This window comes from Nuphar pumila, chromosome 6 (genome assembly GCF_984573655.1).
Source record: "Nuphar pumila chromosome 6, dmNupPumi1.hap1.1, whole genome shotgun sequence".
Lineage (NCBI taxonomy): Eukaryota > Viridiplantae > Streptophyta > Magnoliopsida > Nymphaeales > Nymphaeaceae > Nuphar > Nuphar pumila.
In genome coordinates, this window is record NC_143254.1 from 120,082,971 (window position 1) to 120,154,990 (window position 72,020).

The following is a 72,020-nucleotide window of genomic DNA, read 5'->3' on the forward strand; positions in this document are numbered from 1 at the left end:
ATGTGCATGCTCATCTTCTTAAGTGAGAATGAGCATGTAAAATGGTATTAGAGGGAGGTCTGAGCATCAAACGATTGGAGGAAGTCAACATGGCTGACCTAGCCGAGCTGGCGTGAAGAGTCTACCATCACTCATTCGGCCCATGATCCAGGTTGGTGAGGGTGAAGTACATCTCAAAGGAATCTGTTTGGGTTTTGTCCATGGATGTTAGTATTTGTGGATGGAAGGGGGTACAGAGTGGAGCCCAAGTGTTGCTGAAGGGAGTGCAGTGGCATGTATGAGATGGTAAGTCCATGGAGTTCTAGTATGTGCCACGGTTGAGTTCAGGCCCTACTATAAGTCGGATACTGCAAAGCACGATACAAGTGTTATATTTAACTCTTCGGCACATAACAGTTGATAAGGTGATAAAATAATAGGTAAGCCTGAAGATGTAGATAGTTGATGATAGAGTCTGCCTACCCCCCACGAATGCATTGTGAAGTTGAAAACCAAGTGTGGAGACCCAACATTAGTGATGAACTATGTTGAACATGCCCAAAAAAGCTTCTCTCAACGTGTTGTTTGGGAGACAATACAAGCCGAGGGACAGATGAACAACATATACATATCAGTGTGGGTGGATTTTGCGCCTCCTTGTGTAAACAATCATGCTCAAACTAGCAATGGATAGGGCGCTTCTAACTCTCAACTATTTAAAAATGCCTGGTCAACATCTTGTGAGTCGATGTGTGTTGTGCCAAATGCAAGAGGAAAGTGAACGTCATTTTCTGATTCAATGTGAGTGGGTTGCACATGCATGGAGGTTAGTGTCGAGCATGTTTGACAAAGGGTGGTCTCCGGATCCCACAATGAAGGAAAGCCTAAGCCGATGGGTTGGATGTAAGTTAAGAGATAAGTTTATCATGAAGAGTTGGGTAGTAGCGTTTCATGTTACACTTTAAGCTATCTGGCGGGTGAGGGATGCCATGGAGTTTGAAAGTACACAACTTAATTAGGAACAACTAAGTTGTAACACCCCAAAATTTTATCAAAAAGTTAGAGTTTTTTTTTTTTTAATTTCAACTTGTCTTTTTGCAGGCATAACAAAATAGTTTATCTGAACCCGATTCAAACTTTGAGCGAGTTACAATAAACTCAAACACATACAACTAGATTTAAAAAACTTAATTTAAGAGATTAGTTCAAACCAGTACTCAAATAAATTCAAAGTTTAGAAGTCTCAATAAAAATCTAACTTAATATAAAAATATTTAAAATAAAGTTGGATCCCTCTAGAAAGAGAATGATGATGATCTGTCTAACATTGCTGAGCAACCTGCCATCACTTTAGCTTATGCATTATTTATAAAATTTTAAAATAAGGGGCATTAAACCACAAGCACAGTAGGATACACCAAACGACATAAACACGAATAAAGTCTAAACACAAGAGGTATACACATGTCCATGTTCAGATAAAGTTTAAATCATGCAACATAATACATAGGCACACATTTCACAAACTCATAACCAAGTCATGATTACATGAAACATTCAAGCTCAGTATCCTATTATGCATAATTTCAAAAGCAAACAAACAATTCATAATAAGCCCTGCATTCATGTACAAATTGAACTAATGCCAGTGAGTCTGTATTTTAGTGTTTTGCTTTTCTTTTCTCGCCCTGATGGATACACATGTAGAAATTCTAACTTCAAATCAACCAAGTCAATGGGACGTTTGTTACGTCATGTAATTTATTATCTTCATTGATTAGAAGAACCTGCAAACTTTCCTTAAAGTTTAATGGTCCGTAACCAAGAGAACTCTTAGTGGTCCATATAAAATCGATTTTTACTCTGCAAAGATTCATGACATACCACTTATAGGCCACACAGTAGTCCAACCCCCTACAACGAACAATTAGAGATCAATGGAGACACCTAGCTCTCCAAAGCAACAAATGATTGAATAACTGAGTGTACCTCCACCCTATTCAAGTTGGTTTTGGGTTTGAATGGCTCACTGGGTGATTTAAATTTAGACTCATAAATTAATTTCAAGTGCACTTAGCACACAGGCTCCCTACCTTAAGCTCCACTCTGGGTTGCTCTCATAACACAAGGTCGTTCATTAACCCATTCAAACATCTCGCAGTGCATAATACTCCCACATATGGGTAACTTTGAGCTCAACTTCTTTGAGGTTTATGTGATTATATGCATGTTTACTAGATTTTTTTTATCTTAGTGCCCAACAAGCACTCATGAGTTTCGTTGAACCCAAGTCTACTCATGAGCCATGCACATGCAACATACCACATACTTGATGCATAATGTCATAAAATTATAACTTGAGACAACAATGCATAGTTGTGCATTTCATATGTCAATTTTACTTCATTAGGATCATTGTTCGTGCTACACTTTTGAAGTCATGCAAGCCACATTATATTATCACGAAGCATGCATCGATTTACAAGATCACATATTGGCATCATACACTATGTCATTCACTATATGCTTAATCATCATAGTCACATATGCATCCATCCTATCTTAATCTCATGCCTAATGATATATAATGCACATTCTCATATAACATGATACATGGTTTCTTAGCATACATGGTTCATCATGATAAACATTTATTAAACATGCATAAAGCATCATAAAATAGGTCTTACCCATCACTGATCATGATTAGCAACATGACAAATTGATTAAGAATTACCATAAGCATTTAGAGAAATTCAGATCTTTATTTACCTAATTTTAAAAAAATCACATAAAGTAGTTTTGGCCCTCAAAATTTAACTCGAGTTGCCTTAACGTGTCAGGAACAAAATTTTAAAATCTCAACTTCAAATTCATTTTCATAATTTTATGAAAATTCTGTAACAGACCCCTATCTAGAAAAATTATAGGACAAATTCTGTAACTGCAATAATTTGTCCAATTTGAGGAATTTCTTGAGATTTAGTGTAAACTCTTTTGATAAAATACTTTTTTATAAAATCTTTTATTTATGTATTGACTTCCACTTAGATTTTTTATAATTTGTTTTGAATAGGTTTCTAGATTTTTCAAAATAACTCATCAAAATAGTTTTGCAAACAAAATAGGAAAACTGTGGTCTTTTACAATAGTCATTTTGCCCTCAAAACTAACTCCAACGGGACCAAATAAGATTCTAAAATCAAGCCACGGATGTGTAGAACATCTTAATAATTTTTTTTATATTTATTGAATTTGTATTCTTTGAGACATAGATTTGTTTCCAAAACTAGTTGGGTAAAAAGTGGAAACAACATAACAATAAGTTGCAATATTCATGATTCATCTAATAACTAAAATAAAAAAAGATAAATACATGATTAACCTTACATTCAGATGTTTAAACACATTTACAATGTAACACAATAATTATTAAAGCTTTGTTATGGAATCAATGATCGAAATAACTACATTAATCATTCTTAATTCATGTTTCTTTTATATTTTTATTCTGAAACATAAACTTATCCAACAAACAACTTAGAAATCAATCAAAGCATGATCATCATAATTTTACAGAGATATTATGCTAATTGACATAACTATCATGAACTTAACTTATAACTATCTTGAACTTAACTTACTAACATTTTAATTTCATTCTAATCCAACTATAAGACATAAAACTTGATATCGATTTTGCCTAAATCCCTCGATAAAACAATTTTGCTTGATTTAAACATAAATCTAAGCCCAAATCAATTTCAAAACTTATAATTCATGCTTGCAACATATAAACCCATCATTCATACATTAAATATGCTAGAAATAATTGAGATCTAACACTCAATCATTGATCTAATCCTCTTCAAAACCAAATTTTCTTTTAAGGTTTTAAATATTATTTTTTGTCAGACCAATTTTAAAAAATTAAATATGGTGACATAGATTCACTAAAACCCATTTAAAAAGCCAAAACCAAATCCATTTTTTATTGTTCTAAGGTCTGATCTGCCATTGGTTTATATCTTGGAATAACTCCCACGCATATCCCATGCGTTTAAATTGACTCACGTATACGTGTTTGGTGCACCTACCTTGTAAACCGTCATGTTAAAATGTTGATCTCCGTTCTTCAACTTCATACTTGTAAGTAACACCACCAACCTTGTCTGCAACTCTAATAGTTTTTCTCATAACCAAGGAATAAAGAGAAGAGGAGAAAGATAAAGAGAAGAGAGAGGTGGAGATAAAAATAAGAGAGAGAGGGAGAGAGGGAGAGACAAGAGAGTGGGACACCCCCCTCTTCTTTCATCTTTTCTTTTGTTTTCAATAACCCAATTTTTCTAATTCAACTTTCTAAAAAAATTGTTTTTGTTTTCTTCTTTTATTACTTCCTTTCTTTGTTTGTTTCATTTTTTTCCCAATACATGCCAAAGAGAGAGAGAGAGAGAGAGAGAGAGAGAGAGAGAGAGAGAGAGAGAGAGAGAGAGAGAGAGAGAGACCTCACCTTTTAAAATAGGTGTGTCCCACTAGGGCCATGCCACACTAGCCTCTTTACAATAAATTTACTGCTAAATTAAATTTTAGTATTAATTTTAATTTCTTATTTAGGTTTTCCCCTATTGAAGCACGGATCCAATTTGGATCTCACTGCTATTTGGATCAACCAAAATCCATAACCACTTCTAGAATGGATTTCAGATATCCCAAATCCAATAGCCAATTTTATTTTAGATCTCTCAGAGATCCAAATTCATTTATTTGGGTCAAAAAGCCATTTTTATTAATAAGACATTCAAATACATATTAACCGAAATTCAAGCTAAATGAATCTTAGTTAACTAACTCATTTTAGAACTCACTTAATCAAAACTAAAATTCTAAAAATTGAGCAAAACTTCATTTTTATTTATTTGAATAATTGTCGAAAAATTACCAATATTACAACAATTAGTTGAGGAAATTCTCACAGCGGTTAGATGGCGATTCCTCAGAGGTTGGGAACCCCCACCACCAGATTGGTCTAAACTAAGCATCTGCAGCCTTTTTTGTAATGTCTGGTGCATTAGATAATCAGTAAGAACCTTGCGGCAACTGGCTGCCTAAGGAAGGAGGGACAGGTGAAGGATGTGGAGTAGTGTTTGGATGAAGTTATTCAGCAGTAGGACGTTAAGGGTAGGTTCATGATGGAAACCGTCCGACCCGATATAACTAAGGGTTTTCTACAGATTTTGGAGGGTAGTGAAAACGGAACGCATGACCCAACCCGATTCAAGGCTTAGTTTGTCGGGGGCTCGGATTTAGATCCGATTTGAGAGATTTTTTAGGTTACTACCTACGTTCGGTTTCAGATCAACGTTTTCAGTTTTTTTTTTAACGGATCCAGTATTACCCAGTTACTTTTCGGATCTGGATTCAATCCTACGTCATCAAATCTCAGCCCGTCAGCCGTGGTTATTCATTCACGATTCGAGTTCGGGTTCGGATCCATTGCATACAAAGATTCGAATCAATCGTGTCCTGGGTCGTATTCGAGATCCGTTCCTACACCAGAATCCGGGGTGACTTGCTGCCTAAGTTTGTATCACGTTTCTCAGCATTCGGTCTCTCCTCCACTCTGCATCATCGCTTTCGTTTCTCCTGTCCTGCCAACAAAAAAGAAAGGGGGGAGAGAGAATGGCTCGATACGACCGCGCGATCACCGTGTTCTCTCCGGACGGTCACCTCTTCCAGGTGGAGTACGCCCTCGAGGCCGTCCGGAAGGGTAACGCCGCCGTGGGCGTCCGCGGCACCGACACCATTGTCCTCGGCGTCGAAAAAAAGTCCGCCGCCAAGCTCCAGGACTCTCGGTACCCCTCTTCTTTCACAGAACCTCTAGATGCACTCTCTCTGTTTTTGATGATTCTTACTCGTCATCTCCCTTAGGGTTTATGGTTAGAGTCTCAACTGCCAATCGAATTTTATGACTTTATCTCTTATATATTTTTTGCCCCTTTTTTTGTGATTTACGGATGATTTATAACATTAAGTTGTTAGATTGACGATGGAGTGCTCGGATGGTGTGATGGTGGAACTAGGATTTGGAATTGAAGGGTGTGAGAGTGTGTCCGTTTTAGATTCGGTGTTTCATTTGGGCATGTTTTCTGCAAACCTCATGCTGTTTTTTTTTTGCCTTTTTATTTTCTCGTGAGTTGAATGCTCCCTTGGGAGGATTTGGGAGTTTTCCGTGAAATTGTTCCGTTATAATCTGCTTTGCCAATGACATTGTAGAGAATGTGATGCGAAGAATGATTGCAATATTGTAATCTTGGGAACACTTGAGAATTTGGGGTTGCCTAGGGTAAGAGTTTTTTTTTTGGTTGCTTTTCATATTTTTTTCTCCACCTCTTTCTCCAGTTTCACACATTTGAAAAAAAAAAACTTTCGGTGCCATTTACCTTACTTAACGTACCTCTTGATGTACTTCCTTCTGAAAACCTGATACAAAAGTTGATATCCAGCATTATCTTCTCCAGAAAATGAATCTTTCAGTTTTTCAAATTTATTTTATTTTTAGCCAATAATCATGTGTGATGTTGCCCCCAGAAGTGGCTTACAGTTGCAGGTGCTTGTTAGCTTAAGGCGGTATGGATCATCATAAGAATCAAGTTAATGTCCTGAACCTGTGATGTGTGGTCATCAACTAAATCTAGGCACTGAAGCAGTTTCCTTTTGGGAGCTACAATTTTATGCATGTGCTATTGTTTTGATTGCTCACACATAACATTTATATGACATATTTGAGGCTTTTAGAAGCAACGTTTTGTTTCTGACTAAAGTACAACTAGGAAACTTTTTTATGATGGACATAATTAGAACTATTTTACATGGTGTTAGCTGTTTTCTTTTTAGGGTAAACATAAATAGTACTTATATTGTTATAAACATGTTTCCAGATCTAGCCAATAAATGGATTCACTAAACAATGCAAACTATCCCTTGTACTTCAAGGCAAGTTTGCAAGCAACATAAGGTTTCCTTCTCATCTACTGGAGTTGAATATAGAGCCATGACAAATTACATAATACATATTACATAAAATAAAAGTAGAAAATAATGTGTGTACCAGTTTGATACGCACACACACACATATGTATATCACGTGTACTTATACATAAATATAAAATAGGTACACATATATATAGAGGCACATGTACATCTTAACCTCCCCCTCAGAATTTTGGTTGTAAAACCCAAAGTTTGTCAATCCAGAAGTGAAACCCAGGTTCCGATAAGACTTTAATGAAGAAATCAACAATTTGATCCGATGATACACAGGGCGATGAAATAGTGTTCTTCAACAGAAATACTTCTCAAAAGGTGGAAAAGAGGGAGCGAGGGGGTGGGGGTGTTTTTTTTTTTGCAGTGTTTGATACGCGTGCAGGGCCCATCTGGAAATGGAGGCAAAAAGGACCTGGGTTAAGATTTTACTGCCTTATGAAACTCACCCTCAAGGAGATGATTTTTCTTCTTTCTTGATTGTCTTTTGCCATTGAAAAAATGAATGCCAGACTCTGAAGTTCGTTTGAAAAAATGCATTGTGCTGCCACCTATAAGTTTGTAGTTTAATTTTTGCAAAGGTCAGCTTATCCCTTTGTAAATCCCCCCCTCGACATTTCTTGCATGGAAGAACTCATACATTTGCTTTGACTTTTGCATAAGTTTCAGTTTAGTGTGTCACCTTCAAATTATATTGATATTCTTTATTCAGCATCTTTTCCAGGCTATAGCTTCCACCATTCCAGACATAAGTTTAGGACTATTGAAGTTAAAGGAGAAAAAAGTAGTGCCATTGTGATTGATGAGGGGCTGTTAGAAAAGAAAGCAACTTGAGTATCTTGTAGAGTTTAACACATGGAGAATTTACAAGGCATTTGGTCTCATGCTTGATTGATGCATTTAAGCATAGTCGTAGATATGAACAATATTTTGAAAATATTGCCATATTAAATCTTTAAAATAAAAAGTTAAAATATCATGATATATTAAACATATTGGATATTTATATTCATTGCAATATTAGTCTGATAATATCATGATAATATCACATGGTTACAGATATATGCGATATTTTGAAAGTATAGCAATAATATAACTGTAAATTCATAAAACAATATTAAAGATAAAATATCACTATATTTGAAAATATCAGAAACTTGTACATATTGCGATATTATCGTGATAATATCACAATATGAGTCATCTTTTAGTTTTTTTTTACTTCTTTTCTATATCTTAGCTATGTTTTTCTTCTTTATTTTATATTTTTCACTTATTTCTTTTATTATATGTGCATTTTATTATCTAAACATCTTATTTTCTTACTTATTTCTACTTATTTTTATTTTTTGTAAGCACCGAGTTTTTTTCAGAGATTTATCAACTTAACCTATATTTTCGCGAAAAATTGCCTTGCCGAGATATAGCCGAGACTGATATTTGTAACTATGTAATGTCATGACTGCTATTATTTAGGTAATATTTGTGATTTGGTTGATCTAGAATATCTAGTCCAATGCAACATCTAAGATCGTTGTATATTTAGGTTGTCTATCATGTTTGTTCTATCATATTAGGGCTTGTTTGCTTCACACATATTTGTTCTTTTTTCCAAAATTTTCATTTCATTTTTTAAATTTCTGTGATTTTCCTGATATATATCAAAAAGCTATAACATTCCGAGATTTGCCTCACTGATATATAGCTGAAACTGATATTTGTGATCATGATTTGAAGTCACTGAATATGGAATTAGAATTAGAAAAATTAGTTTTAGATCAAAGTAGAGAACATGGGATTTGACCCCAATTTCTTCTAATGTTTGAGGAAACATAGGCCCCTATATTGCCAAAAGTGCTGGTCATTGTCTAGGTGGAGCATAAAAAAAGTTAAGAAAAATAGAAAATTTACAATAACTTACTCAAAGTATGAATGAAACTCGGTAGTTAAAATTTAAATTGCTAAAATTAACGTTTGAGTTAATCTAATTAATGCCATAGAAAATTTTTAAAAATATTATGAGAACAATAAAAAAGTCAATATGATCCACATACACCAAAGTATATATATATATATATATATATATATATATATATATATATATATATATATATATGATACTAATGAAGGTACATAACTATTGAGTAGTGATCAGCTTCTTTTCATATATATATATATTTGTATATCAGACCTTATGGATGAGATCTACAGTGTTTGTTTAGTAGGAAATTGGTTTTGAATCATATGATTGTGACATGTAAGCAGACTTTTCAAGTTCTTCAAAAATCAACAGACCATGTACCAAAGTTTCTCTTAAATAAAAAAAACATGATTAAGGTCCAACCATTTGTAAACAAACAGTGTTGAACACATCTATGTGGTCAGGTTGAGTTGATACAACTTGCACCTATGATTTCTAGCTTAATAGTAGTGTACCTTCATTAGAACCAAATATAAACCCTATATATATATAGTGATTGGTTCCTCCTATCCAGGTAGGAGGGAACAAACAGTTTTGATTTAACATTTTTTTTTTGTCTTTTGGTTCTTTTTTCTAATCTGACCTTATGGATGCAATATACATGGTTTGTTTAGTAGGAATCAACATTTGGATCACCTGAGCATGACATGCAAGCAGGTTTTTATAAGGTTTCAAAAATCAGTGACCCAAAAATTTCATAAATTTCAATCTCATAAAATTATATTTTTTTTATCAGAAAACACGATCCTACAGTTATTTTCTAGCAAATAAAACATGCTGAACACATCTGTAAGGCTGAATTTGTGAAATATAAATTGAAAATCAGCACCTGTCCATACCGTATGGGCGGTAGGAGGAACCAATTTTCCTATACACACACATATTCAATTGTGTGTATCAGTTTCGTGCAGATGGAGATTTTTGTTGTGTGTGTGTATGTTAATCTGACTGTGCAGATGTGATCTACATGCTTGGTTTTATAGAAGCCGGCTCTTGGATCTTCTGATCTAGGTTTTTTATGGCTTGAAAATCAAAGAGCCTGAAATTTTTATAAATATTCAAACAACAAAAGTCATTTTTTTCGTTGAGAAAACACGATCCAAGAGTTGATTCCTAGCAAATGAACCTTGCCGACCACATCTGCGTGGTCGAATTTGCAAAAAAACTGTTGTAAATACCTATGTAGTCAAAACTCAAAAGTGCCGACTAGTCCACCTAGTCAGCCTAGGCCTAAGAAAAACGCTTAGGCTATGCGATTCCTATGTGGGGACCTTAAAAGGTTCCAATTTTGTAGAATAGGCACTGACTAAGGTGCCTAGGCAGCGACTAAGCTGTTCTCGCCTAGGCATGAAGGCAGTTTAATCATTTATTATTATTATTACATGTATTCGGTTATTTTTTGTTTATATAATTATGTATATGTGCGTGTGTTTTTGTGATTTATTCTGTGAAATGATGAAAACATGCTTACTTAATTATATATTGATTATGTTTTATATGTATGTGTTTGTGTTGTTTTGCTTTTGGGTTTTTTTCTGTGAAACATTGAAACCTTGCATGATTAATTTTAATTTATTTATTTTATATGTGTGTGAGAGTTTGTTTCTGATGATTTTCTTTTTGTTAAAGGCTGCAAAAGTGAGATCTATAGCTGAAAGCATGCTGAGTATTACTGATTATGTAATATGTATTTATATATGTACGTGTTACTGTGCTTTTGTGATTTTCTATGTGAAAGACTAAAAGTATGATTTTTTGGGTAAATAAATAAATAAATATATGTTCTGATTATGATATGAATATAATATATATGTGTTAAAATCAATTTTTCTGTGAAAGGGTGAAAACATATTTTGTTGATTATACTGAATATGTTATGAACAATTGAATATATATATATATATATATATATAATAATTGTACACACACACACACACACACACACACACACACACACACATATATATATATATATATGTGTGTGTGTGTGTGTGTGTACAATTATTATATATGTATATTCTGCTTATGTATATTTTGTGAAAGCATGTGTAATTTTGTACTTGCGAGATAAAAACATCTTATCACTAAAAGATTTTTTTTTTCTTTTAATTGGGGTACTAACTAGTCTTGTTAGGGGTCTACCGACTAGGCAAGCACTTTTGACTACATAGGCAAATACCCTGTTCACAAGAAATTGGTTAACAGGAAACAGTTTCCCTATATATATATATAATTATATATATACACACGCGCACACACATAAATGGAAGTATACATTATACATGTATGATGTATCACAGCTAGCATTCATTTGCATATACAATTATAAACACTATACAGCCTAGCAGTTAGCACGATGCATTACAAGAGCAAAAACACAACAAATTACAAGAACGAAACCACAACAAATTATAGGTTAATAAAAGAATTACAGATTATAAGGATAAAATCACAACAAATTACATATTAATAAAAGAATTACAGATTATAAGATTAAAACCACAATAAATTACAAGAATAAAACCACATCAAATTATAAATTAATAAAATAATTACATATTACAAGAACAAAACAACATCAAATTATTACAGTAATAAAAGAATTGCAGATTACAAGAATAGAACCACAACAAAGCACAATAAATTATAAGAATATAACCACAAGTTATAGATTAATAAAACCATAGGAAACCACACACACGTATACGTAAAATTGTAGCAACAGTTCCCTCCTCCTCTTCCCCCCCCTCCCACTATGACTTGGATCAAATCGATTATTTTTTTAATATCTATACGTGGAATTCCCTCAAAACCTGAGGATATTCTCATATTCTTTTGTACATAATTCTTGATACAATCCCGTATTTTTTCATCTTCCTGGAGACCTTTAGAATAATTTTTTGGTTGTGCAAACCAAAAGGAACGATGACTTTGGGTCTATGTCACAGGGATTCGGCTAGCAGGGTGCCGCACCCGCGTCGACGCGACTCGACGCGGGTGCGGGTGCGGTCAACCCGACCCCGCGCCGGGGAGAGCCCCCGGACCCCCCTTCCTGCAGGGGCAAAAACAATGAATCAGGCTCCACAACTCATCACTTTCATCTTTGGGAACAACCATATAAGATAAAAAAATGGTAAAAAGTAAGTTGGGCATAAATGTCATGGACCTTAACAACTACCATACACACACACACACACACACACACACACACACACACATATATATATATATATATATATATATATATATATATATATTTACATTTTTGCCCCTGCCACACCCGGGTTTTTTGGAAGTGCCGAATCCCCGCACCCGCACCCATGTGACATAGCTTTGGGTTGTACCAAGTCTGAAACCAAGTGGATTTATTTTGTCCCATATCTACCCCCCCCATAGACTTGCCCTTTCTACATTATTTTGTTTATTGGACTTTACGCTTGAGATTTGAAATCTCTCCATATCACTCTCAGTAGACAGATTTGTCGTCCCTATAATTTTCTTTGTCAATCTTGAGTGTTCCTTTCTTTGAATCTCCCATTGTTACCATTCTGTTATCTTTCTGAAGCTTTTTGCTTTAGAGCTTCTTGCATAGGTTCTTACTCAGCCTTACCCTTTTGAACTAATGAACCAACTTCAAACAAGATCTTGCGGAAGCCATAAACAGCCCACAACATGATGTTTTGCCCTCTCATTTACTTTATATTACTAATACAAGCTCATACACCAAGTGACTAAGGTTTTACTTTGCTCTTTCTTGCAATAAACCCTTTACTTTATGCTTCTCTCCATAAGTAATATAGATAAAAGAACCTCAAAGCACACACAGCATAATCAATATTTACGATGGGTTCAACGCAGTCACTACAGAGAAATATCCCAATTGCAAGGTAACATATAGCATGTTCATATAAAGGCTACCTTCCGCCACCTCCAATGCACACAAAAGACTCACCCAACTTCATATTTTGGAGATTCTTTACATCCGTCACATTTCTTACCCTATTTAATAACTGACCAAATAAACTGATTTGTAGCAGCCAATATTGAATCACAGCAAGATTGAACCAGAAAATCGTCCTTACAGATGGCTGCAGAAAAAAGGAAAGCAACCTTTGACCTCCAATGTGGCGCCCTTACATACAACCATAGCTGTATCCAGAAATCTTCAAAAAACCTTTTTAAATCCTCCAAAAACGTGTGCTGTCACCCTGATAAAACCCAAGCTGAAATCTCCATTCTCGGTGCCAATCGTTCTTTTAGGCTGTCGTGATATTGAGAGAGGGTTTCTATCACTTCAACTGAGTCCCAGGTATCATGCTGTTCTGATACCATGTTGAGCCCATTAGGGCCCCATTTTGTGATGATTTGCTACACAAACGTCGAAAAATTAGCGACAGTGGAAGGAGGAAGAATGAAAGAAGAAGGAAGAAGGGAGAAGGAAGAAGAAGTAGGGCTTGAGATAGAGAGATAGAGAAGAAGAAAGCACCATTTTTCTTTCTCATTCCATCTGTAGCTATTTACACCTTTACTAAATAGGGCGGTGACAAAAAAGCCCTTTGATTGAATCATTACGTCCTTTTAACCTTTCACAAGAAAAATGTCAAAAATACCCTTAATAACAAAAAGAAGACTATAACATCCTCTAACAAAGAAATATCCTCAAAACATACTATAATCTTAGGCCATACATAACATGAGTAAAATGCCCAAAATGGCCCCACACAAATAAGGGAAAACTGCACCATTTGTTATGCAATCTCTAACAGAGGAGAGAAAAAGGAAGTGGATTAGCCAGGAGGAGAAGGGGCGGACAATAAGAAGAAGAAAAGTGAAAGGGGAGGGAGTTACCTTAGGGTTTGGGATCAATTACTTCTTCTTCTAGGAGGGCACCCACTTCCCCTCATTTTATATTAACTTAAAAAGAAAACCTAATCTGTCCCTCTGCCCATGCGGGATAGGATAGTCTAGCTGACCGACTAGTCATCCTAGGCATCGACTAGTTGGAAGGCCCTATTGCCTAGGCCTAGGCCTAGGCCTAAGTAGTAGGGCTATGACTAGGTTGGCACCTAGTTGTGCTTACTTTGTATATAAAGTTTTGCCTTACAAGTATTCAATCTTAATCTTCAGGAACCTAATATTGAAAATAGAACTAGAAATTGAATAGAAGTGAGGGGCCAAAGCACATTGAAGATGTTACTCAAACCATCTATATTGACAAGAAAGAAGGATATTGCAGAGGGGAAACACTTCTTGTTGTTGATTTCTAGGTTCACTAATAATTTTCAAAGCCAAAAATGACAAGACTGGGAAAGATTGTCTAATTAAGTTGGTTTACATATTCAATGTTAAAATTTTATTTAAACTACAAATAAAATCTTATAGTGATTAGTCCATATATTTTTTTCCTACAGTATCTAGTTGCATGCTTGTTAGTCTAATAGTTTCAGAATATACCACATGATTATATTATTCAAGTCAACTTTGCATGTGTTGCTTACTGTTGCTTCATATGCTCTTTTTCTGCCAGATCTGTCAGAAAAATTGTGAATTTGGATGATCATATTGCATTGGCATGTGCTGGGCTGAAAGCAGATGCACGGGTTCTTATAAACAAAGCACGCATTGAATGCCAGAGTCACAGGCTTACAGTTGAGGACCCTGTAACCGTTGAGTATATAACACGTTATATTGCAGGACTTCAACAAAAATACACTCAAAGTGGTGGTGTCAGACCATTTGGTCTTTCAACTTTGATTGTTGGCTTTGACCCCTATACTGGTGTCCCATCGCTCTATCAGACAGATCCTTCAGGAACCTTTTCTGCCTGGAAAGCCAATGCCACAGGGAGAAATTCCAATTCCATGCGGGAATTCTTAGAAAAGAATTATAAAGAGACATCAGGGCAAGACACTGTAAAGCTAGCTATTCGTGCTCTGCTTGAAGTAAGTTGCTAATCATTCTTTAATTAAGAAAACTTTTGGTGGACATTTTTCTCATCTATCTATGCTTAGCCTATCATTACATTCATCCTGGATATTGGAAAAGCTTCATCACAGAATCATGAGGGTATATATATAAGTAGGGGTGTGGAAATCTAGGGCATGTTTTCTTTGGTCACAGCTTGGAAAGCTGTGAAATTTTTTTCCCTGAGAATGTATATCACATGATGAACATTCTCGGGCACAAGTTTCTCTTGTTTCCTTTTGGGTTGTGAGTTTTGGTTGTGTGAGAATATGTCATGTCATGTCATTGCTTTTGCAGATTATCAGCTGAGCGTCTAACTTGTTAAAGTTCGTCACAGGGTCTGACCTGTGACTAGCTTTCATAAGTTAGAAGGCCGTAAGATTCACAAGGAGAATCACTTTTTCAGGGCAAAACTTTCTCATGTTTGCAACACCCTATGATTCTTCTATGATTATGGTTCAAAATCACAAGAAGCTATGAAAATACTAGAGTCACAAGGCATTGCAAACATGTCCCTAGATTGTCTCTGCATAGTGTCGAGGAGCATGCATAACCATATGTGGTGTCATGGATGTGGATCAGTAATTTTAGGGCCTCAAAGCTTAATTTCATTGTAATGTTATCCTTGCATTTGCAGTCCAAGTGACATGTTTGAAGGACTTCTAACTTTTATTCTCAAAAGTCCTCTAATCTGTGCTTGTTATGCCTGATATCCAATAGTAGTCCCAATTTTTTCAATAATTTAGAAATATCATGATATTATCACAAAACTTTCACAAAATAATATCACGTTTATCATATGGTTTGAAAATACTGTCATTTTTCAATCTATGACATAAAACTGTCACAAATATTTCAAATTGTTGACTTCATGAATTTAGGCAAGACATTCTGTTCCATTCCTCCCCCCCTGCCCGCCTGGTCCTTAACCATTTGATGTTTTGCTACTTCTTGTATTACTTTGAAAACATCAATGACTTGCTTTATTTATTTCTCCTCTTTTTTTTTTCAATTTTAACAAGTTTTTTCTGGGACTCTTTCCAGAAAAGCAATTAATTTGAAATTCTTCTGAGAAATGCATTGCTGAGAAAATGCTGATACTGATATTGGTGGCAATGATCTAGACTCTAGACTGACTATGATCCATTGGAAGTTATAGTGCGGTTGCCATTTGTGCTATAAAGCATAATCAACAGTCTGGATATTGGAAACAAAGAGGCTAAAATCACAGAAACTTGATGTTCTTATCAGGCTGATCAAAAGCAAAGAAGAGGCTAAAATCACCGAAACTTTTGATCAATGGTGAGTGGTATTCTAACGTTTGAGAATATGGATGATCCTACATTGAGAAATTTGTTGACCAAAATGGAGGCTGACTGATGGTGTAGCTGTTGCTTGAGTCTTGAATTTAGTAGGATAATTGAATGCCTTAAATGCAGCTTTAGCAGGGTTAAGAATAACTCCAACTTGGCTGTCTGTTGCCCCTATAGGTCTGACCCCAGACAAAGTCTCAATAATGACCCCAAGAACAACCTGCTCATTAGGGATGAAGGCGTATCACATAGCATCAATTCTACACAAAGACCCTTCTTATCTTCACATCACTGGCAACCTTTGGTCTTCTTTGAAGGGTTTCATAGAGACATCACTAGCTTAGTGGAGACACAATGTATTTGTGCAAAATCTTGACTCATCTTCATAACTTAATGTATTATAGGATCCTTGTGAACCTTGGTGGACCCCACAAACTTCTCTCCACCCCCTTTTGTGATCATGTAGTTAGCCTTGAGGGATTCTTCTTGCAGTAGTGGGCCCGAGGGTTCAGCCTTTCTTGCCATGGTATCTGGTCATTGAAGGATGCCATGAAGAACAAGAGGCAACAAGGTGATGGTCATATGTAAAGTGGCTGTTGGGTATAACTATTATAGCCCAGCTATAGGCTTCCAAACACAGTGACAAATGTTGGTGATATTTTATTACAAAAAATGCAATATTTTGGTAATCATTTTAAATAGTTAAATTGCAATATTATTTTGTTATCAAGAAAATCGTGATATTTGTTTGTGCCAGCTATATATTAGACAAAGGGTTTTTTAGATTTTTATGTGCTTTTTTGTTCTTAAAATTTTGATTAGTTTATTTTTGCTGGTACTTTTCCAATAAAAGTGCAAGAGAAGGCTGCAGTTATTTTCCTGTTTTAAACTTTCGTCATTATGCTTTCAAGTATGACCCTTTATGCCCAAGTTAGAGATTGCCCTAGGTTGTTGCCAAAAAGAAACTGCAGTCAATAGGTCATTAGAATCTTTTTGTTCATATCATGTATTAGTCATGGTTAGGGAGAAAGTTGGAACTTAAATTGCCTACTTTCCCCCTATTCTCCCTTTTATCTAGATGATTGCTGGCCTGTCTCTGACCATGATTTTGACTATCCTTCTCTCATAATAGCCCTTTTAGCCCTTGAATTCTCTCCTCTACTAGACCATTTTACACCAAAATTATTTTGACTTCTGCGGACCCCTTCTCTTAAATAACTCAAGAACTTCTTGGAGGAAGCACCGAGCAGATCATTGGACAAGTCTTCTAGCTTACTGTGTTTCAGGTAAGATTGGTGTAACTTGTTAGTTTTAAGTATAAATAAAAAAGAACGGTAAGCTGAAAAAAGGAAACCTCTCTCAATGTAGCTACATCTCTTAAAACAAGAATTTGACTCCCTAAGGGTACCAAGAGGTAGGCGGGGCACTAGGATTGAATCTTCCATTTCCTTCATGAAGAACAGTGCATGGAACAGCTTAGGTGTCACTAAAGTGGATAAAAAGCTCTTTCTCGTGAACTTGATTCATGTGCATTTTAGAGACAGAGATCCATAAATGGATCTTGATACAATTGATATGATTTGGAAGGGACTGCGCCATTGCACCTCTAAGTCAAATGGATGGTTAGCAGGGATTTGAGGACATAGCAAAGGAAGATGTGTGGCTGTTCGAGAGTTATCCTTGTCAATCAATAGTCTTGGAGGAGGGGTATGGCGGTGCTATCCTTTTGGTCATGATAGTTTATGGTCTATGTCATAGGGACTCGGCAAGCCGGGTGCCGCACCCGCGTTGACGCGACGCGACGTGGGTGCGGCACCCGGTGCGGTCAACCCGACCCTAGGTGCGGTCAACCCGACCCTAGGTGCGGTCAACACACCCAGGGTTATTTGTGTCTAATTTTTAGATTAAAAAAAAAATTCTGCCCGATCAAATATGCTGCGACCTCCTGAAGCCGACGCTAATCGACCTCTTCTCCGGACCCCGACGCCGTCGCCGGACCTCTCCTCCTGAGGTACTCTCTCTCCTCTCCGACTCCCTCTGCTCTCCTCCTCTCCTCTTCGACCCCTCCCCTGCACAAAGAGGGCACAGGAAGGGGGCTTGGCCCCTCCCCTGCCAACAGAGAGTGCAGGGAGGGGGCTCGGCCCCTTCCCTGCACAAAGAGGGAGGATAGGGAGGGGGCTTGGTCCATCATTAGTGTTAATGTTGTTAACTGTTAAAACTTTATATATATATATATATATATATATATATATATATATATATATATATATATATTTGCCGCACCCCCGCACCCATGTGGCATAGTTTATGGTCTGGTCACCAACTGAGAAAGAGGTTTTCTGGTTGGAGCTTGAACTTATTCTTCAGAATTTATGTATTCCTTCATTTATTTGGGAACATTTTGACTGTAGCCCAAGCATCAAAGACTTAAACTAAGTTTTGTGTTATAACAAGGGATTGAGACTTTTCAACTTGTTCATGGATAACTTTGATCTGGTTGGCAGATCTCCTTATCATGTGTAGTTAGGATCTGGTTCAACAATTAGTGAGACCCATGTTTAAAGAAGTTAGACTACTTCCTTGTTTTGATGTTGTTTTTTATACTTTTTTTGAGAGAAATTTTGATGGAGATTGTTGAGGTTAGTCACTCTATTTTGTTGGGGGGAGGGGGATTTCTTTCAATAATAATTTTGGGTCACAATTTGTTTTTTTTCATTTAGTGGGGTCACAGAAGGCAGTGACAAGCACTTTTATGCTGATAAGTGGTAGATGAGGGTGGGCGGCCTACATGACAAAATTTCATAATTAGTGAATGAGCACACAACGGGTACATGGACATCCTACCTCACTATGTGTAAAAGCTAGAGAGCTTACTTATTTGACTAGGAGAATGGCAACAAATAGGTAAAGGCCTTACTGCCCAACTGAAATCTTGGGCTATTGCAATCAGAGCCATAGGTCAACACTCGCGCATTTCCTGAATTCTATAGATGAGTGGCATATTTCAAAAGGAAACTAAATGGAAAGAAAGCAAACACTTGATTCTTCCACGATATGACCTTAGAGAAACGGCGATTCAGCATGATTAGCATTCTGACCATCGGTCAGACCTACAAGACTGAGGAGGACGCCAGTAGTAGAGCCACTAAACATTTCTAAAATCACTTTGTTCATGATAACACTTCTTTGTGTTATTTGAATAGTGAACCCTTTCCCAATCTTGATTCTGAGAATGTGTAAGGTTAGAGAGGCCATTCAAAGAAATTAACATAAAGAAAGCTCTTTTTCTATTGGAGCATCCTGCACAATTTCCTTTTTTAAAAAGTATTAGGACCTTTACCAGTTGGATTTGATCAATGTTTTTTAAGGAGTGATTCCAAAAGCATTGGAATAAATGAAACCTTTTCCTTATTTTGAAAGTGACTGGAGCCATGGATTCAAACCTGTCTTCCTTGATAGTATCTATAAGATCATTTCCAAGACGCTGGCCAAGAGGTAAAACTGCATCCTCCACTGATATCTTGAAACCAAGTGTTTTGAAAAGGATAAACATTATGGAGACTAACATGTTTGTCCACGAGTCTGCTCACTCCATTCATTCGCACACAATCAAAGCTTTTATGTTAAATATAGACATGGAAATAACATGGAGTGAAGTTCTCTTTTATGGATGGAAAAAGATGGTCTTTAGCAATTGCTAGTTGGACTTGCCTTGAATCAACTTTCATTGCAATTCTTATTGATCATAAGGAAGGTGCTTCCCTCTAAAATAAGGTCTTCAACAAGGGGATCCCCTTTCCTCCTCCATTTTAACTTGGTTGGAGAGATACTATGCATTGTCTTCAAGAATGGTGTCCAATCTAACTTCATTAAGGGCATTGAGATCCCTGGTATCCCCCCTTTGCTCATTTGTAACATGCAGATGATATGCTTATCTTTGGTAATTGAAGTCCCTAACAAGTGTGAAGGTTGTAGTCATTGAAAACGACTTTTGAAGTCTATAGGATGTAGGATCGATAACGCGAAGTGCTTGCTTGTTCCCTTTAATATAGAGACCTTGGTTACCATTTGACTTGCTCACATTTATAAAACCCAAGTGACTTCTGTTGAGAAATGTAATACATGTATCATAGTTAGTGTGCTACCCTTCTTTCTTGTAGATTTTATTATTTGTAAGGGTATTTTTGTACTTTTAACTCTCTATATTTTAAAGTCAATGATATTTGTCTGTTTGTGATACACTTTTTAGATTCAGGCATGATACACTTTTAGTTATTGGGAGGACCCAAGTACTCTCTTTCGGATCCATGAAAAAACTCTCAGAGATCTTTTTCCCTTTTGGAAGATACATGAGCGAAACAATCAACCTATTGATATTGGGAGACCAAAAAGATTCTTCCAGGTCCAATGGAATTCATAGGTATAGGGAGAAGCCCCATCAAATAGAGATTTTTTCTTTCGATCATTTTTCGATTGTTAATACAATATATAAGGACCGCTACTACAAGCAGTAGGGGAGTCTTTCCCTTTTGTGGTTGTGTTTTCCTTCTTGGTTCTAATGAAACTACTCTTAGTCTTTGTGACTCTTCTTCTTAGTGTTTCTTCTTCATTGTGTAATATAGTATTCGAGCCATGTGCACACTAAGAAGAGGTCTTTCGAGGATTGTGGAAGGGTGTTGGAGAGGCTTCATTTGTGACTCACTGAAGCTTTGGTTCTGGGCTTGAGTTTCGAGGTGCTGACATCAGCATGCCTAAGTGAAGTTTGGAATCTGTATTGTTTGATGTGGGATTTTGATAGGCAGTGATTTTACGAGTCTTTTGAATACAAAATCACATTAATTTTAGCTGTATTGCATTTTCTATGATTTTTTAGTATTTTCTGGATTTGGCATCATTCTTGGTCCAGATTTGCTTAATCTGCTTAGCCTGGGTTTATCGGTGGTTTTTTGGGCATGTAGATTTGTTGGATTCAGGTCATTTTTGTGTAAGAAACATGTTAGAAGCAGTTTGGGTGCTTAAATATGGTTTTAGTAGAGATTTGAAGTGATTTTGGGTACCTAGTGGTGGGCGGTAAGTGGTTTTTTGGCTATTTTTTGGGTATCGACTGCTGTAGTTGGGAGAATAGTGCACTTTAATGTGTGTTTGCATATCTGGTACTGATATTGTGCAGAGTTTTGCTTGCTTCTAGTATTTGTAGCCTATTTTGAGCTTCAATGCATATTCTCGTTGCTTGTTTTGGTCTAGCAAGTAGTGTGATACTATTCTGTGTGTTGTGTCTGCTGTAATAGTGATATATACAACACACATTGCATCTGGTTTGGCTATGTCTACTGCATTTGTGCATGTTTTGGAATTGTAGTTTGGGAGTTTGGTGAGTATGGAGAAAGCGACCATTGAGATCATACCCATCAAGTTTGATGAAACAAATTTTGCATACTAGGTTGCATTCATGAGAACGATGGTTAAAGGTTTTGGTTATATTAGATATCTTGATGGTACCAAATCCAAACCTAAGGGAGATGCTAACTATGATGCCGATATTGTAGAGTGAAATAAGGATAATTCAAAGGTGAAATCATGACTATTGGGTTCAGTAGAACAAATTATTGCAGTTAATATCATAAGTATGAAGCGGCCAAGGATGCTTGGGGGTATTTGAGACAAGTTTATGGGCAATCAAATTGGGCTAGAAGGTATTAGTTAGGGCAAGAACTAAAAGCATTAAGGGAAGAAAATTACTCTTTTTCAAGTGTTTTATGATCGATTTCAACAGTTGTCAGATGCCTTAGCATTAATGATGCCCATCACCAAGTGTGTAAAGTATGATGAGTGCATTAAATGCTAAGATCGAGATAGTGAGGCCAGGGACCAACAACAAGTCATTGATTTCTTGATGACACTTCATTCTCTTTCTTGGTTGTATTTTCCTTCTTGGTTGTTCCAACAAAGCTACTCTTAGTTTGCTTGCCTCCATTTTCTTCTTCCTAGTGTTTCTTCTTCATTGTGTAATAGCTTCATCTTTTATTTAGTAGGTTCTATGTAGTCAAAAGCACTAGTTGGTAGACCCATAAATGGACTAGTAAGAGACTAAGCTGGACTAGTAAGACTAGTAGGTACAGAAAATAAAAGGTAAAAGAAAAATTACAATGACTTGCTAACAAATCAAATGTAAATATCAATATATATATATATGTATTGTATCTATTGATTGTATTCTATGTAGTCAAAAGCGCTAGGCGGTGCCTATTCAGTAGACCCCTTAAAAGACTAGTTGACGTCTAGGCGGGACTAGTTGGTACCCTAATTAAAATATAAAAAGGTACACAAAATATACATAAAAATATGTTTAATTCTTTTACTAATAAGATGTTTTCATTACACAAGTACAAAATTATACATGCTTTCACAAAATATATTAATATACATGACATAACCAGAATATACATATATAATTACACACACACACACACACATATATATATATATATATTCAATTATTTATAACATATTCAGTATAATCAACAAAATATGCTTTCAACCTTTCACAGAAGCACAATAACACATAAATTTCATATTACATAATTCATAATACTAAACATTCTTTCAGGCTTTTATAGAAAAATTCATCAGCAACAAAGTAACGCACACATATATAAAAAGCATAATCAATTAAAATGAACTGGGTATGCTTTGAATGTTTCACATAAATGCTTTGAATGTTTCACATAAAAATTCCCAAAAGCTAAGTAACACACACACACACACACACACACACACACACACACACACACATATATATATATATATATATATAATAACTAAGCGTGTTTTCATGATATCACAGAACAAATAACACACACACACACGCACACACATATATATATATATATAATTATATATACAAAAAATAGCAAAATATATATAAGAATAATAAATGACTAAACTGCCTCGTGCCTAGGCGGAGGCAGCTTAGTCGCCGACTAGGCACTTTAGTCGGTACCTAGTCGGCAAAATTGATACCTTTTAAGGTACCCACCTAGGAATTGCAAAGCCTAGGCATTTTACTTACGCCTAGATCGACTAGACGGACTAGTCGGGGCTTTTGACTACATAGATTGTATTGTATCTATTTTATATTCATACATGTTATTGGTTATGTATGTGCAAATATACTACACAATGTACACATTGTATATATATATATATGTATGTATGTATACACTCTCACGACACCTGTGAGAAAGGTTTACATGGTGCAAGTAGAAGAAGCTAGGAAAAGAGAAAGACCGCTGAAGACTTGGAAGGAGACAGTTAAAGGTGACATGAAAGATTGTAAACTGACCGAAATTTTAGCTCTAGATAGACAAGAATGGAGAAATAGGACTCGTAAAGCCGACTCCATGTAGTTGGGATAAGGGTTGATGATGATATTAATGATGACAATCAATAGATACAATACAAAAAATACAATAAATCGATCTAATCAACTTGTATACATACAATAAATAGATCAAATTAAACACACATTCCTGATTTCCTATGCATGAGTCACATGATTACATGAATCACTATATAAAAATGAATGAATCACATAAATGACTACATGAAACATGAATTATCATATAATCATATTATCATTTTTTCACAAAAAATTATATGAAAAAATCAGTTTATTACAGAAAATACATATATATATATATTATCAGTTTATCACATAACTATATATCATAAAAATACATTATATATATATATATATACATCATATACATCAGTCTCTCAGTCTCAACCAAAGAAGAGGAAGAAGGGGAAGCAAGGGCAAAAGAAGAGAGAGAGAGAGACTGCTTTTTATGCTTCTTCTTTCATAAAACGTAATGAAGAAAAAAAGCCTATTCTCTGACTAGGTGCCTAGTCATCCCTTTTCAATCCAAGCACCTAAGTGCCTTGGACTAGGCGCTGACCTGACACATAGGGAGACTAGGCACATAATCACCGATTTTGACTACATAGAGTGGGTTAGAAAAAGAAATTTGGGACAAATGCTTGTCTTGTGCAGCTAGAATTACTCCTTTAAAATTAAAGCTCTGTGGCTTCCCTATGTACTTTATCTTGCCAATTGGAGCCTGGTCATCCTCCCATCTTCAATCAGACAAAGGTTATGAAATATGGTTGTTCATTGTCCAGGGAGTTGATAACTGGTGGCCCAAGGTTAAGCATAAATTGCTTTTTGAGTTTTAATGGTCTTGAAGAGAATCTCTCAAGGTTCATCTTAGTTCAAACCAGAGTTACCAGTCTTGGAAGCGGGAGCGGGAAGCGAGGCACTTTCAAAACTTTAGGAAGCGGGGAAGCGTGAGACCACTTAGAAGAAAATTATGAACCCTCTCGGAAGCGAGGGGGAAGCGAAAAAAATGGAAAAAATGAAATAAAAGGGAAACACGCTTCCCATAAAAGGGAAGCGTGCTTCCCAAAAAAGGGGGACGCTTCCCCATGCGTTTCGGAAGCGGGACGTTTCGTGCTTCCGAAGCGCGTATCGGGGAAGCGCGCTTCCCCATATGCCTAGGTGCTTCCAGGAACTCTGGTTCAAACTCATGTGGAGAGGGTAGGTGGGTGGCCTTGACTCTTCACAGAAAGGGTTAAACTCATGGTAAGCAATGACTCCAAAGTCAAATTTTGGAAGGACCTTCCTTAAAAAAAAAGAGAATCCATAACACCATTGAGGAACTCTTCACTCAAATGATCTTTTGTCCTTTGAATAGCGATTCTAATGTGTGTGGCAATTACTCCATGGGAGGGGGGGGGGTGATGGGCCACCATTCAGAGGGGCCTTAGGGTGTGTTTGATGCCCTGGACAACTGGTTGAGGACAAATGATTGTGGACGACCTTGTCCCGCCATTTCAGCACCAAATTGGACATTGCATCCCATTTTTACTAGGGCATTCACATCTTGCATTTGATGTAGGATGTGGGCGCATGATAGCTGCCATTCAAAAGCCACTTTAAGGAGGAGATTCACAAATGGGAAGAACTTATGTGGTATTTGGGACACTTTACACTCACAACAATAAGGTCTGCACTAAATGATGTTGCATTATAGATGGCAATTTTGTCATCAAATCTTGCTACCTTTCCCTTGTGGTCCCTATAGTCTCTCGCTTCCATAAAAAGCCGTTTGACATAGAGGGGCCACCCCAAGAACTATCCTTTCTAAATGGTTCATGTCATACCATAAACATCACATCTTAAAACATTTAGGCAGGAGGTTCAGTTTAACTAACCAATGGCCCTATGTCCAGCACAAAGATGCTTTGGACTTCTTTGCACAATGCCTTCTCTTTCAGAGATAGTTTGCATTGGCATAGTCAAAATAGAGGATATGCTCTCTAAAGTTCATTCTTGTGAGAACTCATTTGGGAAGATTATCTAGGGAAAAATGTTAGAAGTGGTACTCTATTTGGAGGTGGTGGCTTTCACCATGGCTTGGGAGATTTAGAAGGAGAGAAACCAGCAAATCTTCAAGGGGAGAGCTAGGCACTTACATCATCAACAACGACAACAAGCCCTATCCTAACTAGATGGGGTCGGCTTTGCGAGTTCTATTTCTCTATTCCTGTCTATGGTGGGCTACAACTTTGGTCACATTGCAATTTTCTTGTCACCTCTGTCTTCTTTCAGATCTTCAGTGGTCTTCCTCTTTTGGTAGTTTCTTCTACTTGCACCATGTCAACCTTTCTCACAGGCGCCATGAGAGGTCTTTGTGTAATATGTCCAAACCATCTTAAACTTCATCCACTTATTTTGTCCTTTATTGGTCTGACTCCAAACACATTCTAATATATTTATTTCTAATTTTATCCTTTCTTGTAACCCCTGACATCCATATTAGCATATGCATATTTACTGTCTTCTTGTCACTTTTTAGTCACCCAACATTCAACTCCATAGAATAGTATATGTCTTATATCTGTCTTGTAGAAATGTCCTTTCAATTGTAGAGGTACCCTTTTATCACATGACACGCCACTAGCCTGTCTCCACTTAACCCGATGGGCATTGATCCTATTAGTGATATCTTCTTTAAATCTCCCATTCTATTGTAATATAGACTCTAAATGCCAAAACTTATGGCATTGTCGAACAAGCATATCTTGTATTTTTATGACATTGCTCTCACTAATTTCTGTACTAAACTTGTACTCTACATATTTAATTTTTGTTTTACTAATTCTTAAACCATTTTCCTCCAATATGCTACTCCAAAGTTCTAGTTGCTTTTGTATATTGTCTCTATCTTGATTAACCAATACTATATCATACGCAAGGATACATCAAGAGACTTTTACTCTGATAGAATGCGTTATTTCATCCATAACTAAATAAAAAAAGTATGGGCTTAAGGCAAACCCTTGATGTAACCCAACCTTAATTGTTAGCAACCTTGTCTCACCGCATGTAGTTTTAACAACCGTAATTGCCCCTACATACATATCGGGAATTACTTTAATATAACTACAAGGGATCTGTTTCTTCCTTAATACTGACCAAATTAAGTTCCTTGAGCATAAACTTTCTCCAAATCTATGAAAACCATCTGCAAATTTCTATTTGTCTCTCTAAATCTTTCTATAAACTGTTTTAACAAAAAAATAGCTTCTATCGTTGACCTTCCTAGCATAAACCAAGTTGATTTTCTGATACATTTGATTCTCTTATCAAAATTTGTTCTATTATCCTCTCCTGTAGTTTCTGGTGTGACTCATAAGTTTAATACCCCTAATTAGAACAATTTTGAATATCAAATTTATTCTTATATATAAGAATCAACATACTCTATCACCACTGCTCTGATATTTTTCCTGCAGCTAAAACATTATTAAACAATTTAGTTAACCATGTTATCTCAATATTATCATTTGACGTCCAAAATTCAATAGGTATTAAAATCTTTCTCTACTTCATTATTCCATTCTTCATTTAATATATGACCAAAGTATTTGTCCCATCTTTCTTTAATTTGAGGTAGGAACTTACAATACATTTTTAATACAGTGTAGGGAGAAACATTAGTTTGGGTAAAAGATAAATAACTTGGAATGGATAAGAGCTAGGTGGGATCTTGGTGACTGGGAGCTGGTTTCTCCCCCTTGTTTATTTTCTCAGTATTGTTTTTTCTTATGATGGTGATATTTCATCACTTCTTTTTCTTTTTGTTGTACATGTTTTTTTTTACTTTCAAATAAATAATTAGATAAATATATAATGCACACGGACGTGGAGAGAGAGAGAGAGAGAGAGAGAGAGAGAGAGAGAGAGAGAGAGAGAGAGAGAGAGAGAGAGAGAGAGAGAGAGAGAGAGAGAGAGGGCTTAATGTTTGATCTCACCTCTGAATGTCAACGTGTTATCAACAAATTTATACCTCTATCAAGTTTGAAAATCATGCATTAAGTGTCACCATGGGACTTCTGTAATATTATGAGTAAATGACACATTTATTATGGGGAAATATTGGCTACCCTCGTGGTATCCAAACCCCTTAGTTGAAACTCATTGGGGTGGTGGGGTGGGGGTCATTTTGACCAAATCTGACCCTATAGATGTGTTCAACTGGTCAAAATGAATCTTCGCTTGAATTGTATTATTTCGATGTAACAATATAATTTTCTAAGGGTTGAAAATTCGGTATATTGTAGGCCATTTATTTTTCAACCCTCTGAAAATCTGACATACACATCAGAAAAACACGATCCAAAGGCCGGTTTCTACTAAACCAATCACGTATGGAGGGTCAGATGTGCAAGAAAAAAAAGAAATAAAAAGTTCAGAGTTTTTCACTGGGGGAAAACATTTCCCCTTTATTAGGTGTACATTGCGTTTAATTATTTTTTTATAAAATTACAACATGCGATCATTGGTGACAATTAATTTGTAAACCCTGTCATTTTAAATTTATTAGGGGTGTAAAATTGTGGTGAATGTATTAGTGTCCATGGGTTACTGTGGTTTTGACATATAAGATTGTGTGTCAAAAAGGGGTTGGTTCAGGGATACCTAAACCCAGGCCCGACTCAAAAATCAAATGGCCTGATAGTTTGATTGTGAACCTTACCCCATACCAACATTGGTCTGGTTACTTTTTTTCACCATTGATATCCAAAACTTATTGCCTTATTTTAAGTAGTCATAAGGTGGAAAATTTTGAAATTTTCTGTAGTAGCAATAGTCACCAATCTGTGCTTTGCCTAAATGCTAGATTGGCAGCTGTACATTGTGATTAATCTAAATGCTCACTTGAGGAGCATGATCTGGTTATCATCCAGGACATTGGTTGTTGTACCAGTCAGCACTGCAGAAGGCCAACAGTCGAGGACATTTGGCAGTCTGGTGGTAATTAAAACCTTAACGGGATCCCTGTTTCCTCTGTATTCATGCCTTTACATTCTGTGCCTTGAAGTTATTGCATGCTGACTGTGACACGGTTTGAAGTTTCTTCACCACATTCAATGTCAATTGATGCTTGGGTGTTTTCTAAAGCATCTTGTGCAGATAGGAAGCATTCTCTCATTAACTTTTTTGTCTTTAGGAAAATGTAGTCCATGTCCAAGCATGCTCAACAAGTAGGGATGGCAGTGGACTGGCGGGGGTGGGGGACAAGGTCTCCACCCCCTCTCCATCTCAAAATTCTGCCCTCCATCTCCATCTCCATTCCCGCACGGGTTTGATTTTAACCTCCATCTCTGCTTCCATCCCTGGTCCAAACGGGGCAAAGCGGGTCGGGGCTCCGTTTCTCCCCGGTCCACTGCTATCCTTAAGGGCATTTTAGTTATTTTACTAACGGGGATCAAGGATGGGGCAGGGCGGGGGAAAGCGTAAGTCCATCCCCCGCCTCCATCCCCCATGAGTTTTGATTTTAACCTTCATCCCTGCCTCCATCCCCGTTTCATGTCCTCCACCCCAGTCCAAACAGGGTGAGGTGGGGCGCCGTTTCCCCCCGGTCCACTGCCATCCTTATCAACAAGTTATACTAGAAAATTTTCATTTCATTTGTTCATTTTATGATAATGTACTTGAGTTTAAGACCGGTTCCTTTGTCAGGTTTTGGTTTTGTTATTTTTTTTGGATTGTATCTACTCTTCTTTCTGTCTTCTTTTTTGACAGGCATAGCATAGTGTCTGATTAACCTGTGGACAAACTGTGTATTTCTGTATTCTCACCTGATAAAATTTCTCCTCGAAAATCTTAATGCTAGGTTGTTGAGAGTGGAGGGAAAAACATTGAGGTTGCTGTGATGACAAGAGATAAAGGACTGCGACAACTGGAAGAATCAGAAATTGATGAAATTGTTGCTGAAATTGAAGCAGAAAAGGCAGCTGCTGAAGCAGCCAAGAAGGCACCTCCTAAAGAGAGCACATCTTGATTTTTTTTCTTATCCGTTCTGCTAATATCTTGATAAATCATTTGAGGAAAGTTGGGTGTTCTTTTGTACTTTGATGGCCACACTTGTTTCTCTTGAGGATTAATTGTTTTCGAAAGACTGACCGCATATACTTTTGTGTATGATCTTTGTGTGTCTTAGGCTATTGGCTTTAAGTCCACTTAGGTAAGGTATAGTTGGTAGTTTGGTATGTTCTTTTGTGTTTGGGTTAATCTGCTTTGAGAATACATATTCAATTATTGTTAACAACACTTGTGTCATAAACACTTACGAGCCTTAAAAACCGTACGACTGCATGACCTCTTTGATTAACAAATCGCAAAACAGTAGCCATTTTTTATTTAATTGATATATCTCAATATTCATCAATCAGAAAAAAAATGCACCTCCAAGTTTCTTGATAATGACATTTGTTGTTTTCATAAAAACCATTCACATCTTTCTCCATGTCAGGTGGAGCATTTTGCCCTAGTACATGTTTTATATTATCTTTAACGTATGTAAAAACCTTCAACAATTTAAGAAAGTTTCTTATATTGAGAGATTCTTCAATTTCATCATGCCCACAAAATGTCAATCCTTTTTTTTACTCAAAGAAACCGCTTTAGGCGCAAAGACCTAGCTGCTGGACTTACAATCTTTATCTATGCCATCCTAAAACTTTGAGGACTTACCCCTTGACCCCAAGGAATCACCAAGTTTTGGCTTACTCTTGGAGGTGATGCCCATGAGATTTGAACCTCTAGTCCTCATCCCACTAGGTCAAACCTTGCTTCATTAAATATCTGATTACAATAATGGTTGCATTGAGACAAATTTGATACTCATTTATTTGATTTCTAAGGATTTATTGAGACTGTAAATACAATTCCAACATTGATATTATGCAAGTGTTGAGCCCCTAAATAGGGGCATGAATTGAATAAGGCATTCATTGCACATATATGCCTTATTACAAATTATGATCGAAATTATTGAAATATGTATTGAATGAGAATGTATATGGATGCATTTAATTATATATAGACAATGCCTATTGATGAATGCATGTTTAAAATTTGAAATGTAAAAAATATGCAACTGTGTATGACTAATTGATTAGCATTGCAATTTTGCATCCATGAGCCCGGAAGGGGGCCTGAATCTTTAATTAGATTCGTATTGTGCATAGATTAACTGCATGAACTTAACAAATTTAAAAGGTTAACCATGTGACACTAAACTATTGGTGCTTACAAAGAGAGAGTAAGTGATACTTATTCGCTTCATGAATATTATTTTTGAGCACGAAAGATTGCTCCTCCCCGGCCACGAAGATAAGGAGATGCCTCCATAGTAGCCGCGAGGTGGATGGTTAGAAACTCATGAGTGAAAGTCTGATGCATAAGGATGATGGTATTGAGAGCTCTCTCTTGATAATGGTCGTTCCTCACCCGAGATTGGTGAAAAGTGCCTGACCAGAAATAAAGCCACAATCTATATGAATTCACTCTTGCGCCATGATCCAGATCTTAGTATTATTTGTGTAGTACCCACAAGGATAAGAAATAAGAACTTAAATTGATTGTGCATTTAGATAGTCATGGCATGCATCACTTAAAAAAGAAAACCTAATTAAAGAGAATTAAGTTACTCGTGCATAAATGGTCATCCGTTCTGCAATGATAAATGCATGCATATTTAACCGTTCATGCATAAAATTTTAACCGTATATGATTGGAAATCATTTGATGCATTGTAATGTATGTATCATTGAATTGAGGATTGTTTGTTTGCATGTGTGAGTTATAAGAATATTATTTTGTATACTTGTTTTAATTTATGAGTACCGAATAACATTTTCTACTGGAGACTTGATTAGTCTGACTCCAATATATATATTTTACAGGTACTGAATAGATGACCAACACAATGGCGGGAGGTTGCGGCGAGACTTAAGCCAAATCTTTTTCCTTTTTGCAGGATTTTGGATTGTAGACATTCACAGTTTTTATGGACTCTAAAAGGAACTCTGATATTATTATTTTAAATTTGGAATGAACTTTAATTAAGTATGTGAATGTTGAAATTTAATTTGACATGATGAATGATGTGATAGATTTGTAATTCGCCCAAACTCTTTATGTAATTTTTGAATTTTTGCTGTGATTTCTAAAACCATTTAAAAAAAATTGTTTGATTTTTTTATAAAATTTTGGAGCATTTCATCGACGACCGTCTCGAAGATATTCACCTTCACTCAGATGATGTGAGTATCCAGATGCTCCATTAATCCTCTCGTGTTCATGGAGCAAACATTCTAGAAAGTCCATGCTACACCCTTTGGAGGCTAAACCTCTGCTCCTTGGCTCATGTGAATGAACTATGAAGACATTACATGACCAACCTTTAGTTGTGTTTTGCTGAGAGAAGTTGATGTTGTGCATCCCTCCTCGAAGGACCATCAGTTGTCGAAGGACTAGCTCATCTGCTCAAAAAATTATGTGCCTTCCTTGGCCCACGTTGCTATGATCTTTTGGGTCGTATGTTTCTTGTGGTCACATTACTCTGCTCAACAAGTTATTGTGGGTTGAAAGATGCTCACTCAGCTAGGAGGACCAGACCACCTCTAACCTTGGAACTTTTTGACAACTTGTCCACGCTGCACATCTTTGTGGGTGGCGATCACCCAATATCGTACCCTTGCGAGAGGCTCAATGATTGCATGTCGAGCGACGATGATTTCTCTTCGCTAAGGAGTTTCACTACATCATACTAGCAACCGGCTTAAGTTGGGAGCCACAAGGTCTTCTAAATTGTAGCGGGGGGTTCCTCTTGGGGCCGAGTTGTGCTCCATGAAGCTTGCAGGCTCCAAAAATCAGTATGCCCCTTGTTCGGTGCATCTCAAAAACTCGATGCTTACTCTAATATATGTGATGCTTATTCTGGTGCATAGCTGCCTCTATGACCCTCGATTGCTAGTACGCTCATCACAGGAAAGCGGTGCACTTATCCCTTGGCTTGGATGCTCATACGTAAAGGCTTTGGCATCGGTGCACTACCGACCCGACTCTATTGCTCCAGATAATTCTGTTGTGCTAAGCGTACATAGGATATGTACTGCCTCAAATTCACTTTCACTAGGATTACGTGGGGCTCCACTGTGTCAATTCAGTTATGAATGTGGTGTCCCTAATCACGTGCTAGGCTTGGGAGAAGGTTATTAGGTGACTAAGTTGAGCCCCTAAACAATTGAAAAGATGCATCCCTAGTTAGAGATTGAAGTGGTAAGGTAGGAAAAGAGATTAAGCCAAAAAAGGGAGCATGGGGCTAAGGGCAGAAGGGAGGGGCTCAAGGACTTGTCATTTTCATGAAACCGGTGGACATGAGAGAAGTTGAACACAGCCACAAAAACAAAAAGGAGGAGATGGTGCTCCTTGTTGGAGAAGCTAGAGAGTGACAACATATAACAACAAAAAGGGGAGAACTAACCTACCTAACCCCACTTGTGACCCAAACTTGCTCCACAAGGATTGGGGTGGGGGGGGGGGGGGGGGGGGGGGAAGGGGAGAATGGTGGGACCACCCATCCTTGCTAGCTTAGTCCTGGAAGGCCCAACAAACCTTTAGTTTCCTCAACCCTTCCTCCCTGTCATGATCAAAATGAACCCAGCAGCCCAAACTTGAAAGACCCACATAATAAAAGTATGCATCCATGTTTTGGATGGTTGTTGATTTGTTTTGAATGATTTTCAACTGCCAATTTTTAAGGGGCACTTTTGTTTATTCAATATGACGTTTCATCCCATCAAACAACAATGAGCCTGTTGTCTAAAAAAAAAAATGTCAACATGAGGCTTTTTGCTTTTTCCCAGTGGCTGTATGAAATATAAACTTTTGGGTTGTCACCTTAAACAAATACTTGTATTAATAATAGTAACAATAACGGTAGCAAAGAATATGTGGGCATAGACCGTTTGACGGGCGTAGTGGGATGGGAGCCTAGACCGTTTGACGGCAGTCTAGGTTCAAATCCCATCCTGCTTAAGCTGAAGCTTGGCGACTCTCTGGGGTAGAAAGGTAAGTTTTATGCTGACATGGACAGAGGAAGTAAGTACGGCAGGCTGAGCCAACTCGGCTAAGTCTGTGCCTGAAGCATTTTCTCCGAGTAAAAAAAAAAAAGAATCTGTAGGCTTTGCGAGGGAGATGTCCAGAGTACAGAACATCTCTTAGCCGAATGTGGTTGGTTCCAGCAGCTGCACTTACACTTCTGGAATCAGGCGCTACCTGAACAGTTTAGCAAACTGCGTGATGTGTTCTTATCTCGTCGGCAGCTTGGCAAAAGGGATCATCAATGCTGATGCTGGGTGCTGGTCACTTGGTGGCAAATCTGGGCACACCGCAATGAAGTTGTGTTTGAAGGAGCGGCTCCCAACATGCACAGCTGATTCGCAGCACGGCAGCAGGATCAGCAGAGAACTCAGGGAGGTGGCTAAATCTGGGCAGGAGTATTATGCAGGGTAATGGGGGCATGCTGAAAATTTGAGGTTGCGATCTGCGCAACCAAATTAGGATCCTAATGCTATGTACATAGAACTGTAACATGTGAAAAAGTTAATTTATGAAATAATAATTTACAGATTTGCCTTTTCTCTCAAAACAAAAAAGAATCTGTGGGCATGTGCTTGACTTGAAAATTCTAAAACCATTGCATCCCGCAGCGGCTGCAGGTTTGCATTGCGCCTCAGCAAAACGCAGATTTTTTCAATACAAATAAAAATTGAGGCGGCGCATTACCTTGTTTTTTCTCTCCAGTCAAAAACCAATTTTTTTTATAGCCACAAAAATATTTGTTAACACATACTTCATAAACAAAAGGAAAAGTCAAATTGCGAAATGGAGTCCATCGAATTGATGAGCTCAAACCGTGGCAATGTTTAGAGGAGAAAGGCACCTGACTTTTTAGAAAAAATAAAAAGAATGGGGAAGGGATAGAAGTGTTTCAAATTGTAATTTTTAACATATGGTTTCAGGAATCATGTGATGTCCTATGCTGCTTTAAGAGTTTACCCCCCTACCTACTTACAGAGGGTACAACAAAGTTTTAATTTTTAATATGTGATAGCCCCACCCTCCAGCCTATCTACAAACTTTCTCACCAACTAACCTCTCTGGAAACAATGACGCATCCAAGACAAATGTCTATAAATCTCCAAGGAGCTCCACCCTTGCCTCTTTGTTTCCTTGTGCTTGACAGCATTGATCTGTAAGATGGGGAGGTCCCCTTGCTGTGAAAAGGCTCATACCAACAAAGGTGCATGGACCAAGGAGGAAGATGATCGCCTTATTGCATATATTCGTGCTCACGGCGAAGGGTGTTGGCGATCGCTGCCGAAGGCGGCGGGGCTGCTCCGTTGCGGCAAGAGCTGTCGTCTCCGTTGGATCAATTATCTAAGGCCGGATCTCAAGCGCGGCAACTTCACTGAGGAAGAAGATGAGCTCATCATCAAGCTCCATAGTTTGTTGGGAAACAAGTAAGAAGACACAACATCATTTTTCTTTTCCTCTTTTTTAGCAAGTTGAATTTTATCGCTTCTACAGGCTAACAAATGATAGGTAGGAAGGCCACTAAGAGAAGGCACAACAACTCTAGTAAAATAAATTTGAAACATAAAGGGAACATCCCATTTATTCATTCCCTCCACTAACTTTCCTATAATCCCAGAGTTATTATGATATTGGAATAGCATCTGTGTGACTCTCAACAGATTGGGCATATAATTAAAATTGGACACATTATTATTATTTGAACAAAAACCAGGATCATACCCCTTCCGGGATTTGTATAATCTTCTCAAAACACGTCATATAGTCTTCATATATGAACTGATTTATTTGGTCCCCCTTTTTTGAACAATAAGGGATGGTGGTAATGATATGATGAATTTTACAGGTGGTCACTGATAGCGGGGAGGCTACGAGGAAGAACGGACAATGAGATTAAGAATTATTGGAATACTCACATTAGGAGGAAGCTGTTAAGCAGGGGGGTGGACCCCACAACCCATAGACCAATACAAGAGCAGCCCATTTCAGAGATCACCACAATCTCTCTCTGCAAAGATGAAAAACCTGGTGTCAACGAAGAGAAGAAGATCAATGAGAGTGAGGTGGGGAATGATGGCTTGAACCTCGAGCTATGCATAAGCCTTCCTTTTCAACAAACACAAAAACCCCTAAAGAGAAGCTTGTGTTTGAGCTGCAGCCTTGGGGTGCAGCAGGGTAAGGGTTGCGATTGTAATGTTTTTCTAGGCCCCAAAACAGGAGTGTTAGACTACAGAATCCTGGAAATGAAATGAGATTCTCTTTTGTTTTTTTTATTATTTTCTGTAAGAGAACTATTGTTTTACGGTGATATCTTCTTCTTAATATATAAATGTCATCCTCGCAAAATGTTCTTAGCAGGTTAGCATGTATATCATTTAAGACACCCTGTTTTGTCCCCGTTCTTGAGCACTTCTGCATCATTTTAAAGGATATGTGGGCGGTTTTATTTTCTTCTTAATGTAAGGATTGTAAGAGTATCCATGGAGAGGTGATGGGGTATATTTTTATTGTCCCTTTAGGTCTTCCTAAATTACAAACTCTATTTTTGGGGAGGCATGAGAGAGAGAGAGAGAGAGAGAGAGAGAGAGAGAGAGTCATTGTCCACTTTGGGAGCAGGTTATATGTTAAACCCCCCCGGGCATCTCATGCTCGGGGGTCCCAAAAAGCATCACGTATTTAAGCATTTGCATCTCGTATCCCCATGTTTGTCAACATTAATTAGCGTTGGAGTTTAATGCGATTGCAAAGACTTAAGTACCCTCTTCTCCATTGGTAAAAAAAAAATGACGATTCTAGAAAATGAGTGGTTGTAAAGACTTAAGTGCCCCAAAGATGATTATTTAAGACCTAGTCTCTGCACTGCAGGAATATCCGAGAAAGAAATCTCCCCTAAAGGAGGCCATGAACATCAACCCTCTCACACTCTCTCTTCCTTCTCTTTCTGCTTCTGTGCACATCCAGCAGAAGATCCTACATCGCTCCATCAAGCACCGACTGACCTGCACATTGACTGTTGTGGAGCCTGATTCATAGTTTTTACCCTTACAGGAGGAGGGTTTGGGGGCTCCTCCTAGCGTGGGTAGCATCATTCAACTAAATGAGTTGTGGATCCTGATTTAGAGTTTTTTCCCTTACAGGAGAGGGGTCTGGGGGCTTCTCCCAGCGTGGGTAGCATCATTCAACTTGAAGAGTTGTGGAGCATGATTTCGAGTTTTTACCCTTACAGAAGAGAAGTCTGAGGGCTTCTCCTAGTGTGGGTAACATCATTCAACTTGAAGAGTTGTGGAGCCTGATTCAGAGTTTTTACCCTTACAGAAGAGGGGTCTGAGGGCTCCTCCCAGCGTGGGTAGCATCATTCAACTTGAAGAGTTGTGAAGCCTGATTCAGAGTTTTTACCCTTACAGAAGAGGGGTCTGAGGGTTCCTCCCAGCGTGGGTAACATCATTCAACTTGATGAGTTGTGGAGCTTGATTCAGAGTTTTTGCCCTTACAGAAGGAGGGTTTGGGGTCTCCTCCTAGCGTGGATAACATCATTCAACTTGATGAGTTGTGGAGCCTGATTAAGAGTTTTTGCCCTTACAGAAGGGGGGTTTGGGGGCTCCTCCCAGCGTGGGTAGCATCAAAATGAACCTTAATCGTTTCGCCAATGGTGATCCGACGAAACGATGGTGAGCCGACGATCTGATGGTGAGCCAACGATCAGATGGTCATCCGGCGAAACGAACCTGAGCCATAAAAAATGTTTGTTTTAACTTTTCATTGTCATTTTCTTCTTCTTCCTCTGTAAAACACTGTAAAACCCTCTCTCTCTAGAGAAGAAATCAACGAAGGCAAAGAGTTCCCCCTGGAGAAGGCCATGAACATCAACCCTCCCACTCTCTCTCCCTTCTCTTTCTACTTTTGTGTATATTCAACGATTTGAAATATGACCTCCGGTTAAGAAGATATGGCCCTGACAAGTTGGTCCTAATTCGGGTAGCGATTTACAACGATTTGCTTACTGAATAACACTATAAATCGCTATAGTGATTTGCGAAAGACACTACAAATCGCTATATTGAGATCCAACAACACTATAAGTCGCTGTGGGGCTCGATGGAGACCCAAAAATACTACAAATTGCTATAGTGATTTGCGGAAGACACTACAATTCACTGTTGGAAGACCAGATAACACTATAAATCGCTGTGAGGCTTGTTGGAGGCCGGAAACACTATAAATTGCTGTAGGAAGACCTGACAATACTACAAATTGCTGTTGAAAGGTTGGATAACACTATAAATCGTTGTTGGGCTCGTTGGAGACCTGAAAACACTACAAATCGCTGTAGGAAGGCTTGACAATACTACAAATCGCTGTTGGAAGACCGAACAACACTATAAATCGCTGTTGAGCTCGTTGGAGACCCGACAACACTAAAAATCATTGTAGGGGAGTCATTTAAAAAATCATGGGAAAGAAACAGAAAAAGAAAAATAGAAAAATCGTCCGAAGGGGTGTTACGAAAACCTCAAGCAAGAAACAACCGAAGAAAACATGTGTCCCACGATTAAACAAAACACTTTATTGCTCTTTTTCGATAGTTAAAAGAGGGGAAAAAAATAAAAAAATTATACAAGGCCCTAAAAAAAGTTGGTTTTGTCCGGGATCCGCGCCGGGGGGGAGCCCTCGGACTCCCCTCCTGTAAGGGCAAAAACTCTAAATCAGGCTCCACAACTCATCAAGTTGAATGATGCTACCCACGCTGGGAGGAGCCCCCAAACCCCCTCCTGTAAGGGCAAAAACTGTGAATCAGGCTCCACAACTCATCAAGTTGAACGATGCTACAGTCAGTGTGCAGGTCAGTCGGTGTTTGATGGAGCAATATAGGATCGTCTGCTGGATGTGCATAGAAGTAGAGAGAGAAGGGAGAGAGAGTGAGAGGGTTGATGTTCATGGCCTTCTCCAGGGGGAACTCTTTGCCTCCCTTGATTTCTTCTCTAGAGAGAGGGTTTTACAGTGTTTTACGAAGAAGGAAGAAGAAGAAGATGACGATAAAAAGTTTAAACAAACATTTTTTATAGCTCAGGTTCGTTTCGCCGGACCATCGGAATGTCGGCTCACCATCGTTTCGCCGGATCACCATCGGCGAAATGATTAAGGTTAGTTTCGCTGTGTAGACTTTGAAGAGTCAACACCATCCTCAACTTTCTGGATGGAGGACATGTTTGTCCTTTTTTTGAACCGTTTGTTTTTTCTTTTTTGAATGAAGGGCCTTTTTATCATTTTTTCAAACCATCGTTTTATGAGAAGAATAGCAAGAAAGGGTACTTAAGTCTTTGTAACCACACCAGACTCCAATGCTAAGTGATGTCAACATACATGGGAATACGAGCCCCCATGTGCTTGTATACGTGGGATTCATTGAATCATCGGGGGAGAACATACACCACCCTGGTCCACTTTTACTCATCGCATGAACCAAAATTTTGTTTGGAATCATTTCCAAGTAGTACTTGACCTCAAGCAAAAACTAGGGGGCGATGATGTCGGGCTTGTAGGTAAGTCATTGACCATAAACTGAAATGTGAGCAAAGAATGAGTGCAAATGTGAGCAAAGCTTTTGACGAAAGGAGTCAAATATTTCAAAATCCTAAAGTAGAAGCTTACTTCAACCCTTGGCTTACACTGATGTCTTTGGAATGATTTGAGTTGCATATTGATGCAACATAAGATGGTGATCACATACTCATCACAACAACTAAGGATTCATGTGAGAAATTGTCCAACTCACGACATGACGCTTGTTGATATAGTCTTCGCACTCAAGATATGGTAACATTACTTATATGAAAAGAAGTTTGAGGTCATGTTAGATCATTAAAGACTGAAGTACCTCGTCTCTCATAAAGAGTTGAATATGCAACAACGATGATGACTAAAATTCTTTGAAGATTACGAATTCATGCTTTTCTATCATCCGAATATCGCAGCCGATGCCCTTAGCCGCAATGCTGTCGACACTCTTGCTAGCCTCGTAAGACAATAGAGGTTGATAGAAGATTTTGTCAACTGAAAGTCATTTCTAGCAGATCTAGGAAAGATTTAATTATTAAATCTAATGATGCAACCTGATATCCTTACCTGAATCGTAACCGAACAAATAAAAGATCACCAGTACATAGGGCTAAATGCAAGGGCTATAAAAACGATACTTTTTTCTATTTAAAAGAAGACACGAGTATATAGATGGAGGAAAGGTTATGAATCCTAAATAACCCTAAGCTAAGAGAAGAAATACTCTACAAAGCACACAATAGCAAATATACCATCAACCTTGGAGGCACCAAAATATTCAGAGATCTATAAAGAAAATATTATTTGAGGAGTATAAAGAAAGATGTGGCTATGTACGTCTCGAAGTGCTTGACATGCTAGCAAGTCGAGCTAGAACATCAATGACTTGACGGTATGACACAACAGATCAAAATTTCACAATAAAAATGAGAAGACATTACAATGAATTTCATCGTAGGATTACCTCGATTCAGGAGATAACATGACTCAATCCGAGTGATCGTGGACAGACTCACCAAGTCTACTAAGTCTCTGCCAATCAATAACAAGTACTCAACAGAAAAATTGGCAGAGCTCTATGTTTAGAAGATAGATAGACTCCATGAAGTGTCAGTCTCGATTATCTCTAACCGTGATCCAAAGTTTACCCCTCACTTCTGGGAGCAGTTATAGAGAGCCTTGGGAATGAAACTAAAGTTTAGCATGACATTTCATCCCCAAACCGACGGACAATCTGAGCGCACCATACAGACTGTAGAAAATATGTTACGAGCATATATATTGGAATGAAAAGGAGATTGCGATTCACACCTAGCATTGACAGAGTTTGCCTACTACAATAGCTATTACGCTAGCATCGGGATGACACTGTACGAAGCACTTTATGGAAAACCTTATCGATCACCAATCCATTGAAGTGAAGTTGGTGAACAAACCTTAGACTCACCCATCGTGCTTCAACACTACACTCAACAAGTGCGAATGATTCGAGAGAAATCGCTCACCACTCAGAGATGACAGAAAAGCTACACAAATCAGTGGCATAGGGAACTCACTTTTTCAGTTGGCGACAAAGTTTTTGTTAAGGTCTCTCCAACCAAAAGTGTTTTTTGTTTTAAAAAGGAGAAACTAAGTCTCAGATTCATTGGTCCCTTTGATATCTTGAGTAGAATCATAGAGACAACATACCAGATAGCATTATCATCCTAATATGCTTAAATACACGTATTTCATGTGTCAATGCTTAAAAAATACGTCAATGACCCTTCTCACATTATTAAGCACGGAGACATTGTCATCAAGGGATACATGATTGTAAAAGAAAGACCTATAGAGATCATGAACCATCCGAAATAAGTGCTTAGATCAAAGGTCATCTCACTTGTTAAAGTGAAATGGCAACACCGTGTGTTAGACAATTGCACCTAGAAACCCGAATCCAATATACAGAAAAATATCCTGAGCTATTCACGTAGTACCCATGATAAAATTTTGAAGACAAAATTCTTTTAAGGGGATAATCGTGTAAGATCTGTAATTTTTTAGCAAATTTTTGAATAAAAATAGGTATTTTTATGTAATTTTATTGTATTGACCAAGAATGCAAAACAAAGAGATTTTGCAGAGTCAAAGATATACGCTTAAACAACTAGGGAGCCATATCTCACTCATTGAGCAAAATTAGAGAATTTTGCGAAGCCAATCTGCTTTGTCTCATCGAGACGAAGAGAATGAAATTCTTATTTTTTTTTGTAAAAAATATCAATGAAACCCCAAAAATGTATGAGCCCCACATAAATATCTTGTGGGCCCCACATAAATATCTCAAACAAAATATCTTGTAGGCCCCATATAAATATCTTATAAAATATCTAGGTGAGCCTCACAAGAGATATACTCGTCCTTATCCAGAAAAGTAGGGGCAAAATAAGAAGAAGGGGCATATTTATCCATGGGGTCAGGCCCACACCCAAATGCCTATAAATACCCCCCATCCCCTTTAGAAAAAATTCTCCCCCCTCTCTCTCTACTTTATCTCTCTAGTTTATGTCTTCCCACTCTCTTCTCTCCTCTCTCTCTATTGGTTTTAGCCTGAACCAAGCCCGCTAGAGGTGAGCTTGGACCTGCTTGATCTAACCTGATCCCACCTAGGTCAAGCCCACTTAACCTATCAGGTTAGTTTTTTTTTCTCTTCTTTTGTTTTTGGTCTTAGCCTGGGTCAAGCCCACTTGATCTAGACTTAGCCCATTTGAGGTGAGCTTAGACCCACCTGACCTAGATTAAACCCCTTAGCCTTGACAACTTGACCTCCTCTATCTTTTTTTTTGACTAGGTTCAACCGATATGACCTAGTCTAGCCTACTTGAGGTAGGTTTGAACCTAGTTGAACCTAAACTAGGTTTGATCCATTTTTAGCCTATACCTCTTCATTTCATCATGCTGATAATTTTTGCATGAGACGCTCTTGGTTGTGATTATACCAGACGTAAGGACATACCAACCAAGACCTAGGAGCGCCTCTACACTGCGTTGAGCCACCTCTACCAGAATTTTGTTAGGTTTGCATGTGGTTCTTTTTCTTTCAAGTTATTTATTGGATTAATTATCATGTATGTATGATTTTCTTTACTGTACACATTTCTAAAACAATATATGGTCTTACTCCTTACTTCACTCACTCTAGAGCATCGCAAACTTGCTTTGATATTCATGCGTGTACCCTTGTGATTATCTCTTAATATTATAGTGAAATATGTGTCATAAAGTCTTAGTCCTTGATTTACACTCTCTAGGCCACCACAAACTTGCTTCAGCATCCATGTGTGTATCCTTGCGACTACTTTTCTATTTACTGTATATATATATATGTTGCTTTACATATTTTACTTAGTCTGATGCGTGGTTTCATTCAGTGGGGCCTGCTTTATGTATTTTACTTTGTGATCACGCTATTATGTGTATAGGATCCTTTTTTACGTACTTTACTTAGCCTAATCTATGATTTCATTTACTGGGCCCTGCTTACGAACTTTACTTAGCCCGATACATGGTTTTATTCACTGGGTCTTGCTTTATGCACATGGTTTTAATGTTGATTGAGAAATAAAAATAAAAAATACCTATAAACGAATTCTGACGAGTAAAGGGTCAGAGAGAGAGAGACAAAGAGGGATTCGGGTGAGAGAGGGAGGGAGGGGATGGTCAACGACAATCCGATGTGTGGAGGGTTAGAGAGAGATTAGAGAGAGAGAGGGGGATTCGAGTGAGGGAGGGAGCAGACCAGAAGGAGGGGATGGCCGGCAGCGGCCCCGTATGGGTGTCAACAGGTCGGTTTTGATCCGAACCCGACCCATACCAAACCCTATATGGTCTGGGTTTAGTGATAAATAAGAAGACCCAATTAGAATCTGGGTCGGACCCAAAAGGTCTGATTAATACATGGATTCAGGTATAGTTTGTAAAATTTTATACGAGACTCAGGTCCGACCTGAGTTTCGATTAAGATACATAATTTTTCAATATAAAAATGATAAAAAATATTATTTTACCAGATCTGGTTCATGTAGTTTTTATAGGATCCAGGTATATTTTTCTTATGGTAGGTGCGATTAGACCCGAGTCCGGACCCGGTATCATAATTTCAAATCTGATTTGAGTTTGGTTTCACCTGTATCCGAACCAAACCCGACCAGTTGACACCACTTTTTCAACGCGGTAGGTGAGCCACACTTCCATATAACCTTCCACCTGCCCTTTTCTGGGCAGGGAAATAAGCGACTATTACTATTATTTTTGAAAAGTTGGATTGCTTGGTTTGCCTTTTCCATTTGTCAGGTAATTTGTAATAACAAAGCTCACTAGGGGAAGAGGTGATGTTGCATGCACTCATCTCTCACAATGTAAGTATACCAACTTGCGCGTGGAAGTTTTAGAACTGCAAGCGATCACCAAACTACCACTGCTAAGTTGCTAATGCTAGTTAGGTAGATCAAATGGACGGGAAACAAAACCTTTCCAAGCTTATGTCACATGAACGCATCCAAAAGGACACGGGATACGTTATTTTTGTGCAGTTTTTTTCACAAAATAATATACAAAAGGACACGATACCAAAGCCACGTCTGTACAAAAATACGGGACATAGTTGCCTGCTTATGAGGCTTAGAACCTTGTTCAGGCATTTTTAATTAGGTCTGGGCTTGATTGATGCCTGTAGGGAAAAGCATCTTATCAGCAGAAAATCCATACACTTCACCCCTAAATTGGCTATTTTTAATAAATGTGAAAAACACTTAAAATTATTTTTAATAGCGTGTCACATTGACACATAAGGATTCACTTGAGTATCGGTATTAGCCGAAGAGTTGGCCAGGGCCGATACTGAGAACATTTGGGAAAAGAATTGATTTTCACACACTTGAGTAGGTTATGGTTGTTGACTCATCATATCCAGACCTACATCTGCGCAAGGCTCTTCGAGTTTAATTTGGATTTGGACCTGTTCAGGCCCAACCCTGCTCGAGTCTGACTTGTGAGTGGGAAGGGGCCCCAGTTGAATTCAAATCCAGGGGTCCTGGCCAGTATGACCCTAGAATTTGTTGGGTTGACCCAGGCGTCTACTCTTCACCTACCAACTAAGTTCTACCCAATAATTCAATGTGGATTATGGTCCCACAAAGGCTCGGCCTTTCCAAAATCAATGGTCGCCTCAGGTAGGGGGCATGTACCATTGTCATGCGAAGAAACTCATCTCTCTCTTTCTCTTTCTCTTTCTCTCAACGCTTCTTGCCGCTAAGGCCTTCTTTTGTGCTCTTTTTTTGGCTTATGTGTTCTTTTATCATTTTGGGTCTTGTTTGTTTGTGTTGTTTGCCGGTTTCAACGTCTCTTGAACCTGTCCTAATGTTGATATTCTTAGTTCGGCTCTTTCTCTCTCTCAAACCTATGGGGTCCTTGTCCGCAAAATCTAAACTGAGAGAGGACCTCAAGTATATATATATATATATATATATATATATATATATATATATATATATATATATATATATATATAGAGAGAGAGAGAGAGATAGATAGATAGATATATATAGAGAGAGAGACCAGCAGCGGCATGTAGTTTTATGCAGATGGTTTGCTGGCGACCACAGCAATTGCAATGAAGAGTGCGGTCGTGGGGCCCACCTCAACGTGACGCCACAGCAAACGCACAAGTTCATCAGATGTATGTAGACGTGGCTCAACCCGCATTTTCCTCATCGTCTCTACCTTCTCCATAAAGCTTTTTTGTGGCGCAAACATCTGTGTAAGGTGAAATCTACACAAGTTTCTTCTAGAAGAGGCGCTGGATTGCAACCAACGACAGCCAAAGTATTGAAATTTGCCTTGATGTGACTCTCAGAGCGTCGGTTTGGTGATGCCTTTGTTAAAGAAACCCTTTTTTTTTGTTAATTTTTCAAGATATTTGATTGTATGAGACCGCCCAACCTCTCCCTTTGCCTGTTTTCTAGATATTTAAATTCAAGGGGTTTGCTGTAAAGTTTGTGTTCGGCACTTGATATCGTGATTGTTTGGTTGGATACATGCTTTCACCATTTTGAATTAGTCAAATATCTCATTATTTCACTCTCCCTGTTATACAAAACCTTGTTTTTTTTACTGATTACTTTGGCCCAAGTCATACGCAAAGAGTGGTGCTTGCAATTATGCCATCCTAACCTTTGAAGTTTGAACATAAAGGGATAGGCTCGCGGTTCTTCCTTTCTTTGTGCACCAAAACAGAGAAAAAAACTCTCATTTTGCCTCTGAGTTTTTTATACGAGAAGTTTTTTAATAGAATTTTTTTAGCTTGTTTGTGTAGCATGAGAAAAACATAGTGGGAAAAATGTTAAAAAATGAGAGAGAGAGAGAGAGAGGTGGTGGTGATGGTGAGATTGTGGGTGGTGGTGGTGAGATGGGTGGTGACCAATATTTTCTATCAAAAAATATACTTTTTAAAAAAACTCTCACAGCTAAAAAATCTATTTTGAAAAGGTCGGAAATTTTGTATAATTTTTTTTTTTTGCATCAATTCTCGCTTCGCACTAGGACTTTTTTTTCTTCACGTCGTTGAAGTTTTAACACCGCTGAGGAATCTCATGGAAATTCATAGATACATGAATGATTTTTTCTACATTGTTAGACTACCAAAATACTCGAAACTTGTTTACTCTGCGCGAGGGTTTCCTATGATTGAATCTCGATTAACATCATTCAAACACAATATATCGTAAAATTAATCCAAATGAGTACTAAAAGTGAAAGAGTGGGCCGGCCGGGAAGCTAACCAATGTAACGACTAAGTATACTTCCTGAGACCTCAAGGCTAAGCTACGTATACTTCCTGAGACCTCAAGAATTATATCAACTGGAGGCCTGACAATGTGTGGCTAGTAGTACTAGGCCGTTTTCCCCTTGGCGAAGCCCATAAAGAAAAATACAGCTTACCAAATAATAATATGACATTCAGAGGGGAAGTTTACTAAAAAGATAAATCTGAACTTTTATTCTGAACATGATCAGGGAGAGAGTAATGGTGGTTATGCCCAAAGTAGAATTTTCATGAAATGGGTGTATGCTAATAGATGGGAACCCCCTCGAATAGAGTGGCTTAAAGTTTCAATTTGTGCAGTGTGTGATGTTAGATGGAAAATCGGATCCTCATTCAGGAACCATAGAGGAGAGTTTATGATTGCGGGAACTTTAATCAGACCAACAAGAGAGGGTGCAATGGAAATTAGCTGGTGGGAGAATGATTATAAATCTAGTTCCGGATAATCAAATGGTAATAATTGAATCGTCCAAGAAGGAAGCAATTCAGATTTATCAATGCAGCTTTAGAAGGAAGGTAGAAAAGACGGATCCCGAGCATAGTGACAATGAAAGAAATGTGGAAATTTGATAGAGTTCTTTGTGTCTGGAGTTGTGTTTCTAAAAATTACATGGCTCGAAATCTAGCAAGGATTGGGATATATATATATATATATATATATATATATATATATATATATATATATATATATATATATATATATATATATATATATATATATATATATAGAGAGAGAGAGAGAGAGAGAGAGAGAGAGAGAGAGAGAGGTAACTGTGCAACCCTTAGGTGCGCAGCTACGGGCGGGATGACGCGATGGACCCTCCACATTCTTCTCTGCCGAAAGACCTTTAGCAGGGACTTGTCGCTGCTAAAAACTGTTAGCAGCCACAAATGTCGCAGCTAAAAGTATTTTGACAGAAAAAACGTTGAGCATCAGCATCATCCTATTTTTTGTTGTACTTCTAATGATTGTGCAGCTACCACCTGCTCTATATATATAAAGGTACCATGGATGCCATTGATCTGGGTTGAACATCTAAAGGTCCCACAATAGAAAATGCCCACAATAGAAAATGATCATACTGTATCACAAATTTGACATGTTTTCCTAAAAATCTTATAATTTTTTTATTCTCGATGTTCAAAATCATAAATACCCAACCTCGTTAGGACCCTTTTACACTTCACAATTGTGAATTAACGGGTTATTGCGATAAAATTGTACCACTCGTCGCCTAGTGCAAACTCTCACTTAAATCAAGAATCACATGTTTTCTTATACGAACGTCATGAACTCGCATAAATTTATTTGCGAACATTTGGTGAAACTGAAACCACTAAAATCATAAATATCCTACTTATTCGCATATATAATATGAGCCTTGCATAAATTTATTTGCGCACATTTAGTTAGACCGAAACCAATAATATCACAAATATCCTACTTATTCGCATATACTTCACAAATTCTCATAAACATAAGTGTGAACCTCCCATGAGACTAAATGTCGCAACATTGCAAATATCCATAATAAATATTTGCAAATTTATTATATATATATATATATATATATGAGTTTTCTTATTATTTACGAAGTTCACAAATAATATATAAACTAGTTTTTATACCTAGGGTTTCTTCTTTTCATTTGTGTCTGCAAAGAACTTCCCTATAGAACCCTCTGCATTGTTTCTCTCCCCTTGTAGTGATTCTTGTGTAATTTGGTGTTGCATTTCGAGGAGGTCGTGGTATCATCCTTGTTATCAACTTCCCCATCTATAGGTTTGCAAGTTGAATTTTATATATATATATATATATATATATATATATATATATATATATATATATATATGTGTGTGTGTGTGTGTGTGTGTGTGTGTGTGTGTGTGTGTGTGCATATTGTTTGTTTTTTACTCCAAACTTTTTTTTAGATATTATCATTTAATAACCCATGTGTATTTCTGTTTGATTATTACTATGGATCTTTTTTATATGTTTTTCTTTGTTAACATCGACTTTCCCAGCCATTAGATTTACCACTTAGGGTTGACTATGTTTAGGATTTTTTCATAGATATATATTTGTTTTACTATGTTTATTGTAGATTATTTATGTTTGTTTTCTTGACCTTTAGTTAATATTTGTTGTTTGTGTGTTGGTGTAATGGGGTTAGGGTTTATTGTAATACCTAAAAATTTTAATACGATCTTTTTAGATTAATTACATAAGAAATGCATAAGTTCAAATCTGGGAGCGATCCAGACTTCAAAAATTTGGTCTAAACCCGAAAGTAGAACAATGTAGACTCTAAATTTTTTTATCCAAACCAAAGTTGAATCGACAAAGACTCTAGGAAACTCGTTTAACAAAGTGGGTCATGTTCGTAGTGGGTTGGATAGTGATCCAGAGAACCGAGAGCCCAAAGGGTAAACTACGAAGGATCTTTATGAGATCCTTGGGCAAATCGAGAATTTTGTTAGTGAGGGGCAGTTTGGGAACTCCCCATGGATGTGACCTCGCAGTCCATTTGGAGCCGCTACATGGTGCCCTCTCTCTTCTCTTTCTCTCTCTCCATTCTCTTTCCTTTTCTCTCTTCCTTTTTCCTCCCCTTTCCTCTCTCTTTCCTTTCTCTCTCTCCCCTCTTGCCGACATCCTCTCTCTTCTTACCGTCTCTCCCTCTCTCTCTCCACCCTATCACTCTCGCTCTCCACCCTCTCGACTCACTCTCTCCCTCTCCTCTATTTTTTACCCTTTCATGAGACTGGTGATTGTCGACCTCCTCTCGTCAGACCACTGCTCCCTCTAATTCTCTCTTTCACAAGGTCAGGCAGACGACCACCATAGCCTGTCGACCACCACCACCCTGTCAGCCTCTCTCTCTCTTGTTGACCGGCCATTATCGTCGGTCATGGTCACCGATCACCACCACCTTGCCCGACTGAACACCACCCATCGACAGTTGATCCCCCTTGCTTGTCTGGGTTCCTTGTCGGTCGCCACCCCTGACAGTCGAACCTCAGACCATCAAGGCTCCCTACCAATTGGTCGCCACTCCTGTCAGTCATGCCTCCCTTTGCTGGGGCTTCCTTCCCGTCGGGACCACCCTCTATCAGCCACACCCATCAATCATCACTCTTGTCGACTGACCAATCCCCCTATCAGTCGACCTCCACATTAACCTCATCCCCTTGATGAGGTACCTCCTCCGCCCCTCTCTGTCTTCATCTCGCTACTCACACTATAGGTGGCTGCATCTCTCGCTTCATCTATTCAGGCATATAGGTTAGCAACAATCTCAGTGCAAGCTAATGGGTCACCCTCCCCCTCCTTAGATGCTTTCGAAATGGGAGACAAAAAAGTGCCCATAAACTGACCAACCTTTTCTACACATGCTACCTTAGATATAAGCCACTTTAAAATTTATAGTTGTTGTCTTTGCTGCTAGTTTGAGCGCAGTTTTGTATGTTTATCGTGGGTGCATTTTTTTATGGAAAACGTCGAACATCCACATTTTTGGCTTTGGATGTAGCTCCTTCTCTATCCACTTGTGCACACTAAGTCATTTTTGCAAATGATCAGGATGACTCAGTTTGTAATTCTCAATGGTCATATTGTATTAAACAAATTAAAAATTTTCTAAACAATTTTAATCCTAAGTGGTATGTCTATATCTTCTACATAAGTTGCAAAAGTTAGAATCAATCATGTTTGACATGTATCCAAGACACCAAGAGAGCTTTCTCTCCACCTATGACCTCTCTTGATGAGTGAAACTCAATCAATTTCTCAGAAAATCAAATCACATAGCATAATAAACAACTGAGTGATCTAGTTTGTTTTGTAGTACCCTACATATACCTAATAGAGTTTGGTAAAAAAAGAAATAATAAAATAACTTCTCACTTTTCTTTTATGCATTATTTATCTATTCATAACGATTTTTCATACATGCCTAAGTTGATATATGGTTGGTTATAAAATATTGTGAAAATATGTATTCTTGAATTTAACTATGTAATTATTTAGTTAAATGTTTGGTGATATACCTTGTGCAATGCGATTGATGTATGATTATGCAAGCTTAGTGTTTTGTATTAGTGCAATGTGAATTTTACTGAGGCTCTTTAAAGTCTCATACTTGTTTTAAAAATAAAATTTTTCATGTAATGAATGATCAAGTTGGAGCGAATGCCGGTTGCTATAGGGGTGTTGTGTGAAACCAATTGTTTGGGTCACGGTGAACATCGGTTTAGACTTTTATTCAAAAATTTTAATAGATTGTTTAAATTCTAAAGTTTAAAACAAAATATGTGAATGATTTATATTTTATGTGGAACCATTTAATATTTAGATTATTTTTATATTGATGATTGAATGTGATGCATTTCGTGATTATAACCTGCCCTAGAAATTTAACCAAAAATTTAGAATGTTTAACCAATTTTAAATTTATATTTTTTACTATATTTTTCAACAGAATTAAAATAGATTTATGTCAATTGGATGTACTTTTCTCAAACTTTGTTCTAAGAAGGTATTAAACATTGATGCATGCATATGCTGACTCTTTAGAGCTTAATTCGATTAAGGCAATACCATTAATGAATCATTTAAGTTAATAGTTCTTTCATGTAATGTGTTTAATCAATTTGATAATGGTGGTTATCTACTGGATTTATACTAGGAGGCCAAGATACACTCGTCCTTACGCTCAAACGGGCCATCTAGTGCTTGGTACCTTTGAAACATATCCGTTGGTAAAACTGTTGCATTATTACATATTAAAAAAATCCTATATTTTTTTGTTAAAATTTTAGAAGCGTTACAACTGCTAAGGAAAAACAGAAATTGGATGCATCCAAGACTAACTGCAGTAGTTGAGGATCTATCACCTAGGACACATAGATAAACTTAACCTCCAAAACCTATAAGTGAATGGAGACCAATAGGACACCTTGCTCTTAAGAAATATATCAAAATCACTTTGGGGTTGTATCGTCTACCTTCTTAAGAGTAGTTATTATTCTTAAATGAGTCTGAAGGGTTCTTTCTTCCAATGGTTATTATTTCATATGCCTAACTCTGGTAGACCAAACTGAGGTTTAGTAACCCAAGTACCTGTTTTGGGTAATAACTATAGTCTTGTGTAACCAACCCACCCCAATACTACTCTTGCCCAAGTATTCTTAACTTTAGAGTTTTGACGAGATCTGGTGCATCATAGACGTAAAATAAGGCATGCGAAGGTCATTTTATATGGAGTGAGCACAAGCTATATTAAAATATAAATTTTCACATAACACGGTGCATGTGAATATAATATTATTTTATAGGAAACCAAATATATGCAAAATTAGGGTTTACACGTAAAATGATGCATGTGAAATGAATATTATTTTTTCCAAAAAAGATGTATGCGAACTAAATATTATTTTATATGTAAAACAAAGCACACAATATTTTATCAAAACATAGGTCAACGTAAACAAGCACATGCAATATTTTAATATAAAAAATTATGAGCATTTGGTATAGGAACCTTACCTTGGAATGTGTGTGGATACCTAGAGAGAAGCAAAAAATCTCTTAAAATTTTGGGGCTAACTTTCCTTCAAAAATATGTGAAGAGTGATGGAGATGGATTGAGTATGGAAAATTGATGATTGATCTAGACTCACACGAATCAGGTCACTATAAAGAACCGAGTAGTAGAGGGAACCAATTAGGGTCAAAGGGGAAACCAGGCTAGGGCTTAAGGTGAACCGGGTTAGGGCTATAGTGAACCGACTAGGACCAAGTGGGATAAGGCCAAGTGGGTTAGAGCCAAGGAAACCAACTAAGACCAAGTGAGCTAGGGCCAAGGGATAGGTAGTAACCACTGAAGGGGTGGTACAAGGAGGTGCTAAGGGAGAGATGAGGGATGGAAGTGTGAGATGAGAGATAGAGGGCTGGAGTGGAATGAGAGGAAATGGGAGGGAGAGGGGCTATTTATAACCATGGGAGGGGGTTGAAATGAGTTGACACATGGCAAGGGAAGGGTGCCCACTTGGCAAGGGAGAATGATAAGTGGAAAAAGAGAAGGGAGACTTCTTTTTTTGAAAACCATAGGCCCAAAACTATGGATTGGTGTGTGATAAGGTGGGTCTGAACTGGATCATAGCTGGATCCAATCTGGATCCACACTATTTTGTTTGTGTTTAGTTTAGTTAGGGTCTAGTTAGGTTATAGTCTAGTTAGTTTTTAGTTTTTTTTAACTAGATCCTTAATGAAATTCTTAATCTTATTTAATGATCAAATGCATTTTAAAAAGTAAGAATATATAAATAATTATACAGTTGACTGAGCCTGGTCAATAAGAGTATGGATGACTATGACCCTTAGGTCAAATATGTCCCTAAATTTTCTTAAAATTATCTTTTCACCCTTAGAACTTGGTGAGCATATTCTGAATGCTATTCAACTCCAATTTTGATGAAATCAAAACCGTTCTTGGATTTTCGATACAAATGCAACCAAGTGTTCAAAACACAAAAAATAGACCTTCAAAACTATAGTTTTGTCCTTGGTGTTGGGCATGATTTGAGCTCGTATGAACTCCGGATTTAACAAAATCACTTTCGTTATTTTTGAATTTTTGATGTGAATGCTATCGTATTCTTGATAACATAAATTATATCTTTAAAAATGTTCATAAATTACTGTTTTGTCATTACTTTAAATTAGGTCGATCCAAACTCAAATTTTGTTTTTTAATTTAGATCCCCAGTTAAATAATTTTAGTAGTTCCTTTAATAATTGGATTTCTCCCTCAAATAAATATTATTAAGTATAATGGTTATACATCTCAGATTCAATACTTTAATAAATATCAAAACATTATTGATAAATAATTTGATAACAACTATTGATAATTAATTTTATTAATTATGTCAAAATAATTTATTTGAAATCCTAAAAAATTTGTGGTTGTTATATACACCAGCTCCAAGAACCTCCTATGGGGGTGTAGATGAGGGAGAAGAAGAGAGGGGAGGAGAGAGGAACATATGAGAGAGAGAGAGAGAGAGAGAGAGATATTTGGGGAAAATAAAAAAGATAGAAAGAGGAGGGAGGTGTGAATAGAGGTTTTATAGCCCCTCTTGGCTTTCTATTCTCATATGGTAAGTCTCCATAGACATTTAGATGGATTCCCAACTGGCTTAGGAAATTCTAAGCCAATTGGGGTTCCGAACCTAATATGATATCTTGTTTTTTATCTTCTTAAAATAACAGTTGGGGATGTCCCACCGCTTTTGGGGGTTTGGTTTACATACGAGATTCCATGCCACATGGAGCCAAGTAGGATCGGCTAACATAGGGGGGCGTCCCACCCTTTTGAGATTCGTTCTTACTTGATTAAATAAATTATAAATTTAAATCTAAATAAATTTTTATTTTAAATTCTAATTAAATTCTAAATTGAATCTAAATTCAAATGAGATCCAATTATTTAAATTAAGTTCATATTCAATCCAAATCCAAATTACTAATAATTCAAATTCAAATCCAAATATTTAAATAGTAGAAGTATGTGGGGGAGTTAATCCAGATCTCGGCTCTGGTGCTTGGAAGGGTATGATCTGGGGATGAAAAAAAAATTGATATGTTTATTTCTTGTAAGGCGCTGAGTGGGGACTCTTACTTAGTTTTGGACTGATCCTTGGGCTGGGCTCCCTTCACTCTATAGGCGAGATTCTATCTTTATCTAATGTGAAGAAGATAAACCGTGATGGATGGATGGATGGATGGATGGCATTGATTTTTTCAGACCTGTTGCTCCTTTTCAGGAGCTTAATGATTTTTGGCATAGTGTTATATCCCATCTCTGTTGAGAGAAGAATGATCAGCTCAGCTGTGGTTGAAGGGTTCATGTATTATTTTGCAGCTTTCCAGACGTGATATCTGGGAACCTATTCTCCAGCAAGCTACTCCTCATCAATGATCCAAACATGTTTGGGTGGGCTAAGCACGTACCTCATAGGGCTACTTGGGTGGTCTATCTAACTTGCCATGGAAGACTACTAACTCATGATCGTCTGAAAGTCCTTCGGTTTTGCTCTCCCAATCAGTAACCATTGTGCTTCAAGTGTGAGGAATATGCGCCCCCCTCCCCCACCCACCCACCCACCACCACCACCACCACCACCACCACCTTTTCTATTGCACGGTGTCACAAAGAGTCTGGAAACATGTATGCTTGAAATTTGGTAGGAGGAGAGAGTCCCTCATATGGATTTTATTAAGCAGCTTCAGAAGTGGATGGAATCCAAATTTGATGTCCTTCGGCTGGGAAGGTGGCAGGAAGGTGTTGGCAATTATGGAAAATTCGAAACAGATCCTACCATGAAGGCGGGATTTGATGTCATTGGGGATCTTGTTTGTGCACTGGATTGGCCTGATGATGTGGTTCAGCATGTGAAAGATGTTTGCTACAGGTGGTTTTATCACTGATCTGCAATGGTTGAGTGATCGCCATCCGGTTTTTGCTTCAGCCTCTTTCCGCAATGTTGAAATGGTTGCTTATGCTGGGAGCCAGTTTATCCTTATTGGGAGATTTAAGAGAGCTGAAAATCGTGACCCAATTGAAGTTGAATGCTGCCACGTTTTTACAGATATTCAGAGAGATAAAAAAGATGGACTTTGTGTCTAATTCGTTTGTGTCATTCTTTCAAAAAAGAAAGAAAGATCCAAATGCCAAATCCAAATTCACATCTAATTAATTTTAAATTCGATTTCATGTTTAAATGAAATCCAAATTCAAATTCAATTTCAAATAAAATTTGAATTCTCTTTAAATTAAACTCATATTAAATCTTACTTAAAATATAAATTCACTTGAGATTTAAATTTGAATTAACATTTATACTCAATACTAATTCAAATGCAATTTCAAATAAAATTAAATTCATAATTGAAACATAAAATTCATCTTTATTAATATCAAAAAAATTGTGATACCTGGTATACAATCCATGCTTAAAAATGTTATTTTCTTGTTGTTTTAGTATTCATACAATCATGTAATGTTCTCTGAAGTTTTGAATTAATTATATGCAGGACAAAGATGGCCTTATACAAATATTTCACAGTCCAAGGGCAAGCTGTGTGACAGTTATATGAGCTTGTAAGTTTCCTTTTGTAATTAAATTTTATGTGAAAAACTTGTTATGTTTGTGGGAATGGTATTATATTTCTCATTTTTTGATTTCTTCTACCAGGTCTACAATTTTCGCTGTTTTGGGCGGATCAAGGAGGGGATCATGACAACATCAACACATCAATTTTAATAAATATGCTAGAATTATTAGCGGTCAAACTGTATAGAATTGATTATTTGATTCATTGTGTGAACTATATAACTTTTTTTTATAAATTGTACAAAATTAATTATTTGATTACATTCAATTATTATTTTTGAAATGTGATGAAACAACCAAACAATAGGAAAATAGCTTTGTGGACATTAAATTTATATGTGATCCAGAGTCCATTTGTAAAATGTGTTAAGTTTTAAGAATGATCTTTTAGTTCTTATAACTTGCAGCAGGGTTCTATTGTCAAACTATTGCTTGCAGTTTATGCAGGGGATGCAGAAACTTCAATATTCATTGCATGGACAATCTATGCAGAGAATGCAAAGGAATTTATTAAAAATAATAATTTTTTTGTTTCAGATTTACATAAAGTCTAAAAAAATAAACAGGTTTTATACTTTACAAAGTCGAATTACTCTTGGCATCCATAACGAGACGATTTACTCAATTTTGGCTCCGGATCGGCTATCACGCGTTTAAAGCTACAGTCGAGCCATAATCAGCTGATTCATTCGATTTCGACTTGAGCTCAGCTATAACGAGCTGACTTGAGCCCGGTTATCATGAGCTGACCCGACTCGGCTATCATGAGCTGACCCGACTCGGCTATCATGAGCTGCCCCGAGCTCGACTACAAGCCGAGTTTGAACAGGACTGCTCAAGCTTGGCTTCAAGCTCGAGCCGAGTTTGAGTAGTATACTTTTCAGCCGAGCTGAGTTTTTTGTGCCGCAGCTCGGCTCGTGATCAACCCTGTTTATGTCTTCAAAGTATGCAGCCAAATGCATCCAAGCGTATGGCTTCAAAGCTATGAAAACAAGACGCACCTTGATTCACAAGACTATACTTACTAGTCAGCGTGGTTCATGACACTCCTGGTGTGTGAGAGAAAGGCATCCTGCAAGCACGGAAGCCTGATGGTCAGAGAGACGTGCTATTAAGGGTGTCAACAGGCCAGGTTTGGTTTGGACTCAGGTGAAATCAGACCCAGACCTGCTTTGAGATGATGGTACTGCATCCGAATTCGGATCTAATCGAATTTGGACTCAAATTTGAATCTACATCGGCCTCTGCCAAAGTGATCCGTTTGAGAGAGAGAGAAAGAGGTGGTACATGGACTTGGATGGAGAGTTGGACACATCTTGGTCAACTCTTCAAATCCAAATTTGAGTTCAATCACCAGTTGCATTTTGGTCAAACATGTCAAACCCAATGAGCCCAACCGACTGGCAGACTCGGTAGTTTGGTCATAGCAGAGCATGTCACAATTTTTGGTGTCCCCACCTAGTAGTAATTGGGGTCCTGCCAGTTTGGTGTAGCCAAGATTAGACCCTTTTTTGTCAATGAGACAAATTTGATGCACAGCCTGCCAAATGGCCAGTCCCGATTGATATTAGACCCATCTGGGTGTGTCAAACGCGATCTTGGATCTGGTGACAACCTTGTAACTGGGTCCAATTCCATCTGGACGCATGGCCTAGATATTTCCGTCCTGCCCAACCCGTCACAAAACTTAAGCTGTAATGTTTGTACCTTGTACAACGAATTTTTTTTTTTTGAGATAAAATAAAAAATGGCTACAATTATTAATAAAAATCTATTTCATATGGACAAATCAAACTATTTGCTGCAGTAAGGGCTGGGCTGGGCTAAAAAATGGATAAAAATCTATTTCATATGGAATCAGGGCAGGGCTAGGACTGGGCTTTTAAAAAAAAAAAAAAAAATTTTAACTGTTTGGGGAGGCAGGACTGGGCTACAGCCCAGTCCTGCCCCCCCCTAGCTACGCCCCCCTGCCGGGTAGTGTACCTACATTTGAACAAGGACCCACCTTGACCTACCCCTACCCAGTCTTTGCGGGTTTTGGATCTCTATGTGACCCTACCCAGTCTTTGTGGGTCTGTTTAGGGTCATGATCCTGTCCGTCCATTTGTAGTTTTATTTTCTCGATGTTTTTCAAGAGTGAAAGTAAATCATATGAGATTTGAAATCTCATGAGATTAAAAATCATTTGATTTGGAATCTCATGCAATTCAAATCTCATGTTTGTTTAATGACAAGAAAGGAATCCCGTTTGCATGAGAATCTATTTTTTTGTTTGGTTGCTTGACATGATATTCAAATATCACCCTATTGTAGCCTTTGAGTTCCATGACAAACAAATAGTAAAAAAATAAATATCACAATATTGTATTCCGAAGAATAGTTTGAAATGAATCTGCATTAATGAAGGATTTCTATCAATGAATCTAACCCATAACCAGAAACCTTCTACCAAAATTAATCCTAATTCCTCCTCTAGTCGAATTCCTAACAAGCACCAATAGGAGCCCTAACCTCTCTCTCACCAAAACATCAAATTCTACCAAAAAACAAAAAAGATGCATAAAAGCCATGAGATCTCACCAATTCGCTAAGAGAAACCTCTGAAGAGACTAACACCAAGCTGTCGCCGCAAATTTGATTGAGAGGGAGTGGAGTAGAGAGCGAAAAGAAAGAGAGTGAGCAGGGCGGGGGATCGCTGCCTTTCTAGAGAGGGAGAAGAAGAAATGTGAAAGGAGAAAGGGGTGTCGCCCGAGTGGAGCCTGACTTCCTCGTTGGAGGGATTGGTGCCGTCATCGCCGGAGGAAGGAGGAGAGAGAGGGTGAGAGGATAAAACCGCCCAAAATCTCATGAGCTGGTGAGAATGATTTGGTTTCTCACAACCCAAAACCTTTTTTGTTTGGTTGTTGAGATAAACTAAATCAAATGATATTAGAATTCTCGTTTGTATGAGAATCAGAATCCCATGTGATCGAAACAAACGTACCCTTAGGGTATGTTTGATCGCTTGTCCAGGGTTGGACAAAATGAACAAAAAGAATGGAACATAACATTGGTTTTGTTTGTTCTATAACAACTGTTCTAAGTCCAATGTTTGTTTCAACCGTTCTTTTCGTCTGTGTTTCAAAGTCCAACGTTTGTTACGGACATCATGGACAAGCCATCACACTAAAAATTTGTTTAAAGAAAATCAAAGAAAATGAAAAAGGGGAAAAAGAAGAATACCCTCATCAAGATTTTAATAAAGAAGATGAAGAAAAAGATCAAAGAAAATAAAAAATAAAAAAGGGAAAGAAGGAGAAGAACACCCTAATAAAAGAAGAAGTCAAAGAAAATAAAAAAGGGAGAGAGACCCTAATCAATCTAACCTAATAAAAAAGGGAGAGAGACCCTAATAGAAACTAACCTAATCAATGAAAACCCTAAATAATGAAAATCAAGAAGAAGAAGATGAAGAAAAATAAAAAAGAAGAAGAATAACAAAGAAGAAAAAGAAAAATGAAGAAGAAGAAGAAGGGAGAGAGACAGAGAGGGAAAAATAAAGAAGGAAAAGAAAAAGAAAAAAGAAAAAGAAAAACGAAGAAGAAGAATGAAGAAAAATGAAGAATAAAGAAAAAAAAAAGGGGAAGAAAGAAGAAAAAGGGGAAAGAGAGAGGGAGAGACAACCGTGCTCGATCGTCGGCAGCCTTGTTGGTCGTCGGTGGCATCGTCGGCCGTTGGTGGCCTCGCCTGGCTAGCGCAGGAGAGACTTTTTTTTTCCAGTAACACCCCCCTTTTCCCTGAGTCCGATTTTTTTTGTAAGAGAGGAGGGGGTGTTACAAAAATTATATGCTTTTTTGGATGCGGCGGATGCGCAAAACCCATCCAACGTTTGTTGAAAATCTTTGTTCCCTTGAAAATATCTGTTCCCAAAGAGATTTTCTTCATAATCCAGCTTGAAATGGTGCATCAAACGTACCCTTACTGTCACGGGCTTATTTAAACATGGCGGGCTGGAACACTTACAGTTCTTCGTAATATCACTTGTGGGCCCCGCAAACTCTTGCTTTTAAAATCTCTGCCTCGCCACGGTACGAACTCCAACGGACCTTTTTTGAGCATGCAACGGCTAGATTTTTGTTTATCCTCGTCCCAACGGTAACCCGGCAACGGTCGAGAAATTTCCAATGGATTCAAATCGGTGACTCGTTCCGTCCCAACGCTTCTTTTAACTCTCTTGTCTCGCTTCCTGCCTCCGCTCTGCTTCCTCTGGCCGCTCTCTCTGTCTCTCCCAAAAAACAAAGGGCAAAGATCTATCAACTAACAGGCTTCATCTCTGTGAAGAAGATCACCACCATACTGCTGCAATGGCGCTCCCTATCAGGCCTTCAAAATCTGCACCAACTTCGCCCATCAAACCCCCTCCTCCTATTCGGAATCCGCACGCTCGGACGGATCCATTTCATGTCATCCACAAAGTCCCAATTGGAGACACCCCTTATGTCAGAGCCAAACACGTTCAGGTAGGTTTTTGTCCCTTACTCCATCTAGTGACGAGGATGATGCTTTCCCCCTTCCTTTTCCTTTTTTTTTTCTTTTTTTTTTCCTTTTTCTGATTGGCTTTTGATGACCCACGGTTCCTGTTTCTGTTATTGATTTTGGTCTCCTTTGCATTGTGGTGTTGGACCAGTTGGTAGATAAAGATCCTGAGAAGTCGATTGCGCTCTTTTGGGCAGCAATCAATGCGGGTGACAGAGTGGATAGTGCTCTCAAGGACATGGCCATTGTGATGAAGCAGCAGAACCGCACAGATGAAGCAATTGAAGCCATCAAATCGCTACGGAACAGGTGTTCGGACAGCGCCCAGGAGTCCCTTGATAATATCCTTCTTGATCTATATAAGGTTTGCTTCTTTCTGTTTTGCTCTTCAAACTAACCTTTGTTTCTTTTGTTTTGCCTTTCAAACACTAACCTTTTCCTTTTTGCTGTACTCATCCTCTATGATTCTTCTTTTTCTTTTGGTGATACTAAAAGTCAATCTGTTGCAGAGGTGTGGGAAATTAGATGATCAGATTGCCCTTTTAAAGCGCAAACTGTTCTTGATTCAACAAGGGATGGCATTTAATGGCAAGAGAACAAAGATGGCACGATCTCAAGGAAAGAAGTTTCAGGTCTCCATTGAACAAGAAACAACTAGATTACTGGTAAGCGTTTCCCTTGTTCCTACACCACTAAGATATATATTTTTTAATGTGACTCTAATACTACCAAGTTCAGTGTGGATAGAAAAGGAACTGACATGTTCTCTAACAAACTTTTATAGGGAAATTTGGGTTGGGCTTTGATGCAGCAGAACAATTATGTTGATGCCGAAGCCGCATACAGAAAAGCACTATCGATTGCCCCTGATAATAACAAAATGTGCAATTTGGGCATCTGCTTGATGAGGCAGGGGAGAATCTCAGAGGCCAAAGTAACTCTGCAGAGGGTGAAGCCTGCTGTAACAGATGGACCTAGAGGTGTTGATTCACATCTAAAAGCATATGAAAGAGCACAAGAGATGCTCAGGGATCTCCAATCTATGAATGACCAGGATCAGTTCCAGCCAGTATCTTCATCAGTGTGGCAGCCTCAGCCCTGCACCCAATTTTATGCTGATGAGAACTTCAATTCAATCAATATGGATAATGGTTTTCCTCCATTGCAGAAAAGCAGCAAACCACCAGCAGAGAACTTCAATTCAATCAATATAGACAGTGGGTTTCCTCCATTGCAGAAAAGCACCAAACCAGCATCTCAGAATTCACTAAATATTGATGCCCCACCATTTTATTCTTCGAAACTAATAAACACCCTGTCCGAAAGAACCATTCATGATCCTGTATGCAACCTTAAGAGGATGAGATCAGTTAGCACAGACCAAGATATAGAGAAGTTCAGGAAAACAGGGTTGGGTCAATTTGAAGAAAGATCAATAAAGGGCTCATTTTTAGCAGAACCAGCAGAACAAAGGGACTATGATAGTATCATCTGGCCAGACAACAAAGAGTTTGAAGAAGCAATAATGGCAGCTGCAGCTTTTATTTGTGACACCGCAAAACCAACAGATTGCCAGAGAAAGATACCCAAGCGACTCAAAGTTTTCCAGGAGATCGCTCTTCCCTTGAGTCCTCAATGCCCCAACTAAACTTCTTGTCCCATGTTTCTGCCTTTATTTCTAGTCTCATTTATTTATTTTATTTAAATGATGTTGCTGATTAGGGTGGGAGATGGACTCGTTCTCCTAGTTTCGAGCCTGTTGGTCTGCAGGGTTCCAAGTGAAATCTTCCAAGTAGTCAACAGTGATTGCCGCTGACATGACCATGCGTGCTAATTATTCATCAATGATGCTTGTTTTTCATTTTAATTGTTTTGCAACTAAATCTTTGTTAAGAATGAAAATTCAACATTGTTTGCACAGGCAAATGTGCTGAGTCATTTTTCATGCCTGGATTTTCATGAGATAAATACAATTTTCTGTGCAACAACATAGCAAAGAGAGCGGAGAAATGCAATGAAGATCATTAGCTTCAAAAGAATGAGAAATACATGGAACGTCCCTTTCTGCTTTACACAAGAAGACAAAAACATAGTTGACTGTCGCCCCTAATAAAGATATGGTATAGAAAAATACCTTTTCAGAATAAACATATGTACACAATAAAGAGGATAGTGCACACATGTATTATTAGCATATCATTTTTAAGGTATGCTATTATTGTCATTTGTTTCAAAAAAATAAAAATGTTGAGGTCTATTCAAACCTAATTTTTAAGGTCTGCAATTATTTTCTTTTGTTTCAAATAAAAATGTTGAGGTCTATTTAGATCGATTATGATTTATAGTGAGTCAAATACTCCAAGTCTGCCATTATTCTTTTGATATTCAAAACATTGAAATCTATTGATCAAAATATGTTGAGGGTCTATTCAAACCGATTTTTTAAGGTCTGCAATTATTTTCTTTTGTTTCAAATAAAAATGTTGAGGTCTATTCAAACCGATTTTTTAAGGTCTGCAATTATTTTCTTTTGTTTCAAATAAAAATGTTGAGGTCTATTTAGATCGATTATGATTTATAGTGAGTCAACATACTCCAACTCTGCCATTATTCTTTTGATTCAAAACATTGAAATCTATTGATCAAATATGTTGAGGGTCTATTCAAACCGAATTTTAAGGTCTGCAATTATTTTCTTTTGTTTCAAATAAAAATGTTAAGGTCTATTTAGATCGATTATGATTTATAGTGAGTCAACATACTCCAAGTCTGCCATTATTCTTTTGATTCAAAACATTGAAATTTATTGATCAAATATATTTTAGTGGTCATGTTTTTTTTATCAGTCGGGCTTTGTTCAGACCAAGGTCTGGACAGTGACCAGTGGGCTCGTCCCACTCAAGTCATTGCGCTTATTTGGGTGCAGTGATTCTTGAGAAAAAAATTAGTAAGTTTGCAATTCTACTTTTTAGGAATCAGATAGGCCTTGAAAAATAATCTTTTTATATAATTCTCGAGGTCTGTGATATTTCAGGATACATTTAAGCCTGGTAAAGAGGTATTTTCCTAAGTCCATGTTTACATAAAAATCTGGAATATGCTTAGTTTTGTGATTTTCCAAAAATTTTATAGTTATGCAATTTTTCGGATAGTGTGTAAGTCTTAAAAATGTTATCCTCTAAGGTCTCTAATAAAAAAAATGATCAGGTGCATGTTTTGTGAGTACATCAACCTGCACACAAAAAAAATGCATTTATTTTTGTTTTAGACCCTGGCCTGAACCCAGCTGGGTTAGACCATGGTCTGGACTCACGGCTGGTCAGACCCACCCGAGTAGTGTCTGGATCCTTGGCATATCAGACCCACGGTCTGCCTGATAAGCGCCCAAACCAGGTCTGAACGCTAGGCGTTCAGACCAAGGTTGAACAATGGGTGTGGGCCGGTGCACCTGTTAAACAAAATGATTTTGGAAGATAATACTTTCTTCACCTCTAATCAGATTTGGAAAAGAAAGAAAAAAAACCTGATATGAGTTAGCTCCCTATATACATATCAGATCAGTTGTTATGTATATATATATCTGGTAGCACACACATATATTATTATATTTCTTAACACACTCTCACACAATCATTCCAAGTTTGAAAAGAAAGGGTGCATGTCCATGGAACAATTTGTTATCTGACCAGCGGTTTCTGTTACGACAATGAAGCCGTACACAATACTTCAAGTATAAGGTTTTGACGATAACCAAATAAATCAACTGCATTTCAGCTAAGGCAATGAAGAAAGATGACAAGAATTAAAGAATTTGATGAAGAATCTTTGAAGACTAGTGCGCAAATGTAAAATTTCATTAAATGTCTTAGATTCTTGTAAGAGCCTTACTTAGAGTGCATATTTCAATTGCATTTCACCTAAAAAGTCTTTAGAAAATCTTTTCTAAAAGAACACTTGATGAAAATCGTTTTAGAAAACTCTTTACTTAATTTTTCATGTTTATTACTCGACCAATCGACTCACCAGTCGACCAACCTTTTCGCGCCAATTTTTTAAAGCAAAAACATCAATTTTCTGAATTAGTCGACTGGAGGTTTTCTTAGTCGACCGAACATAATGTTTGATTTCTGAAAAATTTAGCAGCAGTCGACTGAAGGTTTTCCTAGTCGATCGGACAAAATGTGTGTTTTCAGAAAAATTTAGTAGGAGTCGACTGAAAGGTTTTCAGTCTACTGATGATATTATCAGTCGACTAACTTTTTTTTTAGCCGACTAAGTTTCAAACTTCAGATTTTCAAATGGCTCTGTTAAACACATTAGTCGATCGACGATAACTGTCAGTCTGCTAATATTTGATTTCAGTCGACTAACTATTATTCCAGTCGATTAATTTTGCCATTTTTCCTGAAACTTTTAAAAGGTGCGTCTTTTCATTTTTCAAACGAATTGACCATTCAAAAGTGTCGGTTTTGACACCCTTTCATACCCTCAACGTATGAAATCTTTCAACTATAAATATGAGTGCATTCTGCACTCAAAACACTCGAATTATATTGAATTACAAAGATCAAATTCTTTGCTTTTCACTCCTATTCATTTAAGTATTTGTTTTCTCACTCACTTGATATTTTCACTTCAGTTTTTCACTCAAATTCTTTTGAGAGATAGTGAATTCGTGAGTTGAGTATTTCAATAACCTTAAAAGCCAATTGTATTCCATTTGCATTCATAAGAAGGGCTCGTAAGTTAATTGTAAGTTTGCTAATTTATATTTTTCTGTAAAAGGAAAATGACTCCTTGGTTTAAAGGAGTTTGCTTTCAGTAGGATTGTTACTGAAAATGAGACCAGATTTGGTCTGTATGTTCTTGTAGTGACACAAGGTTGATAGTGAAAATCTCAAGCGGGTTTTGCATTGGGACTGGATGTAGGTCTGGAAGACTGAACAAAGATAAATTCTTATGTTCTTTGTGTGATTGCTTTACGAATCTCAAAATCCTTCAAAATTTCAAAGACGTTATTTAAAAGCACTATTCACCCCCCTCTAGTGCTCGTTGCCTCGATCCTACAACACTTTCATTTGGTATCAGAGTAGGTTTGCTATATTTTGATCTTACCATCATCTATCATGACAACAACAATATCTCAGCACAAAGAAGGATGCTCCTCTGTTCGTCCTCCTCTCTTTGACGGAACAAACTATGAATATTGGAAAGCAAGAATGATAATATTCTTACAATCCATGAATCTCGAAATTTGGAGAGTTGTTTCAGAAAAGTACCAAACACCATCAACTGATTTCAGCTTATGGACCGATGAAGAAAAGAAGACTGCTTCACTCAATGCCAAAGCTATGAATGCGCTGTATTATGCCATTGACAAGGTAGAGTTCAATCGCATCTCTCAATGTTCTACAACAAATGAAATTTGACAAATTCTTTTCGTTACTCATGAAGGTACGTCAAAGGTAAAGAAATCTAAGTTTTCTTCTTTAGTTCATAAATTTGAATTGTTTAAAATGAAGCAAAATGAGTCTATATCGGACATGGTAACAAAAATGACCGATATCACTAACACTCTAAAATCCCTTAGAAAAGAATATTCACAAGTGGATTTACTTAGAAAAATCCTAAGGTGTTTAACTCCTGAATGTGAGAGAAAAACCATAATAATAGAGGAAGCAAATGATTTAAACACTCTTTCTCTTGAAGATTTGGTTGGTAACTTAATGACATACGAAGTCCAACTTCATGATAGACAAGAAGAAGAATACAAGAAGAAATCTCTTGCTTTGAAGGTCACTTCTGACTCTGAAGATTTAGAAGAAGATGAAGATATTGCCCTCATCACTAGGCAATTCAAAAGATTCATCAAAAATGGAAGATTTCAAAGGAAGGTAAAGAAAACTGATTCTTCCAATCCTAATGAAGTCAAGTGCTTTAACTGCAAAAAAGCATGACACATCAAGAAAGATTGTCCTCTTCTCAAAATCAAACCCAAGGACCAATTCAAGAAGAAAAAAGTATTTCAAGCAAGTTGGGATGATAGTGATTCCTCCTCCGATAAAGAATCAAATGAAGAATCAAATGAAAAAGTCGCCAACATGTTCTTTGTAGCACAAGAAGACTCGGTAAGTGAAATTGAGTATGATGATTTATTAGAAACATTTAATGATTTATATGCTAAATTTAAGAGTCTAAGTTCTAAAAACAAAGAGTTAAAAACTGAAAATTCAACTCTTGATTCTCAAAACAAAGTGTTACTTCAAGAGATAGAGGATCTCAAGAAGGAAAACTCTTGTCAAGCATCTGAGATAAAAGAAATTGGAATTAGAACCAATATCTTATAAGAAGAAATATCAAGTCTGAAAGAAAAATCAAATGATCTTCTTTCTATAGTGACTAAGTTCACTAATGGCCAAGAAAATCTAGAAAGACTTCTTGGTTCTCAAAGATGCTCGGTTAACAAAACTAGATTGGGATATAGCTTCTTTGATACTCAAAATAGACCAAAGTATGTGGTGAAGAATCAAAGACAAAATTCTCAATCATTGATTCAAAGAACTCAATTTTTGAGTTATAATAGAAATGTATCTAATCATGATACTTATAAAGCTTATAAGCCCAGACATGATTACTCTAGAAATGTTAAATCTTTTTATAAAAAGAATAATTATTATCAAAGGAAACCAAAATCCAAATGGATATGAGCTCCTAAGACTAACGCTCATAGACCCGAAAATAAAAAGGGGTCAAATGCTTTGTCTTCCAATTTTGTTGTAGGTATACAAAATAAAGAGCAAGTGAATCTTGGACAGCGGTTGTTCCAAACATATGACTGGAAGGCTGGAGTTATTTTCCACCCTCCAAAGTAAGGATGGAGGAACCGTCACCTTTGGTGACAATAACAAGAAAAAGTAATCGGTATTGGTAACATTGGTAATCCAAAATTTCTCTTGATAGGAAATGTTCTTTTAGTAGATGGTTTAATGCATAATTTATTATCCATTAGTCAATTATGTGATAAATGTTTTCTCATTTCTTTTGAACATGATTTATGCTTAATTTCTGATTTTCATTCTAAAAAGATCATTTTTAAAGGTAAAAGAAGAAATAATGTGTCTGAACTTTATCTAGATGAGTTACTCACTTTTAATGAAAAATGTCTTATTGTTTCAAATGAAATTCAATGGTTATGACATAAGAGACTTGGACATGTTAACTTTAAATTAATTTCTAAGTTATCCAAGAATGAACTTGTTAGAGGCCTACCTAGAATACCATATAAGAAGGATCACTTATGTGATGCTTGCCAAATGGGTAAACAAATCAATAGTTCTTTCAAAACAAAAGATATAAATTCAACAAAGTGTCCTCTTGAACTTTTGCATTTAGATCTTTTTGGACCATCTAGAATTCAAAGTTTGAATGGTAGCAAGTATGCTTTTGTTATAGTAGATGATTATTCTCGATTTACTTGGGTGATTTTTCTAAAAAACAAAAATGATGCTTTTTCTGAATTTTCTAAATTTTGTAAAAGAATTACAAATGAAAAATCCATATCTATTATTACAATTCGTAGTGATCATGGTGGTGAATTTGAGAATGAATCTTTTCTAAAGTTTTGTGATTTACATGATATATCTCACAACTTTGCTTTTCCTAGAGCGGCTCCACAAAATGGAGTTGTTGAAAGAAAGAATAGAACTTTGCAAGAATGTACTAGAACCATGCTTCAAGATAAAAATTCACCAAAATACTTTTAGATGATTCTAGAAGCAAAGCTTATCGTGTTTTTAATAAAAGAACATCTTGCATTGAAGAATCTTTACATGTTGCATTTGATGAAAATTGTGAGCAGATTATACCTCTAAGCGAAGGAGAAGAAGTCATACTTCAAGAAGAACCTTTGATAGATAAAACTTCTCAAGAAAATATTCCTCTTCCACCGATTTGAAAAGAAGTTTTCAATCATCCATATGAGCAGATTATTGGAGAAATAAAGAGTGGTGTCCAAACTAGAAGGCAATTGAAAAAATCTATTGCAAATATTGCTTTCATATCTGAAATAGAACCAAAGAATATCAATGAGGCTCGTGATGATGAATTCTGACTTTTGGCAATGTCTGGAGAACTTAACCAATTTACTAGGAATGATGTATGAGATTTAGTTGATAGACCAAAGGATCATCCGGTAATTGGAACAAGATAGGTCTTCCGAAATAAGCTGAACGAAAATGGCGAAGTCATTCGAAACAAAGGAAGGCTAGTAGCACAAGGCTATAATCAAGAAGAAAACATAGATTTTGATGAAACCTATGCACCAGTGGATCGATTAGAGTCAATTCATATGATGCTTGCTTTTGCTAGTTACATGAATTTTAAGTTATATCAAATTGATGTTAAGAGTGCATTCTTAAATGGATACAATAATGAAGAAGTTTATGTAGAGCAACCTCCAGGTTTTGAAAATGAGAAATATCCAGAAAAAGTCTACAAATTTAAAAAAACTTTGTATGGACTAAAACAAGCACCAAGAGCGTGGTATGAAAGACTACAAAATTTTCTAGAACAATCTGATTTTTCTATTAGTCAGGTAGACTCCACTTTATTTATTAAAAATATAGATTCAGATATTCTTATTGTGCAAATTTATGTTGATGACATAATATTTTGTTCTACTAATGATTATCTTTGTAAAGAATTTGCTAAAGCTATGCAGAAAGAGTTTGAAATGAGCTTGATGGACGAATTGAATTACTTTCTTGGACTTCAAATAAAGCAAACTGAAGAAGGAATTTTCATCAACAAGACTAGGTATACAAAAGAACTTCTTAAGAGATTTGGCATGGACTCGTCGAAATCAAGAAGAAATCTTATAAGCACAACTACTTCTCTTGACAAAGATGAAAAAGGTAAAACTGTAGATACTAAGCTCTACAGAGGTATGATCAGATCTCTATTATACTTAACTGCTAGTCGACCCGATATAATGTTTAGTATTTGTATGTGTTCTAGATTTCAAGCTAATTCAAAGGAATCACACTTAATTATTGTAAAACAAATTCTTTGATACTTGAAAGATACTTCAGACTTTGGTTTGTTTTACCCGAAATCATCTTCCTTTGATTTAGTTTCATATAGTGATGCAGATTTTGCTGGAAGCAAATTTGATCGCAAGAGTACTAGTGAAACTTGTCATTTTTTAGGACATTCCTTAGTCTCTTGATTTAGTAAAAAGCAAAATTCAATGTCACTCTCAACAATTGAAGCAAAATATATAGCGGCTAGTTTAGCATGTTCACAAGTACTATGGATGAAACAAACCTTAAAAGAATTTGGTTTGAATTACTCCACAACAACTATTTATTGTAATAACACTAGTCTATAAATCTTTCAAAAAATCCTGTTAAGCACTCAAGAACTAATCATATTGAAGTGAGACATCATTTCTTATAGGATCATGTGTTAAAAGGAGATATTTTGTTAAATTTTATACCCACTAATGCACAACATGCCGATATCTTCACTAAACCACTTAAAAATAAAGATTTTATGAGAATTAGGAGAGAAATAGGCATTTGCTTATTTTTAGATTTATAAATTTATTTTTTAAACATTTTGTTTTTGAAAAATCTTCAAAATCAACCTTTTTAGTTGACTGACAACTATTAATTAGTCAAACAACACTTCTCTTAACTTTGTTTACAGTTATTACCTCCTTTATTTTCTTGAACTTTGATAATTTCTAGGTTGTAATATTTTGAACTTGAATTTGCATTTTGCTTATGCTATGACTGCACTTACTCCTTTTGATTATGACAAAGGGGGAGAAAAAGACAAACATGGTAATTGCATGAGAAAACATTGAAAATTGCATAAGAACTTGATACCAATTTTCATAAAAAAGAAAAAAAAAAGAAATGCATGAAGTAATGATGGAAATGCAAAACAATCAATATGTGATATATATGCTTTGATTGTGCTAACTTCTTATGTTTTGCAGCATATTGATAGGGGGAGTAAAATCTCCATCTACGCATCTAAATGCTCCATCTTTGACTAGTTTGTCATCATAAAAAAGGGAGAGATTGTTATGACAATGAAGTCGTACACAATACTTCGAGTATAAGGTTTTGATGATAAACAAGTGAATCAACTGCATTTCAGCTAAGGCAATTAAGAAAGATGACAAGAATTGAAGAATTTGATGAAGAATCTTTGAAGACTAGTGTGCAAATGTAAAATTTTATTAAATGTCTTAGATTCTTGTAAAAGCCTTACTTAGAGTGCATATTTCAATTGTATTTCACCTAAAAAGTCTTTAGAAAATCTTTTCTAAAAGAACACTTGATGAAAATCGTTTTAGAAAACTCTTTACTTAATTTTTCATATTTATTAGTCGACCAATAGACTCACCAGTCGACCAACTTTTTTGCGCCAAATTTTCAAAGCAAAAACGTCAATTTTCTGAATTAGTCGATTGAAGGTTTTCTTAGTCGATCAGACATAATGTTTGATTTCTAAAAAATTTAGCAGCAGTCGACTGAAGGTTTTCTTAGTCGACCGGACATAATATCTATTTTCTGAAAAATTTAGCAGCAGTCGACTGAAAGGTTTTTAAGTCTACTGATGATATTATCAGTCGACTAACTTTTTCTTTAGCCGACTAAGTTTCAAACTTCAGATTTTCAAACAACTCTGTTAAATACATTAGTCGATCGACGATAACTGTCAGTCTGCTAATATTTGATTTCAGTCGACTAACTATTGTTCCAGTCGATTAATTTTATCATTTTTCCTGAAACTTTTAAAAGGCGTGTCTTTTCATTTTTTAAATGAATTAACCATTCAAAAGTGACTGTTTTGACACCCTTTCATACCTTCAACGTATGTAATCTTTCAACTATAAATATGAGTGCATTTTACACTCAAAACAATTGAATTATATCGAATTGCATTGAATTACAAAGATCAAATTTTTTGCTTTTCACTCCTATTCATTCAAGTATTTGTTTTCTCACTCACTTGATATTTTCACTCCAATTTTTTCACTCAAATTCTTTTGAGAGATATTGAATTCGTGAGTTGAGTTTTTCAACAACCTCAAAAGTCAATTGCATCCCATTTACATTCATAAGAAGGGTTTGTAGGTTGATTGTAAGTTTGCTTACTTATATTTTTCTGTAAAAGAAAAAGGACTCCTTGGTTTAAAGGAGTTGTTTGCTTTCAGTAGAGTTGTTACTGAAAGTGGAACCAAATTTGGTCTGTATGTTCTTGTGGTGACACAAGGTTGATAGTGAAAATCTCAAGCAAGTTTTTCTTGGGGGACTGAATGTAGGTCTGAAAGACCGAATCAGGATAAATTCTTGTGTTCTTTGTGTGATTTGGCCTTCAGTGACATGTGTACTGTAGTAAAAGACATTTTTTTTAGATTTGTTAGTGACTATTTGTAATGGAATCTTTTTTCCCTCTAGCGCTTTGAAAGAACTGATTCATACCTACACTCTACTACACATAAACCATATGCACAAACACAAACTTATATTGAAATTTTGCATATAGACTCCCATAAAAAGTGCATAGTGAAAAGATGCAACCACATAATAAGAATCTTATAGAGCAATATTCAGTCTAAAATTTTGACCTTACATCAAATAACATGTGTTTCATATATTGTTGAATCTCTCCACATAACATTATTCCAACTATAGATTCTGATTCTAATAGGGACAATTGTGAAGCATTAAGGGGTGATTAACATAAGGCCTAATTAGAAAAACACTCACTTACTAGGGTCTAAAATAGGTTATTCAATATCCTAGATGCCATATTACACATAAAGGGTTAATATTTAGTCAAGTGAAAATGACATCCAAATAAGATTTAATTGTTTTATTTTTTGTATTGTTTTTCATGAAACTAACATTACATATATTATCTACATGGTTTGGTTAGTGAGAATCAACTTTTGGAATGTTTGATAACAAGACGTAGACATGATCTTATCAGCCTTGAAAAATTAATGCCTTACGATTTTCAATATTTTCTTGGCTCATAACATCATGTTTTTTAATTGAAAAACTATAATCCAAGATCTAGTTCCTAGCATTTGGACCA

General features: G+C 36.9%; 3 protein-coding genes across 3 annotated transcripts; all 3 read left to right on the forward strand.

Annotated features, from left to right (window-relative positions):
- Positions 1 to 5,573: 5,573 nt before the first annotated feature.
- LOC149835939 (proteasome subunit alpha type-7) lies at positions 5,574 to 29,941 on the forward strand. Its single transcript, XM_090010725.1, has 3 exons — positions 5,574 to 5,831; positions 14,529 to 14,943; positions 29,520 to 29,941. Exons 1-3 carry the CDS (start codon positions 5,659 to 5,661, stop codon positions 29,685 to 29,687), a joined length of 756 nt encoding a protein of 251 aa, XP_089866851.1. The 5' UTR covers positions 5,574 to 5,658; the 3' UTR covers positions 29,688 to 29,941.
- Positions 29,942 to 34,931: 4,990 nt separating this feature from the next.
- Positions 34,932 to 36,128, forward strand: LOC149835940 (MYB-like transcription factor 4). The gene is made up of 2 exons (XM_090010726.1): positions 34,932 to 35,217; positions 35,637 to 36,128. The coding sequence occupies exons 1-2, from the start codon at positions 34,955 to 34,957 to the stop codon at positions 36,040 to 36,042; spliced, it is 669 nt and encodes a 222-aa protein (XP_089866852.1). The 5' UTR covers positions 34,932 to 34,954; the 3' UTR covers positions 36,043 to 36,128.
- Positions 36,129 to 59,731: 23,603 nt separating this feature from the next.
- On the forward strand, positions 59,732 to 61,551 carry LOC149835941 (protein POLLENLESS 3-LIKE 2-like). The gene is made up of 4 exons (XM_090009674.1): positions 59,732 to 59,887; positions 60,055 to 60,267; positions 60,413 to 60,568; positions 60,688 to 61,551. The coding sequence occupies exons 1-4, from the start codon at positions 59,732 to 59,734 to the stop codon at positions 61,549 to 61,551; spliced, it is 1,389 nt and encodes a 462-aa protein (XP_089865800.1).
- The last annotated feature ends 10,469 nt before the right edge of the window (positions 61,552 to 72,020 follow it).

Excerpts from the sequence above, each read along its gene's own strand:
- LOC149835939 (XM_090010725.1), top strand. The coding sequence starts at position 5,659 with ATGGCTCGATACGACCGCGCGATCACCGTGTTCTCTCCGGACGGTCAC. Across the intron at positions 5,832-14,528 it reads GCCAAGCTCCAGGACTCTCG|ATCTGTCAGAAAAATTGTGA; the intron begins GTACCCCTCTTC and ends TTTTTCTGCCAG. Across the intron at positions 14,944-29,519 it reads CTATTCGTGCTCTGCTTGAA|GTTGTTGAGAGTGGAGGGAA; the intron begins GTAAGTTGCTAA and ends TCTTAATGCTAG.
- LOC149835940 (XM_090010726.1), top strand. The coding sequence starts at position 34,955 with ATGGGGAGGTCCCCTTGCTGTGAAAAGGCTCATACCAACAAAGGTGCA. Across the intron at positions 35,218-35,636 it reads CATAGTTTGTTGGGAAACAA|GTGGTCACTGATAGCGGGGA; the intron begins GTAAGAAGACAC and ends TGAATTTTACAG.
- LOC149835941 (XM_090009674.1), top strand. The coding sequence starts at position 59,732 with ATGGCGCTCCCTATCAGGCCTTCAAAATCTGCACCAACTTCGCCCATC. Across the intron at positions 59,888-60,054 it reads TCAGAGCCAAACACGTTCAG|TTGGTAGATAAAGATCCTGA; the intron begins GTAGGTTTTTGT and ends GTGTTGGACCAG. Across the intron at positions 60,569-60,687 it reads AAGAAACAACTAGATTACTG|GGAAATTTGGGTTGGGCTTT; the intron begins GTAAGCGTTTCC and ends AAACTTTTATAG.